Consider the following 72,089-nt stretch of genomic DNA (forward strand, 5'->3'; position numbering starts at 1 on the left):
TAACCATTAACTTCTATATCTCCAAGATATGCAAGTGAAAGACAGTATAAAGTAGTTAATAAATGTGATAAAAATATACCTAAATCTAATAACTTCCCATATTCATATCTAAAATAAAATAATGACCTAACAAACAACATATATGACAGCACTATTTAAGAAAAAAAACATGAACTAGTAGTGTTCGGACCAGTAGTATAAACATGAACTAGTAGTATAAATAGCAGAAGGAAGGTAACAGGACTACAATTTCCAATTAATAAAAAAGTATTTGTGTTTTTTAAATAGTAAGCAATTAAAAGTGCAATAAATATGGATTGCAGGATTTACTAATGTTTCTTAACACCATTTCTTTCGATCATATGGAAATGTATTTACCTATTTTTAGTTTCTACATTTTAGAATAGTGCTAGATTACAATGATCATTTCATGCACTTTTTATAATCAATAACTTTTCTTTTGATACTGTACAGAAATAATTTAAATAATATAGTATACGATAGTAATCTAAGTACGTTAAAGTAAGCTCTTCGTTAAATAGCACACGATGAAACTTTTTGTTTTATTATGAATTTCTTTGTTATCATATGCACATAAAATGTAAGCGAAAGAAAATAGAATATACTTAAATTTAATAAAGAATAAAACCTAATTTCCAACATTCATTGAGATAATCTAATAGACATACATAACAGCAATATTTAAAAAAACGCGAATTACACAGTGTTTGGAAGAAACCTACCAAACGACAAGTAATAAAACTGCAATTTGCAATCAAAAAATACTTAGTGTTTTTTAATATTATACACTTAAATATCGCATAATTATAGATTACAATATTTCATAGTATTTCTAATGTTTCCTTAACACTATTTTTTCGATCATATGCGGAAAGTCTGAGAACCAACCTGTTCGTTTAATATGAGTGATATACGATATAGTACTTAGGAATAATCATAACCGAATCCGTGTCTCCAAATATTGCACCGATGGATTACTGAAGATTGGAGAACACCACCATGTAAGTTTAATCACCAGAAACATAAAACACCAAAACAGAACACTATTTCACTGTAGGACGATTTTAGCACATTGCATTGTAGAGCAGATATTCACAAACAAAATAAGCAGAAATTCGGCATTAACTCCATGATTTCTCCTCAATTCAAAATAAACTGCCATCATTATATTCTTTTCCATCGTTCTCTTGCTGTATTGAAGCTCTCCAGTATTTAATATTTTGCTATAATATTTATAAAAAAATATTTTAAGTATTAATTATTTTAACATAATATTAACAATAATTTAGCACGTATTTTTAGTGCCAATTAAATTTAATAATTCAAGTATTTATATTAAATTTATATTTAATTAGATGAATCTACCTTAGATTAATATTTTTAGATGAAATAAAGTAATGAAACATTGCAAAAGAAATCTTATGCGGACTTCAGATTCTTGAAAGGGCAGATTTAGTCTCTTTTCATTCTGAAAGTAATGCTGATGAACTATGAAAAAGATGCTAAAACGACTACGTCTAAAAGCTGTCATATCATGACGTTTCAGCGACGTCGACAAATTGCCAAGATGCAACGGCAAATATTTTGCGTCGTCGCAACCCACGACCACTTTGCAACCTCTCGGACCAGTCTGCAACGTCGTTACGACGTTGTCGTGCTACTTGGGTTAACTTCTTTTAAAAAAGCTTTGCATTAGTGCGTGAGAGAAAAGGGCCCGTTATATGAGAAACAAATCAAGATACTTGTTCAAAACTGATGCTCTGGAATTTACTTAAATATTTTTACAAGTTGATATTTGCTTTATGTAATCTAAACTTTATTTTTTATTTGAATAATTTTAACTTTTCACTTAATTTTAGTTGTAAAGTCATCCAAAATAACATTTTGTTTCTGAGACATCCATTTTTTTTATTCAAATAATATGCAGAGGACTATTTGTACTTTATCGTTTTCGAAGTTATTTTAGGTAACCTTTAGGTGCCTATACATCAATACAACAAAAAGTTTAATAAATGTAAATTAAATATATATGTTACTAGTTATTTCAATATAAATATTAATACTCTTTCAATATGACAGTAATAAAGGTAAAGTAAATTTTCAGTTTAAATTCTCAGATTATAAGTTTCTCATTTGTATTAGTAACTGAGTATGTCACTCTAAATTCGAAAGAGTTGTATCCGACTCCAAAAGAGTGACATCTCACCTCCCTCTAATGCCAAAATGGCACCAACCTCAAAAGAGCGACTTTTCACTCTAATAAAAAGTGGTTCCTTCTCACACAAAAAAAGGAGTGACTCTTTTTTCGTTCACTCTTGCCGATAGCGAGATACCGCCCGATATTCAGGTGAAACCACACACATTACAAGGAGTCATAATAGTCTGCTCACTCCTTGATGGTGCGATTTTTATATAATTATTTTACATTTGTTTTATTGGCAAACTGAAAATTGGTATTTGCTATGTAAAATTTATGGCTGAGGCAAAGTTTTAGATTTCTGGTTAATATTATCTTGAAAAAATGTTTTACACTACTTTTTAACATGCTATATTGCGACTTTAAATATCTGCTGTTTTAGATTTGCTACCTATGTACTTACAAAAACATTTATTGGTCATGAAGACGATTATGAATCAAAGTAGACCATCACTGAAATAAAAATCATTGTTTTAGGATAATCATATCTTCTTTATTTGGACATATAGTTTTTCTTTCCAAATCTAGCGAAATATATATATATCAAAATATTACATCCACATTAAAATATTGGAAATTCGGTGTCATGTTACAATATTTAACATTCTGAAATAACACTATCACTTTCTCACAGTACTTCTGATATGAAATTACTTTAAATTCACAGAATATATTTTATTTTACAGAAACATGGTTCTTGCCTTTATGTATACTAAGCAATAAAAAAGCAATATTAAAATCAAAGCAACTTAAAAACTGGAATAGCAAGATATTCACACTTAAAGCTTGGTATTTGAATAAAAAAGGTTTTTCAGGTACTTAAATCTTTGAATAAATATTTCAGAAATTTTCAAAATTTGGTTTGAGAAATCAAAAAATGCTTAGTTTCATAAAAGAAATTCAAAAAATTATTTTAGATGAATCATATATGTATAGTGATATATATTCTAAATTTTGTATACATATTTTAATTTTAAAAAACAAATTATGTTTATTCACAAGATTAGAACACATAATCATGTAAATTGTAAGCTAAATTTTAAATTAAATAATCGCAATATTTGGAAATGTAATTTATCAAAAATACTTCTTGAAAAATTTTATAATAATGAAAATTTGAATGTGTTAAAACAGCTGATCATGTATATATGTCTCAGTAAACCTGTATTATATTCTGATAGATTCAACTTCTTTAAATGCTACTTATAAGTGAATATATTAATACAATTTGTGAATTGATATTACTAGTACTTTGTCGACTTGAGCATAATATGCATAAAAATATCGAATAATAAATTTTAATATACATTGAAATAAGAAAAAAATGTGAATTTAATTTCCCTAAATTATTCAGCTTTATTTGCAATGTATGAGATTCAGAAAATTAGTAACCATAAAATACTCTCATGCTATTGTTTTTAACTTCATATACTGCAAAAGAATTGTTTCTATTTCTTATTACAAAATCATTAAGAACTTAAAATTAATTAACCCCAAATTATGAATAAAGCTTATCTTCAGTTAGCTTACAACACTTTTTACTTTTGAGAAGTTATATGCATACAAATTCCTATACATTAATCATTATAGGTGAATAATTGTTTACATATACTTTTAGACTAAACTTATTTTTATATATGTTAATTCCAATTCGAAGTCTCATGTGGAAAGAATAAAGTAAAAGTGAAATAATATGGATTAGCTCACATGTGTAAGATAAACATTCATGTTTCATAATTCTGCTGAAAATTAATATGTACTTTATTGATTGGTTAAATATGAGTAGAAATCATTAATCTGCAGAATTATAATAATTTCCATGAACAAAGTAATTTAAAAATAAATGAAAACAATCAATACATAAAAAACTCTTTATTAAGAAACATATTATACATACATAAATTTTTACTCAATAATAATAATATAATAAAAATATTAAAAATGCAATAAATTTTTACTCAATAGCTATGTTGCTGAAACATGTATTTAACGAGTCCACACATGCTCTAGGAGTGCTTATATTGTATAAAAAACTTCCCATAAAATTGTAAAAATTTGTTAATACATGTGCATATTGCACACTAAATACGAAATGGGATTTAAATAAAATGTCGAATGCCTTCATGGCGTGATTTGGACATGCTATTAACTTGTTATCTGCTTTAATGTAAAATGAATTTGAAATGCACACTAGAATCGGTTGCTTATTCTGCCCTGGTTCAAGAGACTCCATGTCTTCTATTCCCTGAAAATAAATTTCTTCATTAAGAATACATCCATACCTATGAGGGCAAGTCAAATACCAATTATCCATATTAGAAAGTTTATCTTTCCAATTAAAAAATATTGCCAGAAAATTTTTTTCTTCATACAAAAATACTACTCAAGTAATTTTATGCACATAGAGGCCTTTTGCTTTTAGTTTCTGTAAAAGTGCAGTATCAAAACATATAGGAATATTTAAGTATTATATTGATGCAAATATAGAATAGGATAGTAATGCATACTGCTATTTGTGCATTGCTTCTTCATGAAAAGTGTAATAAATAATGTAAAAAGAACAAAGAATATGGAGAATTAGTCTGGCTTATTCTTATGAAACCAAATATCATTTCTTCATATTAAACTATGATGCTTGTTCTTGATTTCATAATTGCCCTAGTCTGACTGGAATTACTTTTTGAAATTCAAGCAATTTCTCCAACACTATACAAGTAAAAAAAAATCTATGTTCACTATATGATACATGCATAGAAATGATTACTGTCATGCTTTAGATGATACAAAGACATCACACATAATACAAACCTTCTTATTCTCTCGAAATATTTGCTAGTATGTAGGTGACATTCAAATCAATGCCATTTCAATTCTACAAAAATTAGCTAAATGACGATGCATCATCTGTGGGTACAACAGTTGAAAGCAGCTTGAGAACATGAATTTTAGCCACGTGAAATACATTCACTGTTGTAAAATGGCTCGTTTAAATATGATCTGCCCTCTTAAAATGAAAGTGCAAAACATACAAAACTCATAAATACTTACATTAGCAAATATTAGAAGTGCAGAATTTGGAATGTTTTTTTTTTTTTGTAAATAACAGCCTGATGCCAAAATACTTGTTTTGCCTTTACTCTACAGAAATAAAAATAAAAGTATATATATATAAAAGACATAAACTGGATAACAATTGCATGTGAAATGTAATTATTAATTGAAGCTACATAAATATCACACATGAACCTTTCAAGAAAGAAAATGTAGCAAAGTTCAAAGGATATGCAGCTCAATTCACTTACATATAGTATCAATAGCTTATTTGCATACACATACACTACAAACTAAAAATATTATCCTATTAAAAGAATTTTAGCTAAGCATATGAAATTATTTTTTATGCATAGACTTATGCCAAGTATTTACTCATTAATAATGAATGAGACCTTTTTTTTTACCTTTTTCCCTCTTCCTTTACCATAATTTGGGCTGGGCAAAAGTTCTGGGAGCAAAACTAATGCTTTTAGATCATCTATATATATGAAAAAAATACACAGACTTTTATTACATAAGGATTACAAAAATATCATTAAAAAGGCCTTTGGTACTAGAGGTACATGGATTTACAGCTTACTTTTACAAGCCAGAAGAAAAAACTTTATAAGCCATTTAAGAATGACCAATGCAAGTAATAGATAAAAAATTACTTTAGGTAATTAAAACAGTACGTAAAAAAGTTTTAAAGTATTATATGATTTATAATCCTAGTTAAATTTTTAAAGATCTTTACCACTGAAATCAGCAATACTTGGTACCAGAAGATCAGGCCGTTTTGATTCAGCATATCTCAAAATTCTTGGGACATAAAAAGATGAAAACTTTCCCAAGAAAGTGTCTGAATTGGGATGCATGCGTAAAAATTCTGCATCAATCTGCAAACACAACATAATTTCCAGTAAGTTTATACAAAAATCAAAAATAGGTTATCTAGTACATATTGATAAAAATGTTGATTTTAAAAACTGAATGCATGTGGTTAATGGTTCAGTTTCTTAAACCAAGCATATCCTGAATGAAAATTATTACAAGAACTTATGTGTTTTAACATAATGCTGAAAAATGATTTTGAACTGAAATTCTTTGAATTGATTATGCTGAAACTTTGATTTTAATTTCCTGGCTCGACACATTTTAAAGATCACCAATATACACTATGCGTATATGTAAATTTAAAGTGCAATTACTAACTGAAAATTAATTAGCTAAATTTCTTACCATATCTCCTCTATAATCTTGTAGCCTGGGATATCTCTCTAAAACATCTGTTATGGTCATGCCTGAATCTCTTATTTCAGTTTGTCTGTCAGCCATTGTTTCAGACAATATATCTGAAATCGCCTGTCTATTGGGTTCTATGGGATTTTTAAATTTCATCCACATTATCTATAACAAAAAATTTATATGCACTAATTTTCAAACATTTTCTTTAAGTATAGATGAAATATTTATAACATAGAAATATTTTAAAATGTTATGAATATGAATTTTACGAAAGCTGAAAAAAACCTTTTCTTCTAAATCCTCTTTAGTCAAACGTTCTGTTTCAAGAGATGGTTCTATTCTGCAGATTTTTGAAGTTTTGGCTAATCCTTTTTTTCTTTGATGGACTTCCTAAGCGTTTTCAGGCCTATTCTATAAAGCTTATTCCTGTGGTCTTATCATAGAAGCTTTCCTGCACATAAATTAATACACATCACATAACTAGATAACATGTTTTAAAGTAATTTTTTGAAAATTAAAGAACACTTACATGCCCATGTGGGAATCTTTTTGATTTTAACAATGGAAATGCATCTACTAATGCCTCTGCAGTACGTTCCTTCCATTCTGAGGATGGGTAGCTAAAAAAAAAAATAATTTAATGGAAAATTCTTGAAATTCATATAAAATAAAATATTTTCTTAATTTTCAGAACGTATCTATACCTTCTAGACTTAAATCAATGAAAATATATTCAAGTTCACTAAAAAAACTTACACAGTTCCACATAAGTTTACTAATTTTGAACAGACTATCCTAACTAGCAGCTGCCTGTCTTCAGTCTTGTAGGAACCCCTATCCAAGTTGTCACAGAGCTGTTTGCCTTGTGGGTGACTGCTGACCCACTTTCTGATATCAAAAGAATCCTGAAAAAATTGAGAAAATTGTAATAACCGACTAATAAATCACAACGTGTTCTTTTACATAATTAAAATTAAAAGACAACTTTTATTACCTTGTTTGAAATACACTGGTTATATATTTTGGATATGTCTAAAGACACCTCTTTTCTTTGTATATTCTGTGGAGAAATGGCACTTGCATCTTGACAGACCTTTTCAGTGCATTTTTCATCTGATGGTATTGAAGCAACCGCTTGAACTGATGGGCACTAAAAAGAAAATGACTTTTCAGATAATAATATAAAATTATCCTTCATTGTTATTCCATTATTGAAATTATATTGTTACCCTTATTCTATTCACAATTTGCATAATATGCTTTCTGGGCCCTAATTTTATGTTCATTTCTTTCAAGTCATCTTCTGTGATATCAGGAAACGTCAACCCAATGACGCCTTCTTCTGTAAGAAATATATAGTACAACATTCTTCCTAAATTTTAATGACAACTAAATATCAATCAGTGCAATATAGCGCAGAATGACAGACAAGGTGAAAGAACAGCAAATTCAAAACTATAAGGGGACAAAACTACTTAGAAAAAACAGGAAAGAAATCTTTAAAAAATTATTGAATAACTGTTTCATTTATATAAAATTTTACTAATTCTTATCTTTAAATATTAAAAACTTGAAATTAATTCTGTGTAATAAACAATTTCAATAGATTTAACAGTGGTTATATATGATATTAATTTATTCTCATAAATATTACGATTTATTTACATTACAAAATCACAGATAAATCAAATGATATGTTAAATGGAACTTCAAAATTTTGAGTCATAACTAAATTTTCTTAAGAGCGGAAATTAGATATTTATATGTATATTTAAAAGTATTAAGACAGATTATATTCCCAAAAACGTGTCTAGTAAATTAACAAGGTATTTTTTAATTAATTTGGTTAATTACCAGCATCAATAAATAATTTTTGTTACTTTCGCTGTGCGCTCAATTGATAATAATTATTTTATCGATTCATTATGTCCATTTACAAATTATGACATTAAAAGTACGTATAATGAAAATTATATGTGCTTGTAATGCATTTGATAAGATAAACATTTCTCTTAATATGGTTTCTAGTTTAAGAAGTTCCTACCCTTAGTCTTTAAAGAAATCTATAAACTACCTTTCTTAACTTTAAGTAATAAAAGTTTTAAATGAGCAACCTTAGCTGTTTAAGATTTGTTTCATTAAAAAAAGAAAAAAAAAAAAAAAAGGGGGATGAAATTTTTTAAATTTCCAACCAACCTGTTCCCGAGATTTAAACCTCACAGGATTTCACCGAACTACAGTGATTTTACCGGGCGGCCGCTGGTGGGTTCGTGGCTAATCGGGAATAGTTTCAACAGTAATGTTAAGTAGAAAGAAAATTATTAAGCTTATAGGCAGGCAAAAACGCATAATATTTATTGCATATAAATGTATATTAGGAGAAGAAGTATGATATTAGAATGTGTGTGTGCTTATTGCAAAGCCTCAAGGACTATCTGCGTAAGGGGAAGGATGCCTTCGTGGAGGTCTTTCTAAGGGAAATTGGTTCGTATACATGTTGCACATGGGGAAAACAATGAAAACGCCCATGCAGCTAGTCCCTTCACGTGATTCGAACCCAGGACCAAACTACCAGATTTCAGCGACTTTACTGTTCGTCCGCTGGTGGTCAATATTTAGGAGATGTGCATTAATGCTCGGAGAAAAAGCATGATATTAAGCATTTATAAATAAAAATTAGCCTGTGAAACATTATATTTAGCGCATATAAATTTAAATGAACATTAAAAAACATAATATTAAGCATACGTAAGTAAAAATTAATTAAGAGTAAATTACATAAAATAAATGTTAGTAACTGAAATCAATTTAGCCTTTCCCCATTTTCTCAAAATTGGCCCCAAAACTGTAACATTAAGAAACTTTTTGGCAACCCATTACCTTAGAAGAACACATTCTTTAATCAGAATTCTAAAATATCTTTGATTGTATCTTAACCGTTGTATTTCATTTCATGCCGAAACAAGAACTCGAGTATGCAGTTTTCTAAATTTTCTTTGCAAACACTTTCAAATCACTTTTAGAAAACATAGTATGGAAATCAGACAAAATAATAATAAATTGAGAAAAAATGACACATGCAAATAAATTTTGAACATCAGTGAAAGAAACCGAGGAGACCATATGAGCTACACCTACACTATCGAGAATAATAATACATTTGCAAAAATATAAGTGTTAGAATGCTGATATGACACAGGTAGTGCTAGTGTTTATACTTTGTAAAAATTCAGATTTGCAACAGTAAGTGAATTTTATTTTTACAAACTATAAGCAGAATTTATAAAAAAAAGAAGTTAAAAATCAATGAAAAACTGCTATAAGCTGAAAACGATATGACTTTAACAGAGAATTCAGTAAAGTATACGGTTTTTATTTCTTGCAATGCTAACAAATAATTTGTGTTATAAAAAATCAAAACTCTATAGTATGGATTTTTTTCCCCCACCGCTGTTCTTCGTACTCGAATTAGGAATGCATGCGAAACTGAATTTGAATAATTAAAGTCGATAGTGTTGTGTAAATTGTTTTAGAAGTGTTTACAAAAAGTACCATCCATATATATAGCTTTTATTGTGTTAACAGTACGTAATAAATAAAACGAAGTTACAGCATTACACTCTTAAAGCAAATTTACCTAAAATAGAGCCAACTAAAACTCCTTTTCATTACATCCTTCAATTTTTACACATAAATCTAAAATATAAGACTATAATTTATGATAAGTAAGATAGTTCTATTAAGAAATAATTGTATATATATTTTAAAACTAAACTTACTTTTGGCAGAGGAGCTGCGTTCATTGTTACGATGTAGACAACTGTCCTCACTTAAAATAGCGCCTCAGCAAAACTGCATGGTCACTCTGCGAGGGTAGGGGCACGACCGGAAGTCGTTCTTCCCCTTAACTCACTCCCTTCTCCAAGGTCATTTTGCAAGTGGAAAAATATGTTCTGTTACCAAAACAGTAAACTTGCCTTGTTTAACACGAAACGGAGCGAAAATTGCTGTCACGCTTCAAATCTCACTCTGAGAAATTTAGAGTGATAGATTACGGCAAAGCACTCGAGGGCTATCTGCCTTAAGGGAGGGATGCCTTCGTGGAGGACTTTCTAAAGGAATCTGGCTTGTATACACGTTTCACATGGGGAAAACCACGAAAACGCCCATGCAGCCAGCCCGTTCGCGGAATTCGAACCTCGGATCGAACTACCAGTGTTCAGTGACGTTACCGCTCGGCCGCTGGTGGGCTCTATTTATTATGAATTTTTTTGTTATCACAAGCACATAGTAAACGAAGAAAATAGAATATACTTAAATTTAATAAAAAAGAAAACCTATTTTCCAACATTCATTTATTGAGATAAATAAAATCTAATTTCCAACATTCATTTATTGAGATAAACTAATAAACATACATAACGGCAACAGAAAATACTTAAATTTACTAAAAAAATAAAACATAATTTTCAACATTCATTTATTGAGATAATCTAATAAACCTACAATAACGGTAATACTTAAAAAAACCCGAATTACACAGTGTTTGAAAGAATAGATACCAAACGAAAAGTAATAAAACTGCAAGTTGCAATCAATAAAAAATATTTAGTGTTTTCTTAATATTACACAATTGAGTATCACACAATTATAGATAACAATATTTTATAGAAATGCTAATGTTTCTTTAACACTATTTTTTCGATCATACATTTCATACACTGTTTAAAATCATTAACCTTTTCTCCATACTATACAAGAGACAACATAGTATAGAATGTGCATTAATATTAATTTTAATGTACTTCTTCTTGCTGTTACATATATCTAATTCATCTTCAGCAGTCATATTAAGTACTAGTACCAGTCCAATAATTTTTTTGTATTTTAAAAATAATGAACATACCATAACAGCTTGAATTGTTGCTTCTGCACTGATTGCTTTTGCAGCAAAACCAGAAAGTGCCTTATCGTTGTATGTTGTTTTTGGTTTTATATGAATTAATTCTGAGAACAAACCTTTCAATATGAACATAATAATCCATTAATATGAATGATATACGATATAGCACTTAGGACGTTATAACCGAGGCACAAACCACCATATAACTTTTTAATCACCCGCAACACATAAAACACCAAACAGAACACATTTTCAGGAACACTATATTCCCGATTAGCATTGTAACTCGTTGCATTCAATATTTTTTAAATGATGTATCCAAAATTTTGGTGTCTTCTTGTAGAGCACATATTCACAAACAAAATAAACCAAAATTTCACATTCTCACGATGATTTTTCCTCAGTTCAGAGGCTTCCAAACAGGAGCTCACAGCAATGCAAATTCACTTGCTGAAGGCAGTTGAAGTAAGTGGATAGAGACAGAACAATGAGGAGATTCACAGTGCGTTCTTTGATTGACAGTGATATTGATATTTACTTTTAATATAAGCAATATTATTTATATCAGTCGTTGCTTTATTCAGTTTCACAGTTGAAGTCAATCTTTTCAAATGCCTTACAGATTGCACCTTTACCAAATTACTTGAAAGAACTGCTGGAATCTTTCCGTTCCGTTTACAGCTGTTCGCCACTCAGCTAGAAAGTGTAGCTTTCAAGTAACTGCGCAGTTAAATTCTTCGAACTTGAACTTCGAATTTGGCAGCTAGCCAAAGCGCGCAAAACTCGAGACGTTCGTTTATTAAGCATCCAATAAAGTAAATAAAGTACATGGAATGTCACCAGTTGAAGAGCAATGTACAGTTTCTCTAATTTTTATGCCAACATTTATTAGTAATTTATCAAATCCATTAATTTTGTTGTTTTCCATGAAAAGTGTTAATATTTCTTTCTTTTATTCCATTCTGTCACCATATTAATTAAAATAAATTCGTCCTTACTTCAAAAATAATAAAGTCGTATTTCAGTAGTGAAGCAATTGCTAACATGTGATTTGCATTAATTTCGGAAATATGATTTTTTAAAATGTATAACTTAATAATTACTTAATATTTATAAAAAATATTTAAAGTATTAATTATTTTAAAAAAATTTAAACAATAATTTAGCACGTATTTTTAGTACTAATTAAATTTAATAATTCAAAAGTATTTACATTAAATTTATATTTCATTAGATGAATCTACCTTAGATTAATATATTTAGATGAAATAAAGTAATGAAACATTGCAAAGTAAATCTTATGTGGACTTCAGATTCTTGAAAGGGCAGATTTAGTCTCTTCTCATTCTAAAAATAACGCTGATGAATTATGAGAAAATTGCTAAAACGACCACGTCTAAAAGCGGTCATATCATGACGTTTCAGCGACGTCGTCAAATTGCCAAGATGCTACGGCAAATATTTTGCGTCGTCGCAATGTTGTAAAGACGTTGTAGAAGTTACCACGACCATTTTGCAACCTCTCGGACCAGTTTGCAACGTCATGTGCTACTTGAGTCATTTGTTGAGTACCTTTGGACTGTATGCTCTACCAGCACCGACACGTTTTCATAACAAGTACATAAACACATTGGAACGTAAGTACTTTTTGGCATGGTGCGTTGCTTCGTCCGTACATTTTTGTGCTTCTTTGGTAGGTTCGGGGATAGTCGGAAAATATCGTCTCCTTTTTTAAAAAATAAAATCTTGAATAGATCAAAATATTGATATTCAGCCAGCCATACATTTGGTATTCAGCCCAGTATTTGACAAAAATTGTTTTTAATGCATCTTCCTTTTTTTACTATGTTTTTATTTCCTCTATAGTTAGTTATTAATTAGAAAATAAAACTTTATTATGTTATATATTACTACCAGTAATGGTATGGTTGAGACTGTTTAACACTGGCATTTCGACCCACGTTTGAATCCATGCAAACGGACTGCCTGCATACTTGGTTTTCCCCATGTGTAAAATGAAGCCCCTCGATGTTACCAATCAAAATGAATGTTGCCACTTTGATGTTACCAATTAAAATGAATATTTAATTTTTTATTAATTAAATTTAATATATTATGATGCTTTTGTTATCTTTATCATATGTTACAATGATATTACATACTTTTTATGACTTATAATAGTAACATCAGTCATGATACGAGGATGAGAATAATAAAAAAAAAAAAATATTAAATTAATAGTTTAGATAATGCATGATATTTTATGTAGTTGTGTATTAATGCTTTTTTTTTTTTTTTTTTTTTTTTTTTTTTTTGATTCCCAATGATGTTGAAATACAACTCGAAACAGTGTCTAAAAGATGTTGTTTTGAGACTACTCCCAAGATTTTCAATCACCGGTTGTGACTGCGTAACCTGGTCACGTCAAGACTACTTCGACATCCATGCAGGATCAGCATATGTGTTGTGACTTATCTCACTTGTCTGACAATAACATCAGAACAAGCCCAAGAAACTCAGCCAGGCAAAGAGTGCAGTCACCAAGTGGTGCACTAGGAGGTCAACCGTCACTGAGCTTGATACACTGTTCTTGTCAGACCACTGTGCCCACAAACACTGTGATTGGCATTGATATACTGGGCCAACAAATTACCACCCGTTCCATTTCCCACACAGCCAACAGTGTGAGAAATCATACATCTAATGTTGAGTACCATTAATTTTTGTGTCTCTCTTCTAATGATTATGAACTGCAAGAACTGTTTAAATATATAAGTCTATCGCAATTAAATCGTTAAATAAAAAATTCTAAATTTGGGTTTCACGATGTTGTTAAATATCCTATAGGAATCTCAGAAAACTTTTCACAACTGTATTAAAATGACTACTGCACACATGTGTGCTTTCTGAGATTTATTATTTGAAATTCTCCAGAATGTGAACCTACAAAATTTTTTTTGTCAATATTATAAGTAATGGTAAATATCACACGTCTTTACAAGTAAATTTTCTTCTTCCCTCGTTGACAACTTCTTTTCTCATTATCTTAATTATTTTACACAATTAATGTTTTCAAGTTAGAAAAATAATCCTATTTCTATATAAGCATAATAATGTATGCTAATTATTCAGAAGTACTTGTTATTAAATTCTGAAAAATAATGATTAAAATGTGTATAAAATATACATAATCATTGGACAGGTTATATGAGCAGATTCATGTTAAATTAAATTTCCTAAACAGAATATAAATATTATAATTTATTAAAGTATGCTTATATGTATGTCTGAGTAACATTCAGCATATAATATTCCTTAAGTAATCAAGTTTCTTATCTAGCAGTTAGTATATATCTAGCATTTAGTTTATAGTATTGAACAATTTGAATAGCTTTGGAAAATTTTCTTTATTGTATAGGTACATAACTATTATAATTTATCATGCTTCATAATGCATTTTAACATATCTTAAATAAAAAATTACCATAAATGAAAATTAAAAAAACTTTATGGTTTAGATCAGCGAATCTTAACCTTTCGATTAACGCGTACCATCTAAATAAAAACTGAATAACTTAAGTACCACCGCTCCATTTTACAATGATTGTTTTTCAGTTTCTCAATAGAAATATTTAAAATAAATATATTTTGCCATTTGCACAACCTATTGGTTATTTGTATTAAATATGCATACATAAAAATATTTTAGATTAAAAATGGGTTACCATTTTTATTATCAAAATATAAGTTATAATACTTTAATTCTAAAATTTAGTGAGAAATTTGAGGCCTGTTTGAGAGAGGCAAATTTCTTTGTGTCTGGTCTTATTTCACTTAGTTTTAACCGTAAAGTAGGATCCACTTTTAATTTTGTTCTGTATTTAATTTTTAAATATAACGTGGAAGAAAATCCTTATTCACACAAATAGGTTGTGCAAAAATTTAATAAAAATTTAATAGCTTTATTTGAAATGGCTTTAAAGTTATTTTTCGGTTCAGACAAAAGTTAACAAGTGTATTATTTTTTAAATCTTCAGTTCCAGTTCGATCACAGGAAATTTCTGTCAGTTTTTTTTTCTTCACGAGATTTTTTAATTTAATAGTTAAAAAATACTTCTTTTTTGGGTACCACCTATTTTTCTCTTGCGTACTACCGGTTTAGAACCCCTGGTTTAGATGGTTATGATGAAAACATTTAAAGTATTTTTTTTTTTTTTTTTTTTTTACTTTACAGATTCTGGCAAACTCTTCTACAGAGTCTCCAAATTTTAAAACTAAGCGTTATGGAATGAGAATGAAAATAAGAATTATGCATGGAATAATTTTTCTTTATATACTATAATAGTAGTAAGCTTTAATATCTGTAAATTACACATGGACACAATGTATAATTTCAATTTTATTAAGAGAAATCAATTTCTGTTGTGAGTTAAATACTGGAGATCTTGAATCTCAAAGCTATGTATTTCTGTAGAATACCAAATCAGAATGAGATAAAAGCTGTGATTTAATTCTACTAAATATTTTTGGTCAAGACAAGCTGTAATAAATCATTAGAATCTTGTTATGTAATGTGATTATGTGTAATGTAATAATACAAGAAAACTAGAGTTTACAGATTTTTCACATGAGGATGTAAAAACAAAGCCAAGAAACTTGTAAGAAAATGATTTAAGAACGTTTCATGAGTATGTTAATTCTGCTTTTCTAATGTATGGAGGGTATATTTAGTGGAATTAAACAACAAAGGTAATAATAATAATAATAATAATCAATGCAATTTAATTTACAAGTGAGGGTATATCAAACATGATATTTTAAATAAAATTCAGCTCTTGGAATGAGCAGTTATATTTTAGCTTATTTCTATTGTTGTGTAATTCAATTTTGTAAACTATATTTTTATACACATGCTAATATATTGCAAGTATGTATTTTAATGATACATATTTTATACTTTCATTCTTTCAAAACTGAATCATAATCTTATGCAAATATACCTGATTGCTATGCTAGCCAAATTGTCAGTAATTATTGTTATAGGTATGCTGATTTGCATAAGCAATTTTCAGATTGCTAGAAATAAATTTAAAAAATACCAGGAGAAAGAAGCCATAAAACTAAAAAAATACCAGAAAATGGCTAATTTAAAATTTTATGTCTGAGCTCTCAAATAACTTCCTATAATTTACAGTTAAAGTTAAAGGCTCAAAATAACTACAGTTAATGGTAAACATAATAATAATTAACGGTTTAAGGTATTTTCAGTTCATACTGTACTATAGTCCATTTAACCTATTTCCAGTTTATGATTAAGTACTCTACATTCTTGGTTCAACCTATTACCAAATAATGGTCCAATGTTTCTTTATCTTTTGGCTGCAACTTTTTCAGTACCATAAGTTCGTGAAACCTTAAACCAAATTTTTAACAGTGTACTTTCCGTTATGCTTCTGATCTGAAACCTTTTAGAACTATAATAAAACTTGAAATCATGAAAATTTCGACATCTCACTTTTCTTTGCCTCAATTAAATTTATGATAATTTTGTATGCAAAATTGTTTAAATACATAATTATGCATGTTCACAAGCTCCAGTTTATAAGTACATTCTTATATTTATTTACTAAGAAAATAATTTGCACTTACAGAATTTGAAGGTAATTTAACTTCGAAACCATTGCTCAGAATTAAAAAAAAAAAAAAAATCTGTTTAAGTCATAAGTGAGTTTATAATGAGCAACTACTATGCCTCAAGACTGAAAATTTTAGAAATTATCCTTAATTATATCAAAAAATTATTGATTTCAAAAAATAATTTTTAACAAAATATATTTGTTATTTTTGAACGAAAATACATCTATTATTTATGCACAGTCAAAATGAAATTTCTTGTCTCTGCATTGGTTTTTCCTGTTTGAAAAAGAAAAAAAAAAAAAAAAAAAAAAGGCTTAAATAACTTCTTTTTTTTTTTTTTTTTTTTTTTTTTTTTTTGTATAATACTGCTAGAATCCCTATTTATTACAATTTATACAATTTATTACAGTATTCATTACAATACTATGTGGATCACAAAAATGTACTTAAAATATTTTTAATATTCGGAATATTAAATAAAAGGACAAAATACATTATTGAGGATATCGAAATAAGTACACCAAATTTCCGACTCATTAACCAGTTATAAAGATACTGAGCTTTAAAATGTATTGAATTTTGGAGATTATTTTCACATTTTAAATGCACCTGAGCCTTAAAAAGTATTTATCATTCTTTACACGTGTATACATACATAATATTAACATTTCGTTAAAATCTATATATGTACACTCGAGTAGCTTAAAATTTTGAAAAGCAAATTAAGTCGTTTCAAGTTATCGAAAAATAATCGAGAAAGCGTTGTTTTCCGCGGACAGCAAAGAATGTTTCTTGCGCGCAAGTTTCGTAGCTTCTCGATTTGTACGCAAGTGTCATGTGCGCATGTGCCACTGAACAGTTTCAATGACCATTGTTTATACAGTGAGTTAGATGCGTATTCGTAAAGTAGTTGTTAATTGCTTATTTCTCCTGGCAATAAGTGTCGTGTGATCTTGGCTCTTAAGGTAAGTACAAGTATAGATGTCAGTTTATGATTTAATGTTACATCTTCAAAAATTACTTCTCAAGCTTTTTGATGAACCAAAAGTATTGTTTTGGTTCGTCATTTTTGTATTTACTTATTGCTTGGTATGTTTCTGATTCTGACTGCGTAGATAGTATTTGCCTGGCATTTTAAGCTGCAATGCACATAACTTTGTTTAAAGAGAAAACCACGTAACGCTACTATGTATTTTAATATAACATATATAGGAAAATAAGGAATGAAATAACGGTAGAATTCTGTTAGCGAGAGCGGATTCAGAAACATACGTAACGTTGAACCAAAAGTATTGTTTTGGTTCATCATTTTTGTATTTACTTATTGCTTGGTATGTTTCTGATTCTGACTGCGTAGATAGTATTTGCCTGGCATTTTAAGCTGCAATGCAAATAACTTTGTTTAAAGAGAAAACCACGTAACGCTACTGTGTATTTTAATATAACATATATAGGAAAATAAGGAATGAAATAACGGTAGAATTCTGTTAGCGAGAGCGGATTCAGAAACATACGTAACGTATATATGAATGTGTATATGTATGTATGTATGTGTGTGCGTACCCACACACATACACATGTACAAACATATACATATGCGTACATGAACACATATATAGTTTTGTCAGTTTTATTTTTAAATAAAAAGTTTGCTGAAATACTTAAAGATTAAAACATAATCATTTGCTACATATATGTAATAAATTGTAACTGCACATAATTACACTTTTTAAATTTTGGCTTTCTAAAAAGATGCTTGAAAATGTCTTCACATTCTTAGCGTTGTTATGCAGTAAACTTATACATTCATGTTGGAAAAACATTATGCTTTATTTTGATTACGAAATTTTTTATCCAGTGAAATATGTAGCTTTTAACAATTAGGCTGATAAGTGACATAAAATAAATTAAAGAATATCAAATATGAGGACGTCTATAACTCTTAAGCCATTGTATATTGCAACTGAAAAATTAGATTTTTCAAAATCAAAATTATTTATAAAGTTAAAAATAAAATTATTATTAGCGTTATTATCAGCAGTATTATTAATTAGTATTTATAAAGGTAAAAGAGTCTAGAATACAAATAATATTATTAAAACTTCTTCTTCAATGGCCAGACAGCCCAGGATGGGCCCCTGCCTTCCTCAGAATCGAATTCCTGTTTCCAAACAGTCGAGCCAGCTAAGATTAGGTCTCCCTCTTTTTCGGGTGCCGAATGGTCTGGCCGAGAAAATCTTTTTAGTTACTCGATTTTCATCCATTCCGCACAGGTGTCCTGCCCATTTAATTCTCTGAATTTTTATATATTTTACTATATCTATTTCTTTAAAGGATTTATAGAGTTCAAAGTTAGTTCTTCATCTCCAGATATTGTTACATTTTATGCCACCAAAAATACTTCTGAAAATTTTTCTTTCATATTATTAAAACTGCATATAATATTTTTGTTCAATGTACTAAAGATAGAGAAGAATTATTTTTAACTACATAAATTTTAAACTTCTGCCTTTTTTATGTTTATTAAGCATTTTTTGTTTTCTGAAATGTTCAAAATAGCCTTTGTTACTTTTGGAATAAAATTTCAACTTTGCCGAGATAAACATGTGAAAATATGCAAATAGACAAAAGTCAAAGAAGATTTTACAAGGAAACTGAACGTGAATAATACATTGATTAAAATATGTATATAAGTTTTAAAAAAGACGGAGGATTAGAAGAAAAGTTACTGCTAATTACCAGTGTTTGTGTATGCTGTCATTCTATATTTTATGCATCAGATAAAGATTAATTTAAAAGCTCAGAAATTTTAAATTTTATAAATGCATATCAGATTTAATGTTTGGTTTTAATACAGGTATTAGACTTTCTTTCAAAATCATTCACTCTCTGCTTATCACGGTAACCAGGGCAATACAATAAAACAACTGAATGGCAAATGAAATATGTTATTAAATTCTGAATTTAATTTAATATTTGTTGTAATAATTTATAGTTTGTTGATACGAATATGTACAATAAAAGTTTTTCAGGATAAAATCCATGCTTGTAATCAAGGGAAGCTGTTAATCAGAAATTTCAGATTTTTTTAATTAATTCTTTCTTCAATATGTAACCAAAAAAAAAAAAAAAAGATTTATTGTAAACGAAATTATAGTTGGTTGTTCATATTTTCCCCCTTCAAATCGAAAATGTGATAACGATATAAAAACTTGAAAAATACATAATTTGCTATGATGAATCCATAATTAAAGTTAATAATAATGCATAATTAAAAATAATTTGCTATGATGAATCCATAATTTAATTATAATTAAAAGCATAAATTGTTTTAGAATGCTAAGCTGTGTGTTTCTTTAACAAATATTTTATTGAAACACCTCGTGGAATAAAAAATTTTTAAGGGAAAAATTCTGCGGAAAGGAAGACGCCTTTTTAAATATCAAAGTAAAACTGTTTTGTTTAGCAACAAAATAATGTATGCTGAAGATGATTGTATTTGAAAGGAAAAGATTTAATTCCAGGCTCCTCTCTGAAATCTTGAAGCATAACTGGCACCAAAGGAAAGTACAGGTTTTAAAATTTATGCAAATAATTATGCAGTAATTGGAAAGATGTTCACTTTAGTCCATGATATGAAGCGTCAACTTCACAGCGCTGATTCAGAAAAACAATGCGTACTTTGGATGTCTGGGATGTCTGCTTAGTCATCCTAACGGTTAAATAATACAGGTATCACTACTACGCATGCGTAGGAATGTAGGGGTTTCGAAATCGGAGGCTAGGCGAGTGTTCGGTGGAAAACGTATGTCATTTCTAACAAAGTTTTCATTTTGATAAGTAATATCAAGGGTTCTTCAGTTTTTTTTTTAAATTCTTTCTCTACAAAGAGCAATCAATAAATACATTTCATTAGCAAAGTTATTAAAAAAATTATGCATTGTGTTATGTTTATGTAACCTTGCTTTTACTTTTAACTGAGTATACCCTCAGAATATCACGATAATTTAATGAAAATAAAAAATGATTTTCTACAGATTGCTGTTAAACTAATTGTTAATTTTCTTTTTTAAGTCTTAATTTATATTTTTGAATTATTTAACAAAAATGATTTAAAGTCAGCTGCTTTTAATAAGAATTTATTTTCAAGGCAGTAAGTACTTTTTTATGTGCAATAGACTAAGTCTATTGTACTTAAATTACTAGATTTATAAAACGGATTGCATTATTTGCCTAGACTAGGTACTCAAATTACTAGAGTTATATTACTAGATTCTGTTGTCTACTTGACTTATGAGCCATTAAGTACTTTTACTTCTTAGTTAATTTCTTTCAACTGTATTATATATCATTAGATAAGTTGTTACCTAGTGATTCACCAATATAATTAAATTCTTTAACAATAAAGTGTTGATTAATTGCAGAAACAAATGCTTAAAAATCAATTTAAACGATAAAAATTTACAGTAGACATATAGTTATGGGTTATCAGTTGAAATATACAATGTCATCCCACATTTGTCTGAGTATTGTAACGTAGAAAAGTATTATAAAAGCATTTATTTCTTTCATTAAAAATATTACAAAACACAAAATTAAACAAAACATGCCCTTTTTAGAGCTCAATATATTTTTAAGATTTAACCTGTTAAAATATTTCGTTCAAGGTTTCACCAAACGACGGTACTGAAAAAAATGCAACCAAAACTTTGTCTGAACATTTTTTGATAATAGATGGAATCATGAATTGGCAATACGTTGAAACAAGGGATGGTTGAACCATAAATTGTTAATACGTTAAAGGACTGTATTACAATATGGATTTAGAATACAAACCATTAATTATAACTATGTTTACCATTAAGTATAATTATTTTGAGCCATTGACTGTAAACTATAGGCAGTTATTTGAGAGCTCAGGCAAAAAATTTTACATAGCCATTTTCTGGTATTTTTTATTCAATTACTGCAATGGCTCCTTTTTCTGATATTTTTTTTAAATTCATTACTGCGATGGGTAAGCAATTTGCTTACGCTAATCACCATATCTATAGCAATAATTATAAGACAATTTGGCTAGCATAGCAATCAGGTATATTTGCATAAGATTATGATTCAGTTTTGAAAGAATGAAAGTATAAAATATGTATCATTAAAATACATACTTGCAATATATTAGCATGTGTATAAAAATATAGTTTACAAAATTGAATTACACAACAATAGAAATAAGCTAAAATATAACTGCTCATTCCAAGAGCTGAATTTTATTTAAAATATCATGTTTGATATACCCTCACTTGTAAATTAAATTGCATTGATTATTATTATTATTATTATTACCTTTGTTGTTTAATTCCACTAAATATACCCTCCATACATTAGAAAAGCAGAATTAACATACTCATGAAACGTTCTTAAATCATTTTCTTACAAGTTTCTTGGCTTTGTTTTTACATCCTCATGTGAAAAATCTGTAAACTAACAACTTTCTTTAATATTATCACATTATATATAACAGAATTCTAATGATTTATTACTGTTTTTCTTGATAATAATCTTTAAACCGATGCATCTAAATCACAGCTTTTGTCTCATATTGATTTATTTTTCTACAGACATACATAGCTTCGAGATTAGATTCAAGCTGTGCAGTATTTAAACTCATAATAGTAATTGCTTTCTCATAATAATATTAAAATTATACATTTTTTCTAATGCGTAATTAATAGATATTGAGCTGATTACTATGATATGTAAAAAAACACATTATTCCATGCATAGTTTTTATTTTCATTTACATTCCATGACACTTACCTTTAAAATTTGGTTTAATTCCATGACACTTATCTTTTTTTTTTTTTTTTTTTTTTTTTTTTTACATCCCCATGTGAAAATCCGTAAACTAGCAGCTTTCTTGTCTAATATTATCGCATTATTTAACAGAATTCTAATGATTTATTACATCCCCATGTGAAAATCCGTAAACTAGCAGCTTTCTTGTATAATATTATCGCATTATTTAACAGAATTCTAATGATTTATTACAGTTTGTCTTGACAGTGTTCTATAAGAATGCCAGTGATGGTGTTTGTGAATACGAGAAATCAGAAACACATAATTCATCTAAGGCGCTTAAAAAAACATTTTTGACGTGAGTATTTAAATATTGTTGCATAAAACTAAATTCATGGTTTAATTTTTCTCTAGATGAAAATTTTAAAACAGTGTCAATCATCACCGAAAGAGAGAAATTTCAGATTATAGTCAGCCTACTGTTATTAAGTATACTTAATATCCAAGTTTTTCATTCTCTGCCAAAATGTGCTTATGATTTTAAAGAATATGTTGATTATGAAAAATTTCCTTGAGGATCACAGCAAAATTAAAAGTAATCAATTAACTTTGAAAAGGCATTTGGAATATTTTGTTGAATTAGCAATTTTTTTTAAAAAAACTTCCTGGTAAGCATTTCCTCTTCTTATTCGAGGCATAACACGATATTATGAGCAAACTCCAACCTTACAAAGCACTTTCCAAATGAGAAATCCACTACGCAATTTTTCTTTTATGCAGTGCTACAGATGTCGTTCCTCCCTCCTGTGTCGTCTAAATGCTCTGAAATACTAATTATTTGCATATGCCAACCTCTTCTTCCTTTCATGCGACTTTGACGTTCGTCAGATCATTCCTTCCTGGTGTTACAATTTTAATGTCCAGTAGTGTACAATCCCAATAGCACCTCTGAACCACTACAGAAAGAAATGTATCATAATTGCTATTACTCTAAATACGTGAAGTTAATTGACTTCTTAAATTTACATGCAGAGTTTGTACTTTATGAGAAAAGCAAAACATAAAGCTTTTCCCATAAAATGCAAAACATTATTTGTTGAAATCAGAAATCATATTTTAAAGTCATTTAAGTTCCACCTCAAACTATGAAGAAACACGATTCTGCAGGATTATCAGAAGGGTTGAGATCATTCATTGTCATTTCAGCTATGAAAAATACTAAGATCTTGAGAAATTCAATGAATTAACAATTTATCTTTGAAAACGATTTGGATAATTTATCAATATGTGAAGTTAAACAGAAATGTATTCCCAGTCTGACAGAGATAATGCACAAAATTTCTTAAATTCCAACTCTTGTGGCAGATTGATGTTAAGGTAAATCAGTATCTAGAACAAATTGTTGGCATTTTTGTAGCAGCTTGGTGCAGCAAACATAACAGTGTGCATAATAAATATAATAAATACGACTGTTCAAGTTCAATATATGTTATTATATGAAATAAAGAAAAACAAAATAAAGACCAAGTTTGGTCTAATAACCCTATATTCAAACAGCATATTTGCTAACATGGCTATTCTTTGCATTTTGTCAAAAAATTCTTCGCATGGAAAAAAAAAACTTGGATTATATTTCAGAATGCTTTAATCAAAGATTAAAATTTAATAAAGAAACGTTTTAACAAAGCAATTTAAAAAAAAATTGCTAATTCAACAAAATATTCCAAATGCCTTTTTAAAGTTAATTGATTACTTTTAATTTTGCTGTGATCCTCAAGGAAATTTTTCATAATCAACATATTCTTTAAAATCATAAGCACATTTTTGCAGAGAATGAAAAACTTGGATATTAAGCATACTTAATAACCGTAAGCTGGTTACAATCTGAAATTTCTCTTGCTCTCAGTGATGATTGACATTGTTCCAAGATTTGCGTCTAGAGAAAAATTAAACCATGAATTTAGTTTTATGCAACAGTATTAAAATTCTCTCGTCAAAATTGGTTTTTTTTTTTTTTTTTTTTTTTTTTTTTTAAGCGTCAGAGATTATTTATGCGTTTCTGATTTCTCGTGTTCGCAAACACCATCACTGGCATTCTTATAGAACACTTTTTTTAAATGTTAAATTGACAAAAATAAAGTTTCGTTATTACTTTACAAGACACATTGTATTAACGATTATTTGGAATAAAATTTTCTGAAACTTGTAAATTTTCCTACTTTTTCCGCAATTAACTCATATCAATGACTATATACATAAAATATACATACACACATAATTTTCTGATTTTTCAAAAATTATATAATAAATGTATTAATGCATTACTTATTCAAGAAATTTATAGACATGCTGAACGCCACCCATGAAAAGGATCTCTGAGTGTATCCTAGGGGCATTATATTCATGCAGAAAAAACATCACAAAAGTGTTTCCTACAGAATGAGTATAATGTATTTTACAGAAATGCACATTTTGTAATCTATGCAGAAAGACACATTATGTTATGAACGATGATTTTATTAGGAATGTTCATGAATCTCTCTAGAGTTCTTTTCAGTCACGTTAAGTACAATAGTAATAACCAAATGGTGAAAAAAGGGTTTGGCACTAACGCGATTCACCCCAAACAAAATCATTAAAAGGTTTCTGCGAATGCGTTCTAACACCATTTTGTATCTTACATTTCATTAATACAAAAATTTTGATGCGCATACATAAATCAAAATGGAAATAAATAAAAAATACACATGCATTGTAATTATGGAATACACTACTGACTATCAGATAACACATGCAAACAGCCGCCATTAAACTTTCAAAGCATTGGATCATGAGAAGACTAGGCATGCTCTGAATGCTTTGCTTTGATTGGCTGCAATTTATTACCTTAAAATGGTGCGATTACACCAAATCTTAGTGCACTGTGAAATGCAAGTGAACCATGTTTTGGTGCTACCTCTAACTTTGAGCCATTAAATGGTGTAACATTGAACTAAAATTTTTTACAGTGTTAGATTTAATTGTAGTTTTCACAAGGATAGATTTGACATACGTTTTAACGTATATTTTTGGCATGAACCTTAAACAGATTGACTTGTCAAATCCTAATAATCACAACAGAAAGAGCTCTTAAGAAGACGTTTTCCTCATTCTCTTTAGAATAATTTTTAAAGAATAAAGCTAAAATTGCATATTTAGAAGCACAGGTTGAAAAGCTGACTTGACTCAAGTGTCTAGCAAACGTGTTTTTGGAAAGAAGCAATCTTCACAGTCTTCATAAACCAGTCAGTTTTCCAATGTGCCTAAGTTGTTCATTCCTGTCATTTATAAATATTTGTCGTAGTGGGAGTAGTGAACACCTTGAGCTTGTACGAAATGTATTAAAGAATTAACGAATTGATTTCAATTTCAGTGCAATAGAATTTGATATATTTTGCGTAGTTTATTGTTATAAGTTTTCAAAATGTTCCACGTAATGCTATTTGTTAATCATATGACACGTATGTAGTTGAAGTGTTTAAAAAGCGCAGAATTATAAATGCAATAAAAAATACGTGCTTTCCTTGAATTTAAATTTCAAGATCATAAATAATATAGGATTAAAGACATAATACAAAAATATAGTTATTGTTTAAATCTTTTTAAAATGTTATTTGTATTTTGCTCAAATTATGAACATACATATTAATTTTATACAATGAAGAATGTGTAGAAAAAGCAAAATTAAATAATTGCTGAATGCGAAAGAATCGTTTCAGTTCTATTACTTTTAAATTTTTCTTAGAACATATTTAGAACAATAAATCATTCATATGTCTCAGATTAAAGTAATTACGTTATCTAATAGAAAATAATTTTAGTGAACTTTCGTGTGGTGACCATATCTTTAAGAAGACCACTTCTGAAAGTGATCAGTATATTTGAAAACTTACTGAATTCGATAATTTATTCAGAAATAAGACCCCTCGAATAGAATACCTTCCTTACATATAATAAAATTTAAGAGATAAAAATGTAGGTGATAAAGGTTCTGATTAGAATTCATTTATTTCTAATTAGAATGAAAAGCAAACTTTTTACTAAATAAAACATTTTCTTATGGTGAAGAAAGAAAAATTAGGAAAATTTAATGATTCTGTTCTTACCAGTATATTTTCAAGCATACCAGCAACCAGTATAGTGGGATGCATGCCTAAATTGAAATCGTTGAACCAGACGTGCTACTTTAATTAATGGTAGTTATGCAGTTTAAAAATAATGTAATTACTCGTGTGGTTTCGTATTTAAACGGTGCAATTATTCTATACAGGAAGATAATTTATTGCCTTCCTCTTTTACTGCAATTTCATTATTAAAATACCGAATATATAAGGCCCTAATAAATTTTAGAACAAAAGTATAGCAAAAAAAGAGGATCTTATTTTCGAGCATAAAAGGTACGTAAGCATCGGTAGTTTCTGTGATAACGTCCACAGTCGTGTAGAATCATGGGTGTGGAGTTTAGAGAGGATTTGTTTACTGTACTTCTAACAAAAACCATTTAATTTTTAAATTGCATATTTGCTATTAATTAGCTCTTTGTTTCTTTCAAAACGCATGAATTGTAGTTCCACTGTTTTGGAAGTAAATACAACGAAAAATGGCCATCATGTGTTAGTAAAATGATAAAGTTTCATATTCAAAACGAGGCAAAAAGGCAGCCTTAGTTTGGTGTAGATTTTGAAAGTAAGGTTGCTTTTTTCGCCTAATTTAAAATTTTACTTTGGCGTGTTTCTCTTTCAGTTTAACCTTCCAGCACGCACGTCATGCACAAAGTTTATGACAAATTTGGTTTTTAATGAACATTTTTCGCATATCGCAGCTGAGACATCTAAAAGGCATTTCTATTCCTCCTTTCAACCCTTCTCCACATCATGGAATGTGCCAACAAGAAGTCATATGCCCCTCATTTTTTTAAACTGGGCTTTTGTGCTAAGTGGCAGCATCTTCGTAAAAGTTACGACACGCGGGTGGTCGTGGGTGAAAATTTTAAAAAAATGTTTCTTTTCTCAAATATTTGTAATTTTGTGTTATTAATTGACATGTATTATTTTAATTTTGTATAAATTATACTCTATATTTTTATATCGGTTTTCATGGCAAAAAATCATGTGCAACCAGCTGATTTTGCTCGCATTCTTCAAGAATTATCTGATGAAGAAAAAGAAGACGAGGAATCCTTTGGATGTGAAAACAATAGCGTTTTAAGTGAGGAAAATATAGAGATAAATAATATCAGCAGTGAATCTGAACGATAAATTTCGGATGATGATGATAATAATGATATAAAAAGGAATGATTATGATATGTTGTATGTTTGTAAGAATAAATTTTCTAAGTGGTGAAAACATAAGTACGCAAATTGCTGAATAAGTCGAATAAGATGAATATTGTGAAAGCGCTATCTGGCCCAAAACACCATGCGAAGGATATAGGGGATGAAATAGGATCATTTTTGAAAATAATTGATATAAATATGCTTGATGAAATTTTGGAATGTACAAATAAATATGTATGTTTGCTAAAAGGCAAATACGCAAGAGACAGAGACTGCACAGTTACCTCAACAGTGGAAATGATGGCACACTTTGGATTGTTATTTACGATAGGAACAAAAGAAGAACAGAATGTAAATGTAAAAGAATTGTTTTCAAGTGATGGTACTAAAACTGAAATAACAAGGGATGTGATGAGCTACACGATATTATTATTTCTGACAAGTTGTCTTATTCGACGATAAATCAACAATACAAGACAGATAAATATAAAAACTAGCTTGAAGTTAATAAGAATATGGTTAATAAAGAATAAATTTAAAATTTTCAATAATGAAATACATAACTGTCTTTCCACCTGACTAGTACAGGGTGCGGCAGCGTTTATAGTAGGATATTAAAAACACACCATAAGGTAGTAACTGTAATTTATTTATTATCTCCTTATGTCAATTAATAGTTAAAGGTATGCCATTTACTAATGTGTAAGTCATTGTCCATTGCGTGGACTACTTTTTGAATATGATGCCTGTCAAATGATGCTCCCTCTGCACAACACATTCATCTAGGCGGCGTTGGAAGCTTGCCATAACTCGACGTAACGTATTCCCTGGGACATTGACGATGGCAGTTCTAATGCGATCCTTCAACTCAGGAATGGATGGCACAACGTGTTCAGAAAACTTCTTGCTTCAGGTAGCCCCAAAGGAAAAAGTTTGCACATGAAAGATCAGGTGAGCGAGGTGGCCAAGAAATGTCACCAAAACGGGAAATTACTCTACCTGAAATGTCTGTCGAAATGGTCCGTCCATCTGGAACTTTCCCATGACGTCCCAAGTTGAAATGTTGCCGAAATAGACGCTGGGTAGCAACAACAGGGTAGTTATTCTTGAAATAACTTTCAACAGCAATGCTGTGCACTCCATCGATCCATATCACTCTCCCACTCGAAATGGCAGCTCATTAGTACATGAATGCGGCACGAGCTGGCGTGCATTCATGCAGTAAGTCATTGTACTACGCAAGTCAAACTACGCTATGAACGCTGTCGCACCCTGTATAATTATTTAAAAATAATTTACTTTCATTTGAATGTGACATCATTTATATTTTGCAATAATAAGGTTTTTTCTTAACAAATTTATTATCAATATTTACCCATTTATGTCGATTTTCGTGCCAAAACGGTAAAATAACAGATACCGTAAAAAATATGACGCGCATCCTCATGTAAAATTGCCAAGCGCGCGTGCTGGAAGGTTAAGTATCCAGAAATATGCATATTGTATATGCATGAAATTCATTATTTTACTCAGAATGTCTCGAAAGAAAGCAGTTAAATGTTAGCATTTAGGGGCTAAACCAGGTAAAAGCGGTAACACCCACCTCACCTCTCTTAAATTGTTTTAATTGACGAATGCCAGTGTCTTATCATCTGAAGAAGTGGCTTTCCAAGGAACCAGTGACCTGAAAAGAATCATCGTGAATTGGAGCAGAGAATGAACCGACACAAATTTAGCTGTCTGTTTTCTTTTCTAAGTCGCTTTTCTTAGTGCCACTACAGATATAGCGTTATCTACTATGTCTTTTAAATGTGATTTGCAGCTGTTGACGGAATACGCATTTAAGGTTTTAATTGCACTTGCGTTATTAACCAAAGCGAATTAATAATCAAAACTCATCGCTCGGACTGGAAATAGATTGAAAACATATCTCAAGACATTTATAATACTAAACATGTCAGAAATACGCACGGTGACCTATATTGATTGAAAATACTTTTCTTCCACACTGGAAATCACTGTAATTATAGACTTATAGTCATATATATAGATTAGACTGATAGTATGTAATTTTCATTTTTTATGCTCTCTTAAAATATCAGACTTCACTTTGGCTATCGTGATTTGGAATGGTTTCTGTTAAGACGTGTAATTATATTGGTTGTGTAATGAAGTGAACGACTTCGTAATTATTTCAGAAATGTTCAGAATATCAAATTTTTCTCAACGTCTTTTCAGTGCCCCATTGGGCTAGCAATTTACTCTAGATCTTTTCAGCACCTACCGGTGGACGCTAGTGCCCTTATTGGGAAACTGTGGCCTAGAAAAGAGAACAGCCCAGATAATAAATGTTTAAGCAAGTAATAATAAGAAACTTAACGTTACTCATGATAAGCTGACTCCTGTTACTATTAATTATTAGTTGCTTTAGCATCCCAGAATGTGACTAAGTCGAGAAGAGTTCATTCTTAAACTTCTCCTAATAAAGTTGTACGGGAAAAAGTTAAAAGAATATTAAATTAGTTTTGAAATATCATTTCTTTCCGAAAATATCCCTATAGTAGTTATATTATGCAATGAGTTTTAAAAGTAAAATTTATCGCTAATGAAATCGCAGATTACTGTGAAGTAAAATTATATGAACTTAAACAGGCTGAGAGTGTTGAAAGAGGCTGGATTTAAACTACAGTCGTGTTTTTATTGGTGTGCCTCTTTATAAAAGTCCCGCCTTTTGAAATTCTATGTAGCTGTTTCGCTCACATGATCGCCGAACTTTTGTCTAGCTTGACGCTTGATTAAGTTGATTGACATCGCAAACAGGGAAAATTATCCTTTTGGATGGGGAAAAAAGTATATTTAATCAACAGTGAGCGGCTTACTGTCAATTGACGGGACCGGACTACTTCTCTAGAATTCCTGTATCAAACGTTTCTGATAAAATTTTACGTGAGTTTGAAAAGGTAAGTATGTCATTTTACCTCTTCTGAGAAGCCGCGCTATTCGAGTTAGCTAATCGGATGAACTGGGATTGGATTAGATTATTTGAATTACGGTTAAACACGCGAGGGTTATATGTCTAAGGGGACGGGTGCTATCTTGGAGGACTTGAAGGGAAAATGCTTCAGTACAGCAAACCCCTTCGTTGGGAATTGAACCCGCGTTTAACAACCAGTGTTCTGCGATTTCATTGCTTGGCCGCTGGTGAGCCCTAGAGAACAAATAATTCGTAGTGTTAAATATGTTTGTTAAAGTTCTTAGATAAACTGGAATTAGAAGAAGGAAATATCCACGTGTTTAAGAAAGTTCGCAAATTCTTGCTTATTATCAGAATCAAACTTTTCGCTTATTTTCTTCGACATATTACAGTTTGACAGTACAAGTAATTTATTTCATATTTTTCGGTACACATTCTGTTTGGAGGGGGCGAAAACTTTATACTATATACATGGACTTTCTGAGACTTGTGACTATGCTTTTTGATTGAAATAAACTAAAAAATCGCTCTTTCTCTTATACGGTATTCATATGATTTTTTTTAATTGCAATTTATACACATGGGCTTTGTGAGAATTGTGACTGTGATTTTTGATTGAAATAAACTAAAAAAATCGCTCTTTCTCTTATATGGTATTCATAGAATTTTTTTAATTGCTATTTATAAAATTATTCTCATCAATAAAATATATTCAAGGTGAACTGTACCTACATTTTCTTCTTAAATTTATCAGTTTTATGTAATTGTATCTATTTGCGTAATCGGCAGACTGATTAAGGCAGCTTTTGTTTTATGAAGGCATTATATACAATTTATCAAGCAGTTTAATATTTTATTACCGTATCTTTAGAAAATTTTATAGATATTTTCATTTGAATATTTTACAAAAGATCTGTTATTTATCGCAAGTACGCGAAAAGATCTAAACGTTTTCTTGTACTATAGCTAGGATTTAGGAGATAAAATATTAATAAATTAAGTAAATAGTAATTAAGTAAGTAATGAATTAAAAAATTATAAAAATTAAATGAAAAAGAGGAATTAATAATAAACTAACGTAAAGTGGGAAGTATTAAATGAAATAGATAAAGAAATGGAAAGTTAAAGAACTGAAAGGTAAGTTGATAATGACAAGATATGATGCAGAGGGAGGGGGGAAAGGTAGGTTTTCAGGTAGGTTTTCTATTTCTCTACGATCTCCCCCCCCTATAAATGGTAGGAGGACACTTATTTCTCATGGATTTGTCAAGAATAGCCTAACCGAGTAGTGATATAGCCATCTCATCAGCGAGAACATTACACACTGCACAGTCTTAGGAGTGGTCTGATTACACGCTCTCAAAAAGGCGTTAAGAATACATAAATAACCTAGCCTTACACAGGATTCAAAATCTTTCACGCTGTCATTCAGACCTCCGCGTAAAAATTTTCCTAAAGAGAAAGGTTGAAGTTTTTTTTTTTTTTTTTTTTTTTTTTTTAAGGAAAGAAATGAGGATGAGGAAACAACATATATTTCTCATATATGTTGGATGGACAAAGTTATTTATTTATTTTTTAGGGGGGGGGGATTGAGATATGGGTTCTTTGATTTTCGATAAACAGTTGAGTTGCGGACAGTAAATATATATGGCTAAAGGAAGGGAAGAAAAAGGCGCATTTCCTGTCTTTCACACACCTGCAAATCAAAGCGGCAGAATATTCTAACCATCGAATGAAAAAATATGCCAGATGTAAGCAATATTTATCCTCAAACGAATGTGAGCATTCTATGGCAAGACGTATAAACAGATAAAAGTCATTAAAAAGGATTTATGGGAACATATCCAGGAAAGCGTTGCATAAACATCCCAAAATGCGCAGGTCTTGCTCTGAAGAAGGTTGCAGAAAACGTGATTATTGCTATCAGGATGCAGCGTCCACTTCTATAGATTATTTATTGCCTAGAACAGCTAAAACAAATCATGTCCTGGGTTTTTTTTTTTTTTTTTTTTTTTTTTTTTTTATGTTTCTGTTCCTTTGTTCCGCTGCTAATTTGGTAGTGATGGCGTGTATTCTATAACGTTATTTTTAGAGGTCTGAAAAAGTTAAAACATTGAATAGCCTTGCGTAACGTATAGTATAGCTACAATTATCCGAACTGTGTGTTTGGGTTCGTTGGGCTTTGCTTTATGCTATACGCATACGGTTTTAACATACTGCTGAGGTTAAATTTGAGAGTAGTTATTTTTATTATTTTTTCTTATTTTAAAATCCTGGCCCGGATTAAATTCGAAGTGACTGACTTCTAGTATAAAGGAATTTGTTTTCTAGTGTTAATTATTTCTTTTCGATTTCAAATTATATTTATTCATCGGGAAGAACAGAAAATACGTATCATCGTTTACCATCCCACCTTTTAATCTCTAGCTTTTTAATTTTTTTTTTCAAAAATTAATAATCGTTCTCTTATTTTTAATTGAAGACATTATTCTTTTGCGTTTACATGACATTTTTACAGTGCTTTTCTGAAATTTTAACTTTAGAAAATTAATATTTATATTCTAACTTTAATACATTTACTGTTTTAAAAAGTTATAAAGTTGTAAACGGAATATAGCGTTAACTTGCCTTTTTAATTCACTTGTGTCACTTTTTAATAAACATGCCTTTTTAATCATATGAGCAAGAAAGTTTTCAGAATTAAAAATTCTCGAAGCTGAGTTGTAAGGCAAATCGAACAGAAAAGAAGACAAAATATATACTTATCCACAAAAATTTTGTTTTTATGATGTCTGGTGGCACCTATGTTATCACTAATTTTGTTTTAGCAAGAATGTTTCAGATGGTAGTAGAATTTACACTAATAAATATATACATTTTTGACATCCAAAAAATGAAGTGTTCTAAAGCAATCCTTAGTCAAAATGAGAGTCAGTTTCTCTTAGAAAGTCCTCCACGAAGATCCCTTCCATTAGGCAGATGATTCTCGCTTGCTTTCCTATATTAACAAGTAAACACACATAATACCAAAAATAATATTCTGCATTTGATTCCATAGGCAAATTAAATCCCGTGGCAGTGTTGGTTTGCGAAAATAAAGCGGTAATTCGACCCAGATTCACTCGAATATGGGCATGTGGAAGCCCAAATTTGTAATTTGTTTTACTATCTATTTCATAGTTTGTAAAACTTAACGAATTTTTTATTAATAAACTCAACGATTTCAAAGCGAACAATGGCATCACTGCACGGGAAAAAAATTAATCTCCAGCATGCGAGTCTGTTTATCGGAAATTCTAAAGATATGCTCTTTTTCAATTATTTTGCGATATTGATATTAAATTGAATTTTATGATTTAAGCGCGAAGAACACGATATTAATAAACAAAGGTAAAACTCAAAACTTAAAAAAAAAAAAAAGCCCCTTTGGGCCTAATACGAAATCTGAAAGCTTTCAGATTTTTTTTTTTAATTTTTATTGTTATTTATGATAGAATTTACTCAGGACAAATTTGGAGATATTTACTGGATGCGTAACAATTCTAAATATTCACGTAAATACGCAAATATTCTCCCTATCTCTATTACTAACAAACGGCCATTTCTATACTACTCCTGTTATAATCCAAATAGACGAAGACTTACTGTTACCGCCCGAAACGAGTTTCATTTGACAAGAAATGAGAAACGGCTTTCATGTTTTAATTCGCTGAAGTTTGTCAGGAGAAAAACGTTGCCGTTTTGGAAAAAAGAAAACACTGAGTTTTGCAATTTATTATGATATCGCGAAATTCTCCAGTGAGGAAAGGAACGAGCGAAATCTATTTATTATGGTCTTGAATGTACGTGACTAAATGAATGTAAGGAAGATCGCCACGTTGCACGAAGGGTAGTTGTTAGCTCTCCTACCATCTCTTCGGACATCTGAGTTCGAAGTTTCCCTTAGGACTTAGGAGTTCGAAGTGTACAAGAATCATACCAGATGCATTCAGTGCGTCGTCGCGACGTCGTAAATTGCGTTAATGAAGGAGAAAATTATGAGGGTCTTTTGAACAGAGAAGACAAGAAACAGGTAGACGGGGAAGGAAAAAAAACCTAACTTTTTTATTGAAGATTTACAAAGAGAGAAAGCTTTTAAAATTGTTGTTCCTGATTGCTCTCTAAAAGTAACGCAAGGAAAGAAATAGTTCAGAAAACAAAAGTATGAATTCAGATATAAGTTTATGTTGTCTGATGTAATAACGCACGATTTTAGATTTTTTATTAAAAATGCATAATAAAAGTAGACAGCATCAGAAAGGTACACTAAAAAATTAATGGCAGTTTTTAACCTCTCAAAGGGCTGGGAGTGTTGCTCTCTTGAAGATATACAATAAGGTCAGTTTGAATGCCTAGGAGGCATAAGACCACATCATACTATAAAGTACACTCTTTTGCAAAAAAGATCGAAGCACCATGAAGGAAGTGGTTGTTTTTGATGAAATTGAATATGTGTATAGCTCATACACAGAAGTGATTAAAAAATTAAGGTCATAGTACCTGTTCACGGCTCACAATCACCCATTGAGTGTTCAAATCAGTAGTTGGTCGAACCGCCCCTGGCGGCAATGCATGCTTGAATTCGTGGAGGCAAGGGGTGGTAGAGGTTCTCAATCACATCCTGCGACACATTCTGCTAGGCATTCATCAGTTGTCGCTCCAGATATGCGATATTTTGTGGTGCCCGAATCTGGAGGCCTACTATGCCCCAGACAGGCTCGATTGGTGAAAGGTCTGGTGACCTTCCTGGCCAAGGACAGAGACGTTTGCCTTTCAACCGCACAGAGACAGTCCAGAGATATGCGAGCGGTATGTGGCCTGGCATTATCTTGTTGGAAAATGGACCCAGGATGACGTGCCATGAAGGGTAATGCAACCGGCCGCAGGATGATATCAACATATCGTTGAGCTGTTAAAGATGTACGGAGGATGACTAAAGATAACCTGCTGTCGTAAGAAATAGCGCCCCACACCATCACATCAGGAGTTATGACTGTATGCCTTTGTAAAACAAAGGCTGATTGGGACCACTGGCCCCGTCCTCTCCAGTCACAAACACTGTGGTCATCTGCTTCAAGAGTGAAGCGGAATTCATCGCTGATCACTATACGATGCCAGTCTGATGGCAGCCATGATGATCGGCTGCAACACTACTCCAGACGACTCCGCTGATGTTGTGGGTTCAAAGGCAAACGTCTTAAAGGCCTCTGTGAGCGTAACCCCGTCTCAGACAAGCGCCGTGAGATGGTGGATGGTACCACGGGAGGTATAGACATGGCTGTAGTGCGTTGAATAGTCGACAATGATACCGTTGCGACGGTTCGTGCCTGGCGAACAATCATCCTATCTTGCCTCGCATTTGTGCTCCTCGGCCTTCCAGAACTTTCATTTCGTCTGCAGTTTCTTTGTAGCAACCATTGCTGCCAACATCTTTGCACAGCAGTGTTTGTACGCTGCAGGTGACAGCCTATTGTTCGGTATGACCACCCAGCTTCACGCAACCCTACAATTCAACCACGTTCGAAGTCGTTTAGTTGTCTGTAAGGGTCTTCGATATCGTCGTAATGGCATCTTTAGTTGCTTCTTAACGGAATTACAATGGTAGCAACAATAATAATAATTAAAAAAAAAAAAAGATAAATTTTCCGCTTCTGTTACTGGTTTTATACTTTGCGAATTGCACACTAGAAATGCGCGCTATAATCGCAGTTCCTGTTCATTTGTCTTGAAACTTTGATCATTTGCATGTTTGATCAAGATGTTTTTACATACCAAATTTCGTCACGATCGCAAAAATCCTTCTTGGTGCTTCGATCTCCTGACTTCCAGAATGGCTTCGTGGTGTAATGGTTAGACAGGTCGAGAGGTTATTCGAGAGCCCCAGGTTCGAGACTCGAGCGAGCATTGCTCTTTTTTCATGTCTCCTGCTTTAAAAATACCTTATGTCTCTACAGTATCGCCCGAACTGAAAGGTGGTGGATGATGATTCTTCACACCAGGATTTGGCGATTGGGTTCCCTAATCCCCAGTCGCCCTTTAAAAGGAGGAGTATAATTTTCCTCCTCCTTCCAGCCATGGAGATAGGAAGTAAGAAGGAGGGGCTCTAACCAGTTTCCCCCATACACTACTTTGAAGCACTAGCGATCCCTTCGTGGTGATGAAAACATTCACTGTCTTTCCATTAAGATCAATGGGTTTTGACAAGATCGGATGTAAATATTTTGTAATTACGTAGTAAATATACATTTAAATGTATGTATTTTCTTTTTCTACAATATTTCAGAGTCCGTTTTTAAACAACATTTCATTCTGAACGGAATAAAATGTTACACTTTTCACAGAACAGTTTGCTCAGAACGTTTTAATTTGAATGAAATGTTTTCACAAGTTTTCGTTAATTACGTTAGAAAAAATTTTTAAGGTAATTCAATTATATTTGGTTAAGGATTACAAAATTTAAGATAAAAATTTATTGTGTTATTAATATTAAAATTATGCATTTTTTATTTTCTATTTATAGAGCTTTTTCCTAAAAAAACTTTCTCAAATATGATATGATTTTTTAGCTTCTGAGGCATCTTTTAAATCAGAAAATCGAAGTCAATTAATAATTAATGTTCTATTTGGTCCATTTCAAATTAGAGCATCTTTTATTTTTATAGCGAAATACGTTAAATATTGGAGCTCATTTCCAACCAAGATAACCAAGATGTGATTTTTGCGTAAATGTCATTAAACTATACAAATTGCTATTATCCATCACACAATGAATGTTTCTTTTATGAGGAAGTGTCCCGTTTTTCGATTTGTATGGAACTGTCGTGTGTCCAAATACTATCAAAGCGCTTTCAAGGGAGCTTCTGAATGTAAACGAAAAATACCCTGTCTGGAGACTGAAGCCTCGCAGCAGTGCTTCACTTGAAGTACGGAGTTGGCCCTCCTTCTTTTCTTACCTCCATGCTTCCAGCATACCTTCGTGATGTAACAGTTCGCCCACTGGGCGTGTATTCGAGAGGTTCAAGTTCGAGTCCCAGCGAAGGTATTGTTCATTTTTCATGTCTCCTGCTTCAAAATAACCTAATGACTCTACAATCCTAAAAGGAACTTTGAAGGCTTGAATTTTCGTTATGCTTTCACACATATATATATATAAATGACAAACTATATGGAGCCCCTCTACTACGTGGTAAACTCGGGATGAAAATACTAGTGTACCGCTGCTTCAGTTGCTCAATTACTAATATGTTAGTATATAAGCATTTAGGTGTATTTTATCAGTGAAAATGTACAGCTAATACTTCACTCTGGAATAAAGTTATTCAACATCAGTAGTTTGCAACATTAATTAGACTTGAATTTCGATTAAAAAGCTCACCTTTTGAAATTATTTTAAAAATATGTGTATCGAAATTAAAATTAAATTTTTTTCTGTAAACATTTTAGTTCTATAAAGGAAAATCCTTTGTCATACTTATTACTTTTGGAACAGAACTGAATTAGGTCAATAATATTATCAGATACGCTTTCGATGAAAAGTGGAATGGAACTAAGGAGGTACCCTTTAAGTGTTTTTTTATCATAAACTGCTGTTTCCCAAAGTGAGTGTCTTAAACTCCTTGCCACCAGGAATTTCGTCGACTTGGGATGACTATATATATGTCAGACAAGCGAGCATTAGTAACAACAACAGATTTATTTAAAAAATTTTTTAAACTGATTTCTGCATCGACGAAGTTTCTCTTGTTATGAATGATTTAACTTTAGAAGTATTATAAACTGCACGTATTTTTTGGGGGTATTCGTCTGAGTCTTCTTTCAGTGTAGAAGTAATGATTGGCGGTTTTCTCTTTTTTATTTTGCACTTCGAAATTTTAACGCCATGTATTTCACAATATTTTTGTATTATGGAATAAGAATATTTCTGTTGGAAAGTGCTTCCGATGTCAAAGATCTCTTTGTGCACAACATCAGCTCCCGTAAAATCCCGTTTTTGCCCTGGAAAAAGCGCAGCGCCAATGTGGAATCAAGTTGTATCTTGTGTTTAAAAGTGTACTCTACACGTGGATATCAATTTTGTGTGCGAGAACCAAATATTTCCATTTTTATGAGTGATTTGGTAAAATAGCCTATTTCCGCAAAAGTGGGCACCTTGACGCCGCACCTTCGACGGAAAAGCCGCCTTCGCGAAACACGTGGTGCCCTAGTAAGGCTTAGTATTTTAACCAAAATTTTTTAAGTCCAAATATGATCCTCGTTATTTTGTCTAAGTCCAGACATTCTGTTAAAAGTGTAAAAAAATTTATTATTTGGTTACCAATGCACCTATAATCATGGGACCAAGACAACCAAGGTAGGCTATTTTTGTGCTATCCATTAATAGAACTGTTTTTATATAATCTTATCTCTTTCAATGTGTACCGTTGTGAAACTTAATTTTCAAATATAAGTACTTTGCAATCGCGGACAGCGTCGTGACCTTCGAGAGGGAGACATCTGACGGAAAGCTCCGCCATGATTATAAAGTGTCATATCCTTCTACCTCTCGAAGGTCACGACAGCGTCCGACATTACTGTTGTATTCAACAACAACTTTCGTCGCCATAGACTTTGGACTATTGTCCCCGTTTTAGTTCTCAGTAAAATCAGTTTACATCTACTCTTTGTATAACTTCATGTATTTTTCAAACATTATTTTGTGTTCTTGTAGTTCTAATCTATCATTTACTGCTAATATGTTTGTGTTATTTCCATTATTAATCAACCAATTTACGTTTTAATCAATCGTATCCTATATATTCATTTGAACGTGTTATACTAGTATTTTTGATGGAATTATTCACTTATTAGTGTTGATTCATAATAATCGTACATTAACTGTGTATTGTGAACTTTAATACTTAATGCTATTATTTTAATTAATGTGAATAGTAATTACTGTTTTATATTAATGCTTTACGAATTACCGCCTTAGTTTGTCGATATTATGCAGTGCTGAACTATTTTTTTCTAAGTCCCGACCTCATACAAGTCAATTTTACCAAACTTGCTCTACTATTAGTCCTACGCCTAAATCTTGATGTTCCACCCTTAGCCCCCCCCAATCCCTTTATATATATATATGCTTGTCCTAGACCCCTCAAATTCTCATAGAACATTCCCCATTACAATCCATTCAAGAATATAAAACTCTCTTAGCTCTATCCTCAATAGTTTCCCTACAATTTGACTTTTAATTAGCTTTAATTGCCTTTAATTTCGTTTTATTTCTCGTATATCTCAGCTTCTTTCCCTCCTACTTCCATCTAACCAATTTATTCCGCACCTATTAATATTTACCTTTCCAAAAACCTATCATTTAATAGTTCCGAAAATACAAGCCTTTTATTCCTATTTTAATATAAATATTATATTAAAAAAAACTTTTCTCAATAACTCCTCTCCTATTTACTTTAGAGATTCAGCACTTTTTGCTTTCGCCTCCTCTCTCCCTTCTCTATAAATTCTATAGTATTTCCAAACTCCTTCCCCCTTCCCTGTGTTTCCCCCCCCCTTTTATCAATTTTCTTTCCATTTTCTCCAACTTTATTTCTCTTATATCTTCTCACCTAATCTTCCTATTTCCATAATTCTTTTTATTTCCTCATCTACTCCTTAATAGCTTTCCATACATACCTCTCCCACCCTTCTACCTAATTTTATTTATTTATTTATTTATTTTTTTTTTTAATTTTCCCTTCTTTTTAATCGCTCTTAATCACACTTTTATTTCTCCCATTTCTCCTAAACTAATTTACCCTTTTTCACCGGACCAACACTAAACTTCTTTACTTTCACTCTGCTTCCCGCTGCACTTACTTCCATTAACTTCCATTAATTAACAAAAGTTTTAATTTCTTTAAAATACTTTTTCTCTAATTTCTCAGCCTTCAATTAACGTACAGACTTCGTTCTTGTAACAAAATCTTTCTTTTGTTGTAAGCTTTCTTTTTATAACCACCAACTTGCTAAATATTCCCTAATTCCAAATCTCATTTCTAATTCCTTACATTCTTCCCCATTTTTGAACACCCCAACTCTCTAACTCACTCAACCTCTTTCTTACTGATCACTAATCCCCCCCCAGTTTATGTTAAGTTCTTAACTTTACCATTTTTAATACAATTAATATAACTTTTGCAACACCTGTTCCATACTCCCAGCCTTAACTGGCCTATTCTCTAATTCATTGCCCATTTTTACTGAGTGTCAGGCCGATTTCACCTTCAATTTGTGTATATATCTATATGTATTCTGATGCACGTTTTTACCATTTTTGATTGCACTCCAGTCAGTGACATTCCAGTCCGAATGAGCTCGACACCACTGCAAACGAGCTTGACATTGTACAGAGCTCAATGGTAGTCGGCGCAAGGGGCGCCGTGTCCTCAGCCCCCTTTCTGTGAACCGTCTATGAACGATCCTTGCGGTCGCTGAAGCATTACTGAAGCACTACGTACAATCGATGATAATGATGCATCTGGGGCTGTGAGTGCCGCTCTGACGATTGCTCGGTCTTCACGTTCTGTCGTTTCTCTAGGCCTACCGCTTCCTTCTTGACGCTGTGTGCGGCCATGGTTCACCCATTCCTGCGAACATCGTCTAATAGTGACATCGCTCCTGCTCCAATGTCGAGCTATTCGCCGATAAGACCAACCGGCTTCTTTGAGTCCAACTACACGACCTCTCTCAAATTCTGACATCTGCGCATATCGTTCACGCACCTGTATGCGAGGCATAGTTAATGTCTACCAGAGTACACGGAATGAAATTCGTGAAGAATCTATGACCTGGAATCGTAATTTCTCCTCTTAAATATCCTGCCAGTTGCGCAGATCAGATGCGCTGTAGAGACAATTTAGTAAATAAATACAAACTCGTTCATTCATTGGCAGCCAAAATGTAAAATTTTGCATTTTCCGTCGAAACCTGTATGCATATCAATTTGTGTCCAATTTGCTTTATATCTTCTCGGTGCGTCGTTATTTTGTCTAAGAGTGTATTAGTATGAAGGGTACATAATTCTCTGTTCTACATTCTTTTGCAATATTTTTTCAGTTATTTGCTATTGTTTATACGGCATTAGCCTATCTGTCAATAATGTAATACAGTCTTTGTTTCATGAGTTTATTTTTTTATTTTTTATTTATTTGTTTATTTATTTCCCAAACTGCAATATTGTAGCAAAATTTTGACAAGATTTTAATAAGAGTGTAAATAATGATGTATTAGACTTTTATAGATACAATAAAATAGTTATTCCAATTATAAACATATTCATGTCATCCGAAGTTTAGATAGCATTGTAGGTCTGTTTTGCTTAGATAGCATGTGTTAGTTATAAAAATATTTAATTTTAAATCTAACGAAAAAAGCATTTGAAATAAATTTGTAGAACAAACGTAGTAAATACTCTCCGAGACAACCGCTCATCATTCCAGATAATATTAATTTTCTGGGTATGTAATCATTTTATACAGCTAATGTTAATTATGTTATTATATATACAGGTCATTTTCAAAAGTAATTGCCTTGAAAAGATATACTATAATCCTATTTTGTTGTACTGTGAAGATATCTTATCTAGTGTCATAGAGAAATAAGTTTTTCACATTGGGTTAGCCCGCTTTATTTAATCTGTATAATTAATTCTGAAAAAAATTGTCGTTTAAAAATAAATCAACTAGTTCTTGAACTAAAATAGAGGGAAAGAAATCATAAAAAAATGCGCATTCTTTATTATATAGTTACTTAAAAGAAAATTGAATTTAATAGCTGTTCATTTTCTTGACCTGTTATCTTCATTTCTTTCTTTTTATAAATATCTGAGCTATATTTAAGCATGGGTGATGAGGGTACAAAGTCAACACAACAGATTTCCTTTTCTTCCAGTGACATCTTTATTCGAAGTAGGGAATCCAGGAGTTCCAAACACATTCTATTCCAGGGTTCGTAGCGGTCCTTATAAGTGCTTATAAGTCCTTATATTTGAAAATAAAATATAAAGGCCCTTATAGGTACTTACTTTTTCTCTAAAGTCCTTATTTTTTTGCTTTTAGTGCCTTTTTTTTTTTTTTTTTTTTTTTTTTTTTTTTTTTTTTTTTAATGAACGCGCTATTTTTCTCCGTACCAAAGCCGAAACTAAATAAACAACTTTCTTCCTAATATGGAATGTCAGATGGTGAGTCATACTCCCGGAAATAGCTTTTCCCCCTTTCTCTGCATTAACATAACCTTTGGTGTGCACAAAGAGTACAGACAGGTGCCCGTCGTTCTATTGGTCAAAGAATTGCGAAAGCAGTAGAAAATTCCGCTACATTCGGCAGTCTTTTCTTCCCACCCAAATACTACACACGTTTGAATTTCTATCAAGATCTTAAAAATTTGCATTCTCGTTCTGCTTGGTCAGTTCATATTCGTGTTTATTATGATCGTTATGCTTATATTATGAGCATATGTATGAATGTTTATAATAGTATAGTTGCAGTAACTGCTGAAGTATAGTAAACTTCCAAAAATGGTTGTGTTTTAACACAGATTAGCTTTCTAAGGAATAATATTCGGAATGGCTTAAATAAAGGGAAAGTAATCGAATAGTCAAAATAATTTCATTTTTTTCGCCAATACATTATACAGTACGAAGGTTGGGAGGTCTCCCCTTTCTCCGCAAAATCTTGAATCTTGAATATTGAAACTGTTGCAGTTCACTGCAAAACAAGCAACGGACTTTTTTTTTTTTTTTTTTTTTTTTGTTACTTTCCAATCTGGATTGAATAGGACTAAAAGTTCTGCGGTCTACCAACCCAAGCAAAGAATGATTCTATTCCGGAAATTTAACGCCGTCTGTTGAAAATTAGAATGAAAAACACCCCAGTTATTTAGTTCTTTATTCTCCCAATACTGGCAGTTGTTGATTCCGATTGCGTAATATCACGTAGGGAAGAATTACGGCGCACGTATTTCGCAATAACGTTTGCGATATTTTTCAGAGATAATGAATTTTGATGTTCAGTCCGAGATTTGTTTATGAACACTGTTTTGGCCTCCTCGGTGAATGCGGTGATTTGTGCCCAGAGGGCGCACCGCACAAAGAGTTAGTCGCATTACAGAACGTAAGGGAAGCGGACACGCCAAAATGTCGGGCGTATTACCGCTAATTGAGGTAATTGCATCGTATCTGTCAGGTGGCAGAAAACTAGTATGATGTATCAATTCACATGCCAGGTGGCAGAATATGTCTATCATGTACATGCCAGGAGGCATAACGCTTGTAAATATGCCAGGTGGCATACGACTTGTAAATAAATGTACAGTAAAATATCTTGGTGCAATAGATCAAGGAACACGCATCAACAACCTTCTGATCATTTGGATACGTACAAACACTTACTTACTAACTGAAAGCGTTTTACTGTGCTTGCTAAGCAGAATATTTTTTAGTTCCGTTGGTTTATTTTGATATGATGCACATATTGAAATGTCAAAAGCATTTATTAGCGGAAAAATCTAAAGAGCGGCTACAGTCTACCCCCTCTCCGCTCCTTCAAGTTACGCTCGACTGTCAGAATATTCGCCAATTCCAAGTATGCAGGTTAGTTAAGCTTTTACTGTTAAAGATGGCTGCATGAAGCAAATTTCTGTCTTCTGATTTCAGAAATGTTTCTCTTTTTTTAAATTACTTTGCTTGCAATTTCTGTTAAGAGAAAACTGATATACAATGAAAATTTAGAAAATGTTCAGAATTTAGATTTAAATTATTTAAATATCAATATGAGTGGAAAAATAAATTGTATTTATTATTAGGTTCCAAACGAATACAATAAATATGCCTTATTATTATTTATTTTCTCTATTTTGAACTGAAATTTCATCATTAAATCTTGTAATATAGTTTAGTTCTTCATAGTTTTTTTTCTGTCATTGTAAACTAGTTCTGTAAATTGAACTATTATTTAAAATTAAAAAAAAAAGTAATTATTTTCCATGGTTGAGGTAATGCTTATTCTCTCTTAATAAGTACTTCATTTCTGATATTTTAAATTACAATTCTAATTTTGAAGGTTATGCAGTTGTGTATGATGTAATTAGACAGGTGCTTAGTTTTTTTCTTAAAATGTGCTTGAAAAGTGCTTATAGGTGCTTATTTTTTTAACTAAAATGTGGCTATGAACCCTGTATTCACATTCTTGGTTGAAGTTACTAAAACAATTTTTCTACAGTTGCATTACTTATTTACAAACTGTAAAGTTTTAAAGAAAATACAGCTATATCTTTTAAAACAAGATTGCCAAGAACATGTTTAATTTTAAAAGCTTGGTTCCAAAATAATGAACAATCAATTGGAATTCCAGAGGCTTAAATATCGTTCCAATCAAAGTTGAGTAGTTGTCTTCCCTGACTTTAAATTATATTTAATCTAGATTTATTTCCAAATTCTATGGGAAGTTCAGAAAACAAAGGGCGAGTTTGACTGAGGCACAATGTTGGATAAAGAGTTCTCAATTGTTTTCAATGCTGTGTAATTTGGGGGAATGCGTTTAAAACGTTCTCTGCATGCACTTTTTAGAATTCATTACATCTTTTATAAATAATAGTTTGAGATTCTGTTGAAATTTCGTTAGCTTTATTTGCCATACAAGATGAAAAGAATAACCAGAATCAATATTTTCTATTGGTAAATAAATAAATGTCAACTGCAAGATTTATATGTTCAGAGTAAATTATCCTTCTGAGTATAGAAAGTGTAAAATCTTCAAGTTCTCTGAGGAATTTACAGTAATCAGTTTGGTCACTTTGAAAAAGTAAATTGACTCTTTCAAAGTCTGATAAAACGGGCGCTACGAATGTTAAATACAACTCATTTGTTGGATTCTGTGTACATTTTGTGGAGTTGTTAATGTTTGTTACATGTTTATTACATGTACTAAATGTTTATTACATGTTGATGAAACAATCTGAAAATGAAGTCTTAAAGACTCCCACTGATCAATCACTTTTGATGCACTTGCTCATCCTTGCTAGCCATATGGTAGCAAAGAGAGGAATCAATAGGAGAGGATCTTTTCCATCATTTATTTTCTTATATAAATTCATGTAAGATTCCTTTCTTAAAAAGCAGAATGGTGAAACCAATTATAAGTTTCTCTAATCATGTAATCTAGATTAGATGGTAATTCTTCGAATGCATGCGAACTAGCCAAGTGCAGTGAGTGACAGATGCATTTAATTAATGTCAAATTAGGGACATTTTCTTTCATTGATGTAAAATGTGAATGTTTTACTCCACACAGATTAGATGCTCCATCAGTTCCAAGAGCAAAACAGTTTCTTAAACTAACAGCAATTTTCTACAGAAAATCTTGTACATGCAAATGCAACGCGCTATCAGTAGTTTTCACAATTTCAACAGGACATAAAAACTGCGCAGCTATTTTGTTGTCCTTTTCATTAAAATAAGGATTACGTATGCATAGATGCTAGCAACACGAAGCATCTGTAGACTCATCCAATATAAGTGAAAAGGGGGATTTATTAATTTCCAATTACTTGCTCTCTGAGCAATTCAGGTGAAATTACTTCCTTTGTAAATGCTCTACATTTTGTTTTATGTAAACGTAAAGTATCAGCTGACGAATTTGATGATATTTCTTTCTTAAAAATTTCACTCAAATGGTCGATTGATCGTATGGATGCATGGCAGGCAACAAATACAGAGAGTTTCAATTCAAACACATTTATAATGTTCACTTTTTCAAATGCAGTTTTGACATTACTCTGAGGAAGGGCCTGTTGAGAGTTTTGCTCATGCTTTAAAGAAGTACTGTGCTTCATTAAATCAGCCTTGTGTGCCCTCAGTTCACATTTACATAACTTGCAGAAAGCTTTAGTCTTGTCTGTTTTCATTCTTTCGAGCCAGTTCTCAAACATGGGTTATCTTAACTCTTTCCTCTCCTTAATGTTTTTTTCCTTACTAACCAACAACTCTTTAATTCATTTACCAAATAGATAAAAAAGAGGGTTTCATTAAAAGGTTGTATTGCAACTGCGCAGAGTATGTAACATATTTTTTCGAGTATATTAAGTATAGGATAGTAAATAAATATAAATTTATATATTTAACCATTTTATTTACCTTAATTATTTATAATTTTTGAAAGTATGATATTTTTTAAAACATTCTCTTGGATAAAGACCGGGTTTCCTATCACAAGTATCACAATAGAATGTTCTCTTTTCTCCATACTTTGACCTTCCGGTTGGGACACGCCATACAGTCCTTGTGTTTATGAGAAAAAATAAAATGAATCTTTCCATCTAAACGTTAGATAGTATCATCTGTGGATAATCAGCCGTTTTTTTTTTTTTTTTTTTTTTTTTTTTTTTTTTTTTTTTGGTAGGAGCACTAAAGTCTTTGATTAGACTTATCAATAAATTTTCTCTATAATGTAATATGATAGTCGGTTTGTGTATTTCTTTTTCACTGACATTTTCAGTCGTCTTTGATCTTTTTCTCGCAGGTTGTGAAGCGGAAGATTGTTTTGTACTAAACATTATGACCACTCTTTTGTCACGCCATGTTACTAACGTTTTCCCTTTTCTATAAGCGATTTTATGTCTAACAGCTATTTTTTTTAATTTTTTTTTTTTCTGGCAATCCTTTTCGATTGGTCATAACTGTTCCAGTAAGAACGAAATTGGGTTTTAGAAGTTCTGCACCTAAAGTGGGGTTCGTATAAAATCTGTCAACAAATCAACAAAAATATGGTACCCTTTTACCTTCAGGAATCGAATTTCGTAAATTTCGATAGAGTTGCATCACAATTCTGCTAGTGAAATTAAGATCTGCTCTAATTAAGTCATCTGTTATAATTTTATCATAATATGGAACAAATTTATATAAATAACTTGTCTTAGAATCTGCTAAAACATAAACTCGAAGTCTCCATTTTGTTGGGTTTTTAGGGTTAGACATGAGAAAGATTATTTTCCCCTTGAACGAGATTGTAGATTCGTCAACTGCCAAATTTTCACGAGATATATAATTTTCCATAAATTTTTGGTTTAAGTAATCCAGAAAATTGCTCACTCTTTCTGTCCTTGTCCTCCCTCGTCTTTTGAGTGTTTGGTGAAATTGTTTCCAAACGCAGTGACCAAAATATTTGGAAAAAACATTTGTGCGATAAAATGTTTCTAAAAAATGACATCTTGAAATGAAATGCTTGAGAATAGTATGATTCTAAAGCTGGTGAAACAACAAGGCTCATATTTATGATAACACTAATAAAGGCTCTCATTTCACTCTGAGTTACATCTTTCCAATTTCACCAAATGGAATATTTGCTCAGTGTTTTTTTTTCTGATATAATTTTTGCTGCGTATGCATTAGTTTCACTCACTATTTTTTTTTAGTAGAGTAGGAGTCAAAAACAACTAAAAAAATTCTAGAGCTGTTGTGCAACTGGATGGAACTTGTGACCCAAAAACATTTTCACCAACTGAGAATTTTATGTTATGACAATAATTGTATTCTTCAGTGACATTTGTCCATAATTTTTCATCATTTCCAACAAACTGCTTATTATATGCAGAAATAGATGGTTGCTCACTGCTCTCCTCATTTATCATTTATAGGTCTTCTTCTTACGATAATTTCTTTGTCAGAATCGGTCTCGGTTTGAAAAGGAACCGAAAACAATAGCTCAGACGCTTTTGTAAAATTTATATCATCTTCCAATAATTCAAGTTCATTATCTATTTGAGTCATACATTCGTCATCACTATTTCATATTCATTGGTGAATGATTGCTGTCTCTTGATTCAAGGCATCTATATTTTTATACTTATTAGAACATAAAATAAATAAATATAGCACTTTAATTATTATTATTTTAATTAAAAAATATGTTTTTATGTGAACAAAATAGCAAAGACGACAAAAATACGATTTTTCCCTGAAGCGTCGGGAACTTGCTTTCCTGAAGACAGCACTACTGTGACAAGGTCACGCAGATGTTCCTTATCTAGTCCTCCAAGGATATAGTTCCCAAACCACGGAGTATAATGAAGGAGGTGAAACTGGTATTACCACTTTTCCCCAAAATGGCCCACGTTTTGTAGCATTATTTATAGATGGCGCTGCAATCACCAGAGGTTTGTCTTGTCGTAGTATTTGACATACGCAGCAATACCGAAAATGTTGATTTTATATCAATTTCCATTATGAATAATTCTTATAATGCAACCTGTTTCGTCCCTGGGTGCAACACTGGTTATACAACTGTTAGGTAGAAGAATAAAAGCTTGTGAATCAAGAATACAAGCAGATTTAAGAGCTCCTAATGTGAGCAACATATACATCATGTCTGATCGCAGTTAGATGAATTTATATAACTTTACAGAACGTCTGGATTGTTAGTAAATAAGAGGATATTTAAAAATTAATAAATTGGAAACTAGTCAAATATTTCACATAACTTAAATTGGCAATTAATTAAATATTTCGCATAACTTATGTGCAACTGCATTTCCTGAATAAAAGCAGGCAATCGTGAGATTTTAAAGTTAAATAAATTTCTGAAATTATACCAGAATGATAGAATATTTGCCTTTTTATTTCATTTACAGAAAAGAAGATAAACTCATTCGCCCTTCTTTTCCTTTTGCAGTAGGTTTTTTATAATAAATTGAAATAGACACTAAAATTAACTTTACTTGCATGGTTGAGTAAAAATATAACAGCGGGTAAGTGTAATGAAAACTGATTGTCCATGAGATATATTCAGCATATTAAATAAGTTATGAATATTATGAAATCATGCCACCTAATCACATAAATGAACGGCTATACAGTGCAACATGAGAACCATTATGCACAAGGATTTTAAATTTGAATGTGTAGAACTATTCGAGCGTTACAAGCTGCAATTAAATTTTAATTTGCCGTTACAATTTTCAAATTAAATTTTAATCATTAAATAGTAAGTTTGCATGAAAGTCACGTAAAAAAAACTCAAAATAAATTGCAATTAAATTGGTTTTTTAAATAGTTTTCCATATGAGTTCGATCTATTATATAATAATATAGACATGTACACATTCAGCAGTATTACTTTCTAAGCCACAAACAAAAAGAAAGGGTTTGGTTTGCTTCATTTAATTACACCAAAGAACTTGCAGGCTATCTGCCTAAGGGTAAGGATACCTTCATTTCTAAGGGATACTGGCTTGTATATATATGTTTCACATGGAAAAACCAGGAAAATGCCCATGCAGGTAGCCTGTTGCCGGGATTCGAAAACAGAACCGAAGTGGCAGCGTTTGGCGACTTTTGCTGCTCAACTGCTGGTGGGAAAGAACAAGGCGCTTGCAAATTGAACACAGATTTAACAAAGGAGTCACTCTATCCTCCTATAGCTCACCCCTGTGTGTAACAATATAAAACAATACTGTTAAGATTGTTTCGGGATTATTTATATAATTACTGTTACATTTTTATTATTTAATTTAAAATTTGTTTCTTTCACTGCGAGTCTTTAATCGTTGGAAAAGAGATGTTAAATTGAGAATAAAAAAGTAAATTACTGCAAGAGAAAACAAACTTTAGTTTTACATAGGTAATGATATTTTTTTAAATACCGCAGCAAGCATACATTAGGTATTCTGATATTAAACTGGTAGTTTTGTAACAAATGTAATTAGAGTCCATTAGTAAATAATCAATTCAATAAATGAAAATAAAAAATACGGGATCTTTTCCAATAAAAGTTAACGCATGCAATTTTTTCCCCCAAAAAAGCTAGATGTACCAATTTGAAACTTAACAGCGAGAAAATATCATCTCATTATAACTGCGATAAAATTTTTCTAAACATAAGAAATTCATCTTTTAGGCTATTGAATGTGATAGAATGATTTACTTTGAAAACTTATTAACTACACTTAATTTCAAAAAAAAAAAAAAAAAAAAAACGCTGTTGTATGTAATGAAAGTAATATATAATTTAACTATGGCCAACAGCTTAATGTCTGCATACATATCCTTTGGAGGAAAAGAGTTTGGTATATGTACTTTTAAAATACAAAAGATCTGCATTTTTTTTTAGTTAAAATACTGCAATTATTGGTTAGAAGTTAGTTCAAGAAGGACAAAATTAAAGATAGATTGAATTAGTTTCAATATATTTTTCATCGTTTTTTACTCTTTATATTTAATTATGAATAATATAGAGTTCAGCATAACCAAGTGTTCAGAATGCTTAACTGAATTCAAATCTGAATTCTATTTTAAGATCTTGTCAAATCAATTTGAAACATAATTCACATCTTCTCAAATAACAAAGGTATAGAAAATTTTTAATAGAAAACGATAAAAATATCAATATCAAAACTGACATCTGATTCATAAAAAAGAATAACTTATTATGACAATAAAGAAAATTTACTGACTGAAGCAAAAACAATTCTATAAGCTTCATTAAAATTTCGCCACAGTTTATATCAAGCTGTGTATGTAAGCATTTTGCAAAATGAGAGACGCGAAGAATCTATTCTAATTAAATTTAACATATATACAGTAAGTATTATTACTAGTAATATGATTATTTTCCTAAAGGGGGGACTGAAAAATATCTTCAAATTAATCATTCATAAAAAGTACAAGCCTTACAGCATGAAAGCTGTAAATTAATTTTATACTTTGAGGAATAAAATTACTAGTAATATGATTATTTTCCTAAAGGGGGGACTGAAAAATATCTTCAAATTAATCATTCATAAAAAGTACAAGCCTTACAGCATGAAAGCTGTAAATTAATTTTATACTTTGAGGAATAAAAAACAATCATTAGCGAGCAGAATATTATAACGTTGATAATAGCGCAATCCATCGGATAAAAACGTAAAAATTTCTTCATCCGTTAGGAAGCTTAGCCGCCTGGCGACTCAATAAATGTTTACATTCGGAACTGCTCTGATGCAGCGCCATCTAGTGATCGCAACATTTTTAGACCCGTTTTTCTACTAGGCAGTTTCACCTCCTTCATTATACTCTGTAGCTAAACTAAACTTTTAATTAAATCAGAAGTCAAAAAAAAAAAAAAAAAACTTTTATATTTGCAAATTTTCACAGGACTAGTTTGTATGGTTTTATCGAACCATCATCCTGAACTGCCAAAGCGCAAATGAAACGAAATAAGATAAGAATAGCTGGACAGGAGTTGCGAATTGTGCCAGATTATATGCTCTTTCCAAAATTCATAAAAGGGCCATTCCTTTCCGCCCTGTTGTATCAAATTTAGGCACTGCCCCGTACCTGGTAGCTAAATGTTTAGTTTCTAAATTTTCAACTCTGTTAGTTAATAACATTTAAACCATAAAAAATTCAATAGAGTTTGTAAAATAAGTTAAAAGCATTTCTCCTGGAAATTTACTCATGGTTTCTTTTTGATGTAAAATCGTTATTCACCAGTCTTCCAGTGGAAGGTGCATTAAGATATCTAGAAAGCAGACTTCGTGAATTTCATTTCTCTTGCATTGAAGTTGAGGATCTAATTTCCCTCACTCAATTCTGAAAAAACACATTTTGTTTTCCAAAATAAATATTCCAATTAGGGATTAGCCATGGGAAGCCCCCTCAGTCCTATTCCTGGTTGATATCTACGTGCATTATTATGAATCAAAATTATTTGAAACTTTAAACTTCCCGGTATGGTTCCGCTACGTAGACGATACCTATTATACGGTAATAAGGATGATTTAAATAAAGTTCTTTCAACAATGAATTCCATTGATCCTGCTATTCAGTTCACTTTTGAACTTGAGACATGGAATTCTCTTCCGTTCCTCGACAATTTGGTCACAAGTAAAACATCCAATTTCAGTACTACGGTTTACTGTAAACCTTCATCGGTTTGCCTTCCACCACTCTTCAAATCATGTCATCCGACTAAATAAAAGTTAGCTTCATTTTATTCCTATATTTTACGTGCACTTCAAGTTTGCTCCACCAAACTGGCTCTTGATCAAGAACTAAATTATTTAAAAGCAGTAGGTATTGACAGGGGCTTTTGACCCAACATTACTAATCAAGCAGTTAAAAAATTCTCATCTCGACACACCAAAAAACACACTCTTGTTTCAGAAGATTATAAGCATCATGTTGTTATTCATTTCTTTCCATCAGTTACTTATAGAACTGCACTATTTTACAGAAGTTTAACTTTCGGTTCGTTCATTCTATCAATAAAATTCCGAATTCCGTACTCAAGAAGCCCATTCCGGATGTAAATTCCTAGGCTATTTATAGGATTCCTTTCCAATGTTGTTTAATTTACATTGGTCAAAATAAGAGAGCCTTAAAATTTCGCATTAAGGAACATGATGCATATGTTAGAAAAAAGGAAACACAGAAATCATCTGTTGCCCAGCGTTGTTAGTCCGAAATCACACTTTCAATTTTTTTGCAGCCAAAATTATTCAAGAAAGATCTTCCATTGGTGAATTAGATTTTCTAGAGGCGTTTCACATTCAAAAAAATCTTTCTGTTCAAGTTAACGACCCTAATTCCAATCCCTCTTTGCCTTCAGCCTTTAAGGAAATTATGTTTAATTCTCGTTTCATCAATAGATGGCGCCAGTAGCTTAATTCCTATCCACACATCTTATCTAATACATCTTATCTCGTTCATTTGCGCTTTGGCAGCTGAGGATCCAAACTAGTCCTCTGGAAATTTGCAAATATAACGCTGGTTTTTGCTGTTTGACTTATAAATTAATACTTGTTCAGCGTGTTATTTTATCTTAATTAAACTTTTAATACCACTAAAAGGAAAAACTTTTCAAAGAGATTTCTTTAGATAATAAAAATCAGAGCCTTAATCAGTTAAAAACTGAAAACCTATTAGAAATAAAAATTGAAAAAAAAAAAAAAGAGCTCGGACCACTCATTTTTTTAGTGTTGTTTAAATGACAGTTCGGTTTAAAGTATATTGTTTCTTATTTGTATTTGCTTTTGAATTTCGGATTTGCATGTAATGAATTTAGACCAATTAGGTTTTTATGAATGGTCATTTTACATAATGTAAATTTTATGGTTTTCTGTTTTTTTTTAATTCAATTTAGCACAATTTATGTTTTATTCTTTTTTATGTTTTTACTTTATTATTCTTTTTTATGTTTTTGCAACATTTATATTTTATTCTTTTTTCCAAATGTTTCAAAGTCGTGTGGGGAAAATCGTGGTACATTTGAGATTCGTTTTTTCGGTTTTATATGAATTTTAATGTCTGAAATGAAAATTTAATTGATTCTTTTATGTTTTTTTATCTCAAATGAACCAGAAGAATGAAACACGTTTTCGAAACATATTAATCGACTTTTATAAAACTTTAATTCATTTTGCCCTGATAAGTTCTAAATTGGCGATTCAGTAAAAGGAGATTAATTTTTATATTTTTATACTATTCTGTTGTACATTTTTCCCCTTTTGCACTTTTACTTTTCGAGTTTGTACTACTATGAATTCTTACTTTAATTTTGATTTGTTTAGACGCTGTGTTAAACCTTTTATACATGGTTTCAATTATTAATATTGTTGAGGAATAATTATAATCTCCTCAACTTTGCTTTGATTCCAATTTACTTCTTACTTTAAATGCTTTACGTTTATATATATATATATCATGCCATATTTATTCTCAGTGCTTAAGCAGTTTCTTCTGTACATTGTAAATAAGTACATGCTATTCTTTGAATAGCAGAAATCTAATTAAATCTGCAAATTCTAGAATGCAGATAAACTTATTGAGTAAGAAATTTACATGAAGAGAAAGAAAATTGTTCTTCAAAAGTATGAACATTGCTGCTGCATTAACAAGTTAGGAGATAAACCAGAGATTAGTTGGAACATTGGTATTTTCCCCCTTGAAACAAATTTCTTAGTGCGAGAAAGATGCTAATGATAAGGAAACTGATATAAATTAACTAAAATGTCTGGAAAACTTTCAAATTAAAAAGACACACAGGTATTTTGTTAGGTGTGGTTGCTACAGTATATTAACTGAGTTACAACTTCAGTAACTGTACACGAAGCTACGAAACTAACTGGATCAGACAGTCAAAGCATAACGTTTAACACTTAGCAACCATGCCACTGTCAGGCGTTAAGGTCTGTTCTGATCAATGGTACTCTCTCCCTTTCTCTCTTGGCAAGCAGCAGTGGCAATAGCCAGGCTGCTGTTACGAAATCATGCTGAGTATGATTTTACTTCTCATTTTAACCTACGCCACTTGGCATAAAATTTGGCTGCTATTTACTAAAGCTCTAGACTGAGCAAGTACATAGCAACTAAAGAAGCTACATAAAGCTAACTGTTAGTAAAACTTAATAATGTGTCACTTTTTTTCTTTAAAGTATGAGGTACTATTTTAAGAATAAAATATAAATGGTTCAGGAAATTTTGTAATTTAATTCTGTTTCGTTATAAGTTTTAGAAAGTTTATTTTATTCTCGAATTTCTTTTATAATATAATTATGTTAAATATTATATTATGTTTAATAATAACGTTTGTTACAGATATATTTTATTCTTATAATGGCACTATAAAAGTTCAAGCATAAATAATTTCTTTAATTTATTCAATCGCCATTTGCTGATAAGCCCTTACTTAATTTTTCTTTAAAAGTGCTTAATTTCTATGTGCAGAAATATGTACGATCCCTGTTTTATGGCATATAAATCATTTGGGATAATTATAGTATTATCTTATTAAATACATAGAAAGTTGATTAACTTTTATGCAGATTTATTAACGCTTTATTATTTCTTTTTATTTTTTAGGTTGTAGCATTTCTGGACAGCTGAAGCAAGACTAAACATCATCTGTTACATAAAAATGGCAGCCAAAAGCTTCGAAGAAGGAGATCTTGTTTGGGCTAAAATGAAAGGTTTTCCAGCATGGCCGGGCCGTATAGTAGAACCTCCAACAACTGAAACTTCACAGAAGACAAAGAAACATTATGTTTACTTCTTTGGTTCTTCAAATTACGCATGGATAAAGGATAATAACATTGTACCTCATACTGACAGTATGCTGGAGACTGGTGATAAAAAACGTTCAGCTGCATTGCAGCGAGCTGTTGAAGCTCTTTCAGTCTATAATAAAAACAAGGCTAGGAAAGAGACGCCATCCACTCATAAAGCTTCTCAGAGAAATAATCAAATCGAGAAAAATTTTCCTAAAAGTAAGGCACCTCGGCTTGTCAATAATGATTCAAAAAAGCGTATAGGGAAGAAAGTCCAACCTTCCAAAAACGTTAAAGTGATCAAAACGCGTCCGTCAGTTCGTGAATCTGATGACGATGAGTCTTCTTCTAAAAGAAGCAGGCTGAATAATGCTGATGAGTATTCTGCAGGTTTGGCTAGTCTTCCATCCAACATGATACATTCTCCTATTCCCCCCAATGATGATTCTAGCTTGCATCAGTCTGTTTCACTTTTAGATAGACCAGGCTATGTTGAACGACCACCTACTCCTCTTCTGGATATTGAAACTGTTAGTGAAACCTTGAAGATAAAGAATATAAAACCTACAGATAAAAAAATTGGTTTCTTGGGTTTAGGAAAAATTGGTCAAGGAATTGTTAGGAACTTATTACATTCGGGACATCAAGTAACAGTTTGGAATCGAACTCCAGAAAAAGTGGACCATTTTGTAAGAGCTGGTGCACATAGAGGTATGACTCCAACTGATGTTGTTACAGCTTCTGATATAACATTTTGCTGTGTTTCTGATCCAAAAGCAGTAAAAGGTATCGTACTTGGAAATTGCGGTGTAGTGAAAGCTCTAAAAAGTTGCGATGGAAAAAGCTATGTAGAAATGACATCTATTGATCCAGATACTTCTCGCGATATAGCTGAAGCAATAACCTCTAATGGGGGCAAGTATCTTGAAGCCCCAGTCATCGGTTCAAAGACAGATGCCGAAGAAGGCACTTTATTTATACTAGCTGCAGGTGATAGATCCTTATTTACAGAATGTGAAACATGTTTTCGTGCAATGGGATGTCATGCTTATTTTGTATCTCATGAAATCCCAAATGGTTCAAAGATAAACCTCATTATTAGCATGCTTCGTGGAACAATATATGGAGCACTGTCAGAAGCTATGCTTCTTGTAGAAAAAGCAAAGCTTTCTCAGGAAGATTTTGTACGATATCTTTCATTCACAAGCTTAAATTGTGAAGCAGTGCTGGAAAAATGTTTTTGTATACTTTTTAGAAATTTTTCAGCTAATACATCTTTGAAATATATGCAGAAAGATTTGGATTTAGCCCTGAGAATGAGTCATAATTTGAATCAACCTGTGCCTGTTGCTGCTGCAGCAAATGAAGTGTATAAGCATGCGAAGGCCCTCAGATACTACGACCATGATGTTTCTGCCGTCTATATGGGTCTAAAATATTAATACTGTAGAATTCAAAGTTGACTGTTACTGCTGTTTATATCCCCGAAGCAGATGATCTTTGCTTTTTATAACGCCCATTGCAAATCATATTTTACAGTTCTCATTAGCAAATATGGATTTTCAATTAAGTGAATTGTTAGACCAATATATTTGTGATATATTTGTTATCATCTAAAGTGATACTAAATCATCAATGAATATTTTAATAATTTTCATCAGTTATTTTTCCTACCCAAAATAAAATCCGCTCTGCATCTGTAACAAAAGTAAAAGTATTCCCTTAGCAGTATTTTACCTTTTTGTACAAAAATATGTCATTGTTAAGTAATTTAGTTATCAAAAAAGTTAATTTCACTAGGTTTATTGCTTGCCATCTGTAAGAATGAAAATTGTAGAGAATAAAGTTAAAAATTATTTGAAGTAGTCCATCTGTTATATATATATATATACCTACACATATACGTTACATGCATATATATCATTGCTTGCCAACTCTTCTTCTTTTACCAAGAGACCCTAGTTCTTTTCATATCTCCTGTTAGATACCAAATCTGCCAATTTAAAATTTTTAGCCTTTGCTTAGGAAAGGGATTGGTTACTGTTTTGAAATTGAATTTTGTTAATTTGTTTTCATTGTTTTTGAAGAAGTATGTATCTTTTAAAATTGTCTCTGAACAAAGATAGCAAACTTACAGATGGGTGAACATTAGTGATTAAGACAATCAAATGATGAATAGGCTGAGATAGAATGTTGATTATATCATTTAATGTATAAAGCCGCCGTAAAAAGATTGTTTGGAATGCATGATACTGAAAAAAGAATTATTGGTAATTGAATTTTTAAAATAATCCGTACCCATAAATTTTGCCATGTAGGTAGAAAAATGTCTTTTATAAATATTTTAAGTTTCAATGAAAAACTGTTGCTTATGCTCCAAAACTTCATCTTGGGTTTATTTAAAAAAAATTTAAATTAACATTAAATTTTTACTGAAGGAAAAGGCTGAATAAGTTTTAATGATCGTGTGTACGCTACCTTTAAAAAAGGGCTTGCCTGTGTCTATCAGACTATAAAAGTCTCCAGTTTTAGTTTGGTAAGTAAGTATAAAATAACGAAGTATAAAAATAATAAAGAAATAATTTTGTTAAAAGCAATATCCTTAAGAATTATGTAAAATTTTAGTCAATTTCCATTTTCTTGAATTAGTAAATATGTTGTTATACTGGAGTTAAGGTTGAAAAATGAAATACGGCTTATATTTAAGATTGAAACTGAAAAAATTTAATTGCTAATATTCGTTAGCGAAATTATTTACTTCATTTAGCTACTTTTACGTATTCACCGCTGTAAAAGGACATCGCACTCTTCCTAATTATATCTACTGTTTTCCCGTACCTAATTGTTATTATGTCCTAATTGTTAATTGATTGTTGCTGGACATTTTGCCATTTTGTCCAACTTTTTTGTAGATCTTATTTTCAAAATCCTTTTCTTTATTAAAACAGTTTTTGCAGAATAGCGTGTATAATAAGTTATTTCTAAAATAGAATACTACATCTTTTGAATATCGTTTACTGAATTTTAGGTAGATGGACTTATTGTATTCAGTAGTTAAACAGTCTTGATCGTTTATTAAATTCTGAACTGTTTCATTCATTTTTTCCGTGCTTACAAAAACCATTTATGTTAATTTGAATAACTTAGAATTTGAAATTCACTTGGTAATATTAATATATATTCAATTGTTTGGATTAGTACTCATGAATAAAAAATATTAGATCTTCATGATCTTTTTCAGTTTCCTCAAAGATTTATTACTTCTATGAGAGTGATATAAACAAGAAAACTGTAATTCTAAATATTAATATTTGTATGGGTTACTACATAAACCAAAACTTTATTTACTTTTTGTTGTTATTTCTCAATATTTGTAGCTTTGAAGGTAGCTATTATGTGTAATATCTTCGTGTTTAATGAATTACGTGTACATTTTCAAAGCCAAATTTTCATCCAACTGTATCCTATAATAAAGGTATAAACAGATATAGTGCAAGTCTATAAATTATTAAAATTTCTTGATAGGCACTATAACCATACCTATTCCATATGGGAACCACAGTCTATGTTAAAATGATTATGTATGGCATCATTATATTGTATATTATTAATTTTTCATGCATTAAAAAGTAAAAAATGAATACTGCCAATCTAATTTATATATTCATATATTTTAAAGGCAAAATGATGTAAATGCACATCAACAATGATCTCAAGTTACTTGGTAAACTATTTTTATCCCCTCCCACCATAATCACCAAGGAGCAGTATACATTTAAATTTTACATTTAGTCTTGTTGCCAGTATGTTTTCATGTTCATTTACATACAGGTATATTTAAATGATTTTGTTTAAAATCATCTCAGTACATACCCAGTATGTAAATCACTGCTTTAGATCATTTAAGTGTACATTAGCTTTTCATCTAAAAAAAATCAGACTTGTCTTTAAGCTTTAAATTTTGTATGCACATTTAAGTTACTTAATGCAATAGTACTGAATGCGACGTAATCAATATTTTTGTTTGATAATAAAGAATTTGGTGTGTGGTATTATTCGTGAAGAATGTGAATCTAATCATTTTAATGAAGGTATAAACAGAAAATGCTCAACCCTCTAAAATAACTTTTATCTTGTTTTCAACCGTCTTTTAATAGAAGGATGATATGTGGGATCACGAGTAGTTGTCCCAGTCAATACTCTGACAACGAGATAAAATATGCTGCGCGCTAGTGACGTACTTGCTTTCACTATTTTATATAGATACATGGGAAGGATTTTATTCAAAGGCTCAATATTTTTGTTGTTTATGAATAATAAGAAAGTACACAAATAAGATTTTATAAATTCTTTGGCCAAAGATAAGGCCAAATATTAAATATAAGTTAATAATATCCGCTGTTAACTAGAAACATTTGCTGCCACTACAATAAACCCGCTTGCTATTAAAAACAATCTCTGCAAAACGTTTAATTATATCTACTCACTTATTTGTAACACATGAAATTTATACAATATATGACAAACCAAGAAGACTCACGTTAAAAAAAAATCTTTTAATTCACAATAAAACTCTTCTTTACATACTACTGTTAAGCTGGAGCATTTTAAAATTCACGATTTTAATAACATTTCAATTCAAGTTTTAGATATGATTCCGAATCTCAAGACTAAGAATCCTTTTATATACATAAGAATATAACGTTGTACCCATACGGGCTTCACACATATCTAATTAAATCGTCTGTAAATTTTAATAATGCTACCTATAGCGAATTTAATATTTTCGAGAGCTGTTAATACACACAGAGTGAGATAAAGTTTACAGAGGTTATATATATAACTTTACAGCAGGTCATGGTTAAGCGAATCACAAACAAGGTACATAAAACAATCAATGAAAAATAACATAAAGAAAATATAAGCAAATAAAATAGGATGAAGTTTCAGAATGCATCGGACGTGACAAAAAGCTATAAATCTTTTTAACCAATATCTCAACACTCCCCCTTAATCGCACATTATAGAAAAGATAGAAAAATTACACACTTTTTAAACAACTCGATGACAATAGTTCATAGATTTTTGTTTCGACAGAGCCTTAGTTAACATATCTGCGATTTGTAAACTTGAATAATAATATTCAATTTTAATATTATTTTCTTTACCAGTCTTACGAGTGAACTTTAATTTTATATCTATATGTTTCAACGTACACTGTAAAAAAAATCTGTAAGGTTACTAAGAAAACTCATTGAAACTGGGATGCCATGGGTTATTTGAGTAACAGAAACATGTGTTTTCTTTGTAACATTACAAGAGTTTTGCCTGTAATGGTTACAGATCTTTTTCTTGTAATATCACAGCATATAGTTATGTAAGTAGAACATATTCTTCTCATGTAAATTCCCAAACGATATATCTGTAATGGTTACAGATTATTTGCGTGTAATATTACAGCAAATAATTATGTAAAAAGGACATGTTTTTCTCATGTAAAATCTCAACAGATATATCTGTAACCGTTACAGGTTATTTTCTTGTATTATTATAGCAAGTTATTAAAAGAGTAGAAGATACTTTTCTTACGTAAAATTCCCATGGTTATTATTTCCTTCTAATATCCCATTAAGTAATTATGTGTGTAGAATATATTTTTCATAGATAATACTAAAGGATATGTCTATAAAAGTAATAGATTTTTTTGTCTAAAATGATGCTTATTATAATAAAATATACTGAAATCAAGATTTTTTGAGTAAAACAATATCTGCATGTGTATATCATTATACAGATATATGCAAGTGAAGCATAATAGTTTGGCTTTTTAAATTAGTCAATTTGACCTCAGAATAGCATTAATTTAAAAGATGTGCTTTCAACAGCAATGTTCTTTTTTAAAAAAAAGTAACATTAGTCTGTTGCAGAGTATTTTTGTTTTATGAAGAGAAACTTATGTCTGATATTATTGAAAGGCCTTTCATATTATCATTTTGATTAATTTAAAAGTTCAAATTGATATGCTACTCCTTATATTTGCCCTGTAAAATAGCTGAAAAAAATAGTATGTTTTATTTGCATGTTTTAGTGTCAGTTAATAAGATATGTCCTAGAACTTTCTTTTTAGTAATTTTAGCTAAAATAGACACATGTTGCTTTAGATTTAACTTATATGAGTAAACGTGTTGCATGTTGATATGATCATATTATTGCAGTAAAAGACATTTTGTGAAATATTTCTATGAAGAACTCAGAACAGCTGTTCTTCATATTTCAAAAATATATTCTCTCCTTCTAAAAAATGACATTTTCAGTAAATTAAAGAATTCAACATAGCAATGAACTTCATTTTGTTACTACAAGGAATTCAAATTTTGTTCATACGCTTGAATTACAACGTCTAACTAATCTTTTTATTCTTATCTGCACTCAGTGTTTGTCAACATTCTGCTATTGTTTGAAATAATGCATAACTTTTTTACTTACCTTCAAATAATTTTCTTTGAATTAACAGATAGAAGTCTTTCATTAAAAATCTAATGTCATGCTTTTTGAATAAGCATAAAACTTTGCCAACTGACCTTAATTTTTAAAGCCTTGTTTCCCTTAAAATTCTTAATACAATTATGCCTTTAAGAGATTTATTTCTAAAATTAATACTTCAGTTTAGCTTAAAATTTAATGCATTTTAATTTTACCTATAATTTTTTACAAATATAATATGTAATAAATCTAAGCTTAATATTTACCATTTCGAAAGTGATACTAGAAAAGTATTCCTACTTATTATAAATTTCGAGATTCGCATACAAAATTGTGAAATAAACATGTGACAACAGAAAACAAACTTTATGCTCTCTCTATATTACAGCATGTTAATTAAGAAGTTTATTGAATTTATAATTTTATTGTGAAACACTATGAAGCAAATAATATGCTAATTAAAATACAGAAGTAAAAATAATTTATTACTTAATTCATAAACTTTACATAAAACCTGAAAAAAAGAATTAATTAAAACATAACATAATTTCATAAACATTTCATAAAAATTCGTTTCGACTGCTTGGAAAAAATGAATGGTTTTTCCCCTCTTTGTAAACCATGTCTCCTAAATAAAGAAAAAAACATTTCTTTTAAAATCAATCTTAAAAAGCTTATAAAAATTATTTTAATAGATGTTTTAAACATGTGCTTATATAACACTTTTAATCATATTTCTTTATAATATCTTAATTAATTAAGAACAGCCTAAATTCTTTAAAATATTGGATTACAGTGAACCGTCTCATTACGACAAGCTACCTCAGTCAATCACTTTTTAAATTTAACCAGCATTCCTCATAAAATAACTAATTAGTAAACATAACTTCTCTAGGATGCCCACTATCATTTAAGGATCAAAATTTTCAGGAATCACGTATAGCTAGCTTAGATTCATTGTACAAAAACAGTCAATATTCAAATATTTTCATAAATGAAGCCACCATAGTTATTAAATATAATATACAGTATACTTATATTCAGAATTCAGAACTTGAATAAATTTCTCGAACTGTTTTAGCATTCGAAAAATATTATATTTATTACCTTAAATTTCTAAAACAATATTACATATTCGTCCAAAGGAATCACTGGGACTCGGACAACATTTTCCCCCTAGCTTTCTTTTAGCACAGGAATCTGAATATGTTTTAATGATTTAGGTAATGTTTGTCTTCCTACTTAAGGCGCTCACAAAACAAGTTACCCTAAATGTTTTGTCCGCATAGTGGTCATTTTCATCTTACTAACTGATTTGCTAGTGGATTTTGGGTGCATGGTCTATCATTGATGAAACAATAATAGTGAACAGCTTCAAGAAAAGGGGCATATCTAATGCTCTTGATGCCATATTCCCACTTATTTTTACTAATTTTATCTTCCGAAAATTAAGAGGGAAAAATTAAACGAATAATTTAATTTCCAAAGGACACAGTTACAGTAGGAATATAACAAATGAAAAGTAATCATGGATAAACTACTACTATCACAATATTATTTATTTAAAAGAAACCTCTATTTCAATAAGAATACACATAATTGCAACATCTAATAAGTTATCTCATTTCTTCTTTATAATTTGAACTTCTATTGTTGTTCTTGCAAATCCTTAGGCCTCAGATCATACATAAATAATTAGAGAAGGTTGTGGTCCGATGCTTGCTAGGGTGAACATTCAGCTGATATGGCAAAATTGCACAGTGAATGGCAATTGGTATTTGCTTTCACTATCATAGATCATTGTTTGTATTAGGCTGACATAATATTCAACAGTTAGAAGAGAAAGATTCAACGGGGCCTTAAGTGTGCAAAAGTTTGCTTTTGTTAGTATGACGAAAACAATCATTATGTTGATAAATCCATTTTAAAATCTTGGGATATTCATTTTCTGAATGCATTAAAAGGGGGAAAATTATGTAAATATTTTTTTAATTTTCAGAATCTGGTTCTAAAGCTGGGTGGGGTGGAATATGCAACGCAATACGGTAATTCTGAAGATCATTGCTCGTGGCAGTACAAACTAAACGGTGATAACTTGCATGCTGTAGAAGAAGACACAAATTGCAGTTCCAGATGCATTAAATGCTTTGAGGTCTAGGGAGTAGCAGTGGGCAATACTAAGAGTGAAATTCAAGGTATAGGGAAGGTAGGAATGAAAATTACTTTTATCAGATAACTTATATGTTTATGTTACTAAGCGTTCTTATTGGAATGTAGGTTTCTTTTAAATAATAATACTATGATAGTTACCAGTAGTGCATTCATGAATATTTTTGATTGGTTATGATCTTATTGTAATCACATCCTTCAAAATTAAATTGATTGCTTAATTTCCCCCTTGATTTTCATACTATAATATAAAAGGAGGAAAAATGTCTGCAAGTAAACATAACTCCTCTTTCTCTCTCTATATATAGACATGTATCTTCGTGTGCAACTAAGCAAAACAAATGTGACTTTTTCTTCTTTAAAAAAATTGTGTAAATAAATAGGATGAGAATTAAGTTCATTTCAAAGACTTATGACACATGAAATATACATGATCAAATAAATTAGAAAATTAGGTTCAAATAAATTTTAAGCTAAATTACGTGTTGCAATGTAAGTTGCAATAATTCAGTTGTAATAATTAATACTAACAAAACCAAACATCATATTCCCATTCTGAAAAGTATAAAAATTCTTCTCCAAAACTGAAAAATGACCAACACTTTGGCTTATTTGATAACTTTCAAATGCACTCCTTTGTTTGCATTTAGAATTTATAACTTTAATTTTCCACAGAAATTTGTTTTTGATTTTAAAAAATTTCAATGGCATAATTTAATTCACTATAGCATATATTAATAGATGCAGAAGGTTTTTGTACCTTACATAATTTTAAATCTTATGTAAACTAACGTAATTAATAACAAAATCAAAACATAGATCAGAAACAGCATAAAATTTAATTAATAATTACTACTAGTGTCACACGAAATGCTATGAAATTAATTAATAAAATAAGAATGAGATAAAATATATAGAATTAATATTCCACATGTGTGAAGTTTGGAAGTTTTACGTTAAATACTTTTTTAATTAAGTATTTTTAAAAATGACCCCTTAAAGCATGGGACCTTTCGTAATTAGAACTTGCAAATCCACTTCGCTAGTCTTTCATAACATTGCTTTTCTTTTATTAACAAGAAATATTGCATTCAGTTATTTAATTTAAGATATCAAAAATAATGCTACTGAAAGGCATGAATACTTACTTAAATTTGAAATTAATTTGGTTGACTTGAAATAATATTTAAAAAAAATAAATCTTCATATATACGTCTAAAAATCAGACCTTATTAATTTTCTTTTATTTGAATGATATCTGAATTCTGCCTTAGTTTGGACTAGTAATTCATTGGGCAATTAAATGCCAAGCTATAAGAGAACTAATGTAGTTTACAAATGCACTGAATTTTATTTCCGGTATTAACTTTCAAAGAAAGTAAAATTTTCTGCATATTTGCATCATTTGGTTTGATAGAATATGGCAAAGAATGCAAAGGCTATCAGCCTAAAGGGAAGTATATATTCATGGGCGGTTTTGTAAGGAAAAGTAGCTTGCATTTCCATTTATTCATGTGTTTATATATATACATATTTACATTGTTAATGCTAAAATCAATGCTTCCTTAAAAATTCATTATTATTTTATTTTTAATACAACATACAGATACAGAATTGTTTTAAATTCCAATAAACAATAATAATTTATTTTTAAGAAAACTTCTTTTGTGATTTATATATTATATTACATGAATAAGAGAAACATTTGTCAAGAAATGTATTAAACTTGTATTAGCAGATTCATGCTATCCTAGTAACAAGACTATCATACTTCAAAACTGTATTAAAACTGGGCAAAATAAAATCAACATAAATTCTACATTAAATGTTTAAAAACTTATAAGTATGCAATGGTAGTTATATATACAATATAATATATGTTGTCATTTATAAAATATTAATGAAATGATATTTTTGGAAATAATGCACAAAATTTTAGTTTTGTTTTATAATTAGTTTAACGAATTGTTAGAAAAATATTTTAGGTCATTTCCATTTTTCCCTCTTGATATTGGTATATTAAAATATATGGAATAATTAAGTTGCATCTAGTTAGTAAAACAAAACATTACGAAAAGTATGATACGGCATATTTTTAATCAATATAATTACTTCATTTTGGAATTATAATATTTTCGTAAGAAATTAATACCACTGAAAAAAATATTATTACACTAAAGGAATAAACGAGATTCTCGACCGCGTTGTTCAAGTTTTTGTAATTTTACTTCATAACACACTCGTACATAAACATATTAGACTGAATTATAAACCAGGTATAACTAATTAGATAATCCTAGAAAAAGAATAAACTAAACCTAGTAAGCAAAAAAATATATACATTACATTCAGAATTCTAAATGTTTATATAAACGTTTCTCGCAAGGCCTGCCGGGAAAAAGATGTCAAACGTTCTTTGGTCAGACGATTGGAAAAGAACGCTAACAAGATTAGTTTTGTTTTCAACAACCACATTACCATTTCAATTAAATACCACAAACAGTGATTAAATTTTGGAATAATTAGTTTTAAATAATAATACGGGCAATTTAAGGCGTAATTTATCGGATGCACAATGACAAAATACTACTATTAGATCTGCATTTGGAATAAATATTTTGCACTCTTTCAACTCATTAGACATTACGAACACTGATATTAATTAATCGCAAAGCTTAAACATTTAAATACTTACTCACTACATATAACAAGGCAAAGTGCATGAGAATAATCTGCATAAAATGAACAATAAATATTTCAAGCAGTAATTGTAAACATTTTCTTACTTACCTGCGCTATAGAACCAACATGCATTCAGCCATGTTTTTTTCTGCAACTAGCTTTCAAACACTTTTCTCCTGATTGGCTAATTTCCAGTCAGTCACGTGATTCTTCCGCGCGGCTACTGAAACATTATCTGTAATGCTACAAGCAAATCAGCTGTTACCGCTACAGTTTGCTTTCAACCTGTTACCATTACAGGAAATTCTTCTGTAACTTTTTGATTTCTGTAACTTTACAAAACTTTTGCCTGTAAAGAGCGAACTTTTTTTTTACCGTGTTATAATGCTTGTTTCTTTTATATCCAAATCTGCTATTAATAAGTCATCCACATAGAGAGCCATAATTATTTTCTTACAATTTAGATTTCTGATGAAAATGCATGGTTCAGAATCCAATTGCTTAAAATCTAATTTAATAATAAAATTAAGAAATTTTTGATACCATTGTCGAGGAGACTGTTTAAGACCATATATACTCTTTTTAAGTTTACATTTCTTACCACTCATATCATCATATCCTTTGGGCTGGTCCATGTATATGGTTTCATCTAACTTACCTTCAAGAAAGGTGTCTTGACATCTAAAGTAAAAGTTTGTAAACCTTCATTATTGATGATTACCAGGATTAAACGTAAAAAGCACATTCTAATTACTAGAGAAAACGTGTCTGTATAGTCTATGCCTTTGCGTGAAGCCACGAGCAACAAGCCTGGCTTTATAAGTACCATCTCGTTTTTTACGTAGAACCCATTTGCAGAAAATAGCTCTTTTATCAGGGGGTATTTTTTTTTTATCCCAGACGTCGTTATTTTCCATAGATTTCATTTCCTCGTCCATAGCTCTTTTCCATAGTTCTTGTTCTACTTCTGGTAGATTTACAATATCATCAAATGTTAAAATGTCTTGCGCAAACAATCACTTGATAAGTCTCAGGATTAGGATACCTAACTCTTTGTGTCTTTTCTCTTGAAGATTTTCTTTGTTCCTCCTTCTCATTTGCAGCATTTAATTCGTCATTATCAGTGTTTGAAATTGATTTGTTTTCGTTTTTAATGTCATCATTGTCATTTTCACTCAAATCAGAACTAAATGTATTTTTGATTTTCTACTTTCTTCTTTTCTTCATTAAATTTGACATTTCTGGAAACAATGATGCGTCTTGTTTCTGGAATCATTAAACGATATCCCATTGTGGAATAACCTACAAATATCATTTTGACAGATTTTTCATCCAGTTTCTTTCTCTGGGATGGTGGCACAAGAGTATAAACATCACAGCCAAATACACGCATGTTTGTCAAATCAGGATTTTCACCGTATTTCAGAAAATAAGAGACACGATTGTCTTTCCTATTTTGCTTTGACTCATCCTGCTAATTAAAAATTTATTAAAGTTAATATGTTAAGTAAAAATTTGGTAATTGCTATTAGCTATTAAAATGTATAATTTTACTGGCACTGTTTTACTTAAATTTTTGTGTATATAATTCATTTTAAGTATGTGCAAGCAAATGCATACATTAGCAGTTGCGTAGAATTACATTTTGGGTATCTAATTCAGAAATTGTTGGGCTGTATTTAGAAGATTTATTAATGATTTATACCATATTAATATTGGTAAAAAATTCTGTGGCTTTTATATGAGAGTATACATTTTAAAATAGCTGCGTGAGATGGTAGAGATAAAAAGCTTCATGTGGATCATAAATTAATATTACGTGGGAATTTTGCATTTATTTAATAAAGAAAATATTCAAGGCACAATTAAACTTTTTTCATTGGATTATTTGCATACAAAGTTTGCAGCAAATATTTCCTGCAACAGAAATGACAATTTGGTACTTTTCCGTTTCGCCGGCGCAAATCTCGCCAAGCAGACTTTGTTGGCGACAACGTACAGTATACACATAAAATTGTTAACAAATGTTAGTTCTAAGAATTTTTTATTTTGAAGGCATAAACATTTTAATATGGTTCAAAATTTTGTAAAAAGCCAAAAAATAAAGACAATAAATTTGTAAAAAGACATTAATTTAAGAATTTACTATGCTATCATGGTTCAACATCCTGATTCGCCGGTTCGTATCACGTGACCCCAAGTGATCTCATCTAACGTAAACTACGCTACAAAAAATATAATTCTCTCAGTAATTATCTACATTAATTTCAAGTTAAATCTTAATTTGGAATACAAATTTAAATGCAAGAATTATTTCAATTCGTACTAATAGCTTACTCAGAAATTATGTAAAATTGCAGTGCTTTACTTCGCTAATGCATTCTCATTAGAATTGATGAATTTAACCCTTGATTTTACCTTTTCTATATTTTCGCCTTCGGGTGAGCGGTATGAATGCATCCTAATTGACTTAATTACCGCGAATGGTCTTAGGGCATTATATTTAATTATCTTTGTAATTGTATGCCAGTATTGTATTCTATGTAATTATATGCCATTATTGAAAGAAACAATCTATCTGGTCAGAAATGGCTACGACTTGTTTTGAAAATGAGGCATAAAAGGTTACCAGAGATGATATTCCGTTTGGCATCAGTTGTACCATTATTGTCGACTTTATCGTTTGCGCGGGCAAAACGGAAAAGTACCGACAATTTTTATTTTGCCAAGACAGGAAATTTAATTAGTGAAATCAGTAACCCTATTTTGAGATGTTAAAAAGGAGGACAAATTTTTGAATTTAAATTGATTTTTGAAGGAAGCCTTCATTTAGTCTTGCTATCATTCTACGTGGCTTTTAACTTTTTTTATGGTATTTATAATTTTATTGTTATCCAGCTTTCTATTTGCCTTCTTGTTTTGCTGAGAATGCATATGAATGTAGACTGAAAATATTTTATATTGCAAACTGAGGTGCCATTGATATCATAATTAAGGATTTGTGTTCTGATTCTGGAGGAATTTACTGATAATACTTTTGATTGTGTATTGGTTTCTGGTTTATTGAAATGTGTAAAATAGCCTGTTAATACATATACGTATGTTAATAACATGTATATGGTTATGAAGTATTCTGTTATATGTGTATGGTGTTGTGATTGGTTTACTGCTTACTCTTTATTTAAGAAAAGCGTTATCCGTAAGAAAGAGAATATTCTTTACTATGTGTAAGAGTAAAATTGGAAAGGCTAATGCAATATAATTAAATACAAAATTAAGTTTTTTCTAATGTACATAAATACGAACATAGCCATTAAAGACTCTCTTAAACTTGCAATTCTAAACAAATGTTTAGGTATTTTTTATTTGAAATTATAGGCATTGTGTAAGGTATATAATTGAAGTTTACTGTGTGATAGTATGAACTTAAATTTTTAATTACTGAAAAGTAAATTTTTAAATATGAAATACGCAGTGCATTTTATATGCATCTTTTAATACTTTAACTATATTTTAAAACTGAAAACATCTGAAGTGTGAAATTGTTACACTTTTTACTTTTTCTTGTTTAGGAGCTGTTCTCAAAACGTTGGGTGAGGAAGAATCCACTTGTTCAAAAATCGGGCAGGATATTAAGGACAGCGATACACTGGTTATCATAAATTAAGGAAAAATCACAAAAATAGCGATAACTCCCTCAAAAATAAGCCAAACCGTGTAAAATTTGAATATGTTGCCAAGTAAGAGTAGCTGAGTAAAACTGCAATATGCAAATTATTGGCGCTGCACTCGTTAAACGTCATCTGCGAGGAGAGGAAACGTCCATGCTTGAGTGCAATTCCACATATTTCACTGTGATAGTGACATCAGAAATCTGAGATAGCCAGTTCGTAACAATGACCTCCAGGCATCATTTGCCTGCAGAACTACGATGGAGAGCCATTGGGAGACTAGAGGCAGGAAAAAGTCAAACAGAAGTGGCCAGATGGCTAACTGTGAGTCCTTCTGTGGTTCATAGACTTTGGAGGCGATTTCAATCACAGATTCGGCCTCTAGGAGGTTAAGCCAAGGAAGGCCAACTGCTACGACGAGCGCCGATGACCGATATTTGACATTATGTGCACGCAGGAATAGAACCGCTACTCCGACTCTTCTTGGATCCTCCCTTGCTACAGCCACCGGAAGGTTGGTGTCAACGTCAACTGTGCGTAGAAGGCTTCACGAAGGTGGTCTGTATGCGAGACGACCAGCCATTTGCGTGCTGCTCACGTCACGTCATAGGAGGGACCGTTTGCAGTAGGCACAACATGTCCTCTGGACGCTTGATTAGTGGAGGGCTGTTCTCTTTACGGATGAGTCCAGGTTTAGTCTAGAAAGCGATAGTAGGCGTTATTTGATATGGAAAGAGCCTGGAACCCGTTATCATCCGTCAAACATCCGTTAAAGAGATGCATACGGAAGAGGCAGTGTCTGTGTTTGGGGTGGCATCACTTTGGATGGACGCACAGACCTCCATGTCTTTCCAACGGAAACT

The 72,089-nt window shown here is 30.8% G+C and overlaps 1 protein-coding gene and 1 pseudogene across 2 annotated transcripts; one reads left to right on the forward strand and one right to left on the reverse strand.

The window, feature by feature from the left end:
- Positions 1-4,172: 4,172 nt before the first annotated feature.
- On the reverse strand, positions 4,173-6,917 carry LOC118204782 (uncharacterized). The gene is made up of 6 exons (XM_085808827.1): positions 6,785-6,917; positions 6,494-6,630; positions 6,009-6,150; positions 5,677-5,750; positions 5,267-5,356; positions 4,173-4,463 (listed from the first exon to the last, which is right to left on the reverse strand). The coding sequence occupies exons 2-6, from the start codon at positions 6,587-6,589 to the stop codon at positions 4,173-4,175; spliced, it is 693 nt and encodes a 230-aa protein (XP_085664953.1). The 5' UTR covers positions 6,590-6,630; positions 6,785-6,917.
- Positions 6,918-17,897: 10,980 nt separating this feature from the next.
- Positions 17,898-58,060, forward strand: LOC118204783 (cytokine-like nuclear factor N-PAC pseudogene; annotated as a pseudogene). Its single transcript, XR_015038831.1, has 2 exons — positions 17,898-18,004; positions 56,037-58,060. The product of XR_015038831.1 is annotated as a cytokine-like nuclear factor N-PAC pseudogene (transcript).
- Positions 58,061-72,089: the final 14,029 nt, after the last annotated feature.

This window comes from Stegodyphus dumicola, chromosome X2, assembly GCF_044657685.1.
Source record: "Stegodyphus dumicola isolate Sdum_Otavi_A_Nest chromosome X2, ASM4465768v1".
In the NCBI taxonomy this organism is placed as follows: Eukaryota; Metazoa; Arthropoda; class Arachnida; order Araneae; family Eresidae; genus Stegodyphus; species Stegodyphus dumicola.

Bases quoted from the DNA above. Each gene is read 5' to 3' on its own strand.
- LOC118204782 (XM_085808827.1), bottom strand. From the start codon at position 6,589: ATGGCTGACAGACAAACTGAAATAAGAGATTCAGGCATGACCATAACA. The intron at 5,751-6,008 runs GTAAAGATCTTT...TCATATATATAG, and splicing joins AAGTATTGCTGATTTCAGTG to ATGATCTAAAAGCATTAGTT. The intron at 5,357-5,676 runs GTAAAAAAAAAG...TTATTTCTGTAG, and splicing joins GTAAAGGAAGAGGGAAAAAG to AGTAAAGGCAAAACAAGTAT.